The 53902-nt window shown below is 37.0% G+C and overlaps 1 pseudogene; it reads left to right on the top strand.

Annotated features, from left to right (window-relative positions):
- The first annotated feature begins 32072 nt into the window (after positions 1 to 32072).
- On the top strand, positions 32073 to 33064 carry LOC125910319 (heterogeneous nuclear ribonucleoprotein A1-like; annotated as a pseudogene).
- The last annotated feature ends 20838 nt before the right edge of the window (positions 33065 to 53902 follow it).

The raw sequence follows: 53902 nt of genomic DNA, 5'->3' as shown, positions 1-53902 counted from the left end.
AAAGAAAGAAAGAAAGAAAGAAAGAAAGAAAGAAAGAAAGAAAAGAAAAGAAAGAAAGAGAAAGGAAGAAAGAAAGAAAGAAAGAAAGAAAGAAAGAAAGAAAGAAAGAAAGAAAATGAGCTATTGGGACATCAAAGTAAAAAGCTTCTGCACAGTAAGGGAAATGATCAACAAAACTAAAAGGCAACCTATTGAATGGGAGAAGATATTTGCAAATGAGATCTCTGATAAAGGGTCAGTATCCAAAATATATAAAAAACTTACACAACTTAACACACACAAAAAACAAATAATACAATTTAAAAATGGGCAGAAGACATGAACAGACATTTCTCCAAATAAGACATACAGATAGCCAACAGACCTATGAAAAGATGCTCAACATCACTCATCATCAGGGAAATGTAAATCAAAACTACAATGAGGTATCACCCCATACCTATCAGAATGGCTAAAATCAAAAGCACAAGAAACAACAAGTGTTGGAGAGGATGTGGAGAAAGAGGATGTGGAGAAAGTGTTGGAGAACCCTCATGCACTGTTGCTGAGAATGCAAACTATTGCAGCCACTGTGGAAAATACTATGAAAGTATGGAACTTCCTCAAAAAGTTAAAAATTGAACTACCCTATGATCTAGTAATCACACTTTGGGTATTTACCCAAAGTACAAAAACATTAATTCAAAGGGACACATGCATCCTGATGTTTATTGTAGCATTATTTACAATAGCCAAATGATTGAAGCATCACAAGTGTCCATCGATTGATGAATGGATAAAGAGGAGGTGATTTTATAGATAGATATACATATATACATATACATAGATATAAATTATATATATACATATATACATATATATACATATGTATATAAAATCATGATTAGCACCGAGTAATGTATAGAATTGTTGAATCACTATATTGTACACCTGAACTTAATATAATACTATATGTTAACTATATTGGAATTAAAATAAAAATATTAATTAAAAAAAGAAAATCAATTGATCATGTATATGTGGACTATTCCTGTGCTCTCAATTCTGTTCCTTGATGTATGTATCCATCCTCTTGACAACACCACAATGTCTTAATTGCTGTAGTGTACCCCAGGTCTTTAAACCAGGAAATGTAAGACCTCCAAATTTTCCCTATAAAAAATTGTTGTGACTATCTTAGATCATTCGAATTTTCATAATAAATTCAGAATCAACTTATCAATTTCTAAAAATCTTGCTATATTTTATTGGAATTGCATGGAATTGACAGATCAATTTGGGGACGATGGATGTCTTAACAATATGGAGTTTTCCAGGCCAAGAGTATGGTATATTGTTCCTTTAGCTAAAGTTTCTATAATTTTTCTAAGCCATATTTTTTGGGGTTTAGTGTATAGCTCATACATGGATTTTGTTAAATTTATCTATTGGTGTTATTATAGATTGGATTACATTAAATTCAATAGTCTCATTTCCTAATTATTTGCTGTCAGTATATAAAAATGCAGTTGACTTTCATGTATTAACCTTTTATCCTACAAACTTGATTTACTCACTGAATTTAAGGGGAAAGCATTTAATATTTAATCATTAATATAATGTTAGCTGTAGGTTTTTCCATAGATGCCTTTTTGAAGATTGAAGTAGTTTCCTGGTGTTCCAGTTTTGTTTAGAGTTATTTCATTTTAAAATAATGAACAGAGGTTGAATTTTGTATAGTATTTGTTCTTCACCTATGGAAAACATCATATGAATTTCCCCATTATTTGTATTCATTTTTTTTGAATGTTAAATCAACCTTGAATTCTTTGAATAAGTCTCATGTGGTCATGATGTATTATTCTTTTTATATATAGCTGGTTTCAATTTTTAAATATTTTATTAAGAATTTCTATGCATATGTTCATAAGGGTTAGTTTATTTTTCTTTAATACTAATGTCTATTTTCAATATCATAGTAATGCTTACTTCATAAAATTATTTGATAAATGTTTCCTTGTCTGTTACTCTTTGTAAAATTTTTGAGGACATGATATTATTCCTTCCTTAAGTGTTTAACAGAATTTTGAATTTAACAATGAAGGCATCTGGCCTGGAATTTTCTTCCTGGAAAAGTTTAAAATAAAAATTTAATTTCTTTGTTAAATATTAGTTCTTTCTGGATATCTGTTTCTTCATGAGTGAGCTTTGTTGTTCAAGGAGTGAGTTTTTGTTGTTCAAGGAATTTTTCCATTTCATTTTGGCTGTTAAATGAGTTGTTCAAGGAGTTCAAGGAGTGAGTTTTTGTTGTTCAAGGAATTTTTCCATTTCATCTTGGCTGTTAAATGTGTTGGCATAGTGCTATTCATAATACTTTCATTATCCTTTAATAGCTGTAGAATTTGTATTGATAACCTATCTGTTACAGTTATACTGAGATTTATATTATCTTTTGTCTTGGTAATTCTTGTTAGGGATATTTCAGTTTCTATCTTATTAATAGACTTCATTTTTTAAAGCAGTTTTAGGATTTTTTAGAGTTTTAGGTTTACAGATCACTAAGCAGAAAGCACAGAGTTCCCATATACATCCACCCCTAGTTTCCTCTATTATTAACATCTTGCATTAGTGTGGTATATTTGTTACAATTGATGAACCAATATAGATACATTATTATTAACTGAAATGTATAGCTTATATTCAGGTTAATTCTTAGTGCTATGTAATCTATGGGTTTTGATAAATGTATAGTAACATGTATCTAACATTATTGTATCATACAGAATAGTTTCAATGCCCTGGAATTCTCCTATGTTCCTCCTATTCATCCCCCTTCCTGCTCCCTAAACTGCTGATCTTTTTATTGTCTCCACAGTTTTTGCTTTTTTGAGAATGTCATACAGTATGGAACCTTTTAAACCTGACTTTTTTTATTTGGAAATATGCATTGAGCTTCCTTCATGTCTTTTCATGGCTTAATAGCTCATTTATTTTGTCTGAATTTATTTAAATTCAAGTTAGTTAACATACAGCATAGTATCGGTTTCAGCGGGAAAATCCAGTGATTCATCACTTGCATATAACACCCAGTGCCCATCACAACAAGTGTCCTCCTTAATGCCCATCACCCATTTTACCTATCCTCCCACCTACCTCTCCTACAGCAACTCTCAGTTTGTACTCTGTATTTAGGAGTCCCTTATGGTTTGCCTCCCTCTCTGTTTTTATCTTATTTTTCCTTCCCTTCCCCTATGTTCATCTGTTTCATTTCTTAAATTCCACATATGGATGAAATAATGTGATATTTGTCTTTCTCTGACTTATTCCACTTAGTACAATACACTCTAGTTCCGTCCATGTTGTTGCAAATGGCAAGCTTTCATTCTTTTTGATCACCAAGCAGTATTCCATTGTATATATAAACCACATCTTTATTCATTCATCAGTTGATGGACATTTGGGCTCTTTCCATAATTTGGCTATTGTTGATACTGCTGCTATAAACATCGGGGTGCATTGTGCCCCTTCAAATCAGCATTTTTGTATGCTTTGGGTAAATACCTCATAGTGCTATTGCTGGGTCGTAGGGTACTTCCCTATGACCCAGCAACAGCTCATTTATTTTTATTGCTCAATTAGATTCCATTTTATTGATGTACCAAAGTTTATTTATTCACCTATTGAACATCTTGGTTGCTTCCAATTTGGGATAATTATGAACAAACTTGTGCAGGTTTTTGTGTGGACTTAAACTTTCATCTCAATTGGGTAAATACCAACGAGCACAACTACTGCATTATCTTGTAAGAGTATGTTTAATATTATAAAAAACTACCAACCAGTCTTCCAAAGTTGCTACAGTATTTACATTCTCACCAGATGTGAGTGCAAGTTCATGTAGTTCCACATCCTCACCAGGAGTTTGTATTGTCAGTGTTTTGAATTTTGGCCATTTTAATACGTGTGTGGTAGTATCCTATTGTTTTAATTTGTAATTCCTTAATGACATATAACGTTGTACACCTTTTCACAAGTGTATTTGTTATATGTATATCTTCTTTTGTGAGATTTTTGTTCAGGTCTTTTGCACATTTCAAAAATAAAAATTTAGAAGAAAAAAACAAAAGAAATAAAAACTGGGAAGAAGAAAATACAGACAAAACAAAAGATCTTCTGTCCATTTTAAATTGAGTTGTTTTCTTCTTGCTGTGTTTTAAGAGTTCTTTGTATATTTTGGATACCAGTACTTTATCAGATATGTGGTTTGGAAAGATTTTCTTCCAGTCTATGACCTGTCTTTTAATTCAGTACCTTTTACAGAGAAGCATTTTTATTTTAATGAAACTCAGCCTATCAATTCTTCCTTTCATAGATATGCTTTTGATATTGTATCTAAAGTTACTGCCAGACCCACGGACAACTAGATTTTTTTCCTATGTTATCTTTTAAGAGTTTTATAGTTTTACATTTTACATGTAAGTCTATGATTCATTTGAATTAATTCTTGTGAAGGGTATAAGATTCATTTTTTGTCTAGATTCATTTTTTGACACATGGATGTCCAGTCTTTCTAAAACCATTTGTTGAAATGAGTATCTTTTCTCCATTGAGTTGCCTTTGCTCTTATTTCAGCCATAAATTGACTATATTCATCAATGCTCATTTCTGTGCTGTCTGTTCAGTTCCATTGATATACTTGTCTATTCTTTCACCAGTACCACCCTGTCTTGATTACTGTAGCTTTAAAGTATGTCTCAAAGATAGCGATTCTTAGTGTTATGACTTTGTTGTTCCCCTTCAATATTGCATTGAATATTCCAGTTCTTATGATTTTCCATATAAACTTTAGAATCAGGTTGTTGATATCCATAAAATGACTTCCTGGGATTTTTATTGGCATTACATGGAGTTAATAGATAAGTTTTGGAAGAACTGACATCTAGATAATAGAATCTTCCCATCCATTTTATAGAATATCTCTCCATATATTTAGATCTCCTTTGATTTCTTTCATTAAAGTTTCGTAGTTTTCTTCATACAGATCTTATATAGTAAAATCTTGGATTGCAAGTAACTTGTTCTACAAGTGTTCCACAAGATGAGCAAACATTTCTAATAAATTTTAACTTGCTAAAAGAGCAATGTCTTGCAATATGAGTAGTATGTGACACTGAATGTCACATGATCACAACTGAGCCAATGGTTCTTCTCTCTCTCACTGAGGGATTGTGGAGGATCATCTCCCATGCTCAGATGCTCAGTCTCAGGTCATGATGTTTGGCAGAAATCAGTGATTTTTCAGAACATTGGAAGGTGCCTAAAACTGGCACTAGTATATTTTTTGTCACTTCAAAGCACCTATAGGCAGTCCTTTGCTTTTCCATACAAAACTAAGCTTAGGAATGCTTTGCTTCACTCTAGGTCAGGCCACCTGCAGATATAGACCCTTTCCTCTGCTGCCTTATTGCCAATTACATTAAATACAGCATATGACAATAATTTATTAATACTGTACTGTAGTCAACATCCATGTGAGCATATACATGGCCCCCATGTAGAAAAAGATTCCATTGGGCCAATAGATAGCAATGATTCCATTAGTGACAGTGAAAGATGTCCTACACAATAACCTTCCTCTCCCTTGTTTCCCTCACACCAGCCATGAAGGTTTTCAAAGGTAAGTCCTGGTTAATTTGTTTATTTTTCTTTATATTTTGCATTTTCTTTATTATTTTGTATTATGTTAAAGAATTATAATCATCTTTGTATGAATATTTTTGGATTGTGGAAAAAAATATTCTGAGTTTCCATTATTTCTTATGGGGAAATTCGTTTTAATATACAAGTGCTTTGGATCACAAGCATGTTTCCAGAACAAATTATGCTCACAAACCAAGGCTTTACTGTACGTATTTTGTTAGATTTTTACTTAAGTATTTCATTTTTTGAGGTTCTAATGTAAATAATATTGTGCTTTTGATTTCAAATTCCAATTTTTCATTGCTGGGCTTCTGCTCTGGTAAGCTGCGACTGTCTTTATCTTTCTTTCTCTCCAGGGACATAGGTTTGCCCTATGATCTCAATTTTCTGATGGATCTCAGAGAACTAACTTTTGACATTGTTAATTTTCTCTATTGTTTGTTATATGTTTTATTGATCTGTTCTTATTTTTATTATTTCCCTAGTTTTGCTTATTTGGGGCCTACTCTTACTTCTGGTTTTTCAGATGAAACATTAGTTCATTAATCTTAGAATTATTTTCTAATATAAGCATGTAACATAAATTTCCCCCTAACCACTGTTTTTTCAGCATTCTTCAGATTTTAACAGGTTATATTTTTATTCTCATTTAATTTGAAATGTTTTCTATTTTTCTTTGTTTCCTTCTCTGACCCATGTATTTAGAATTGTGTTGCTTCATTTTCAAATACATCCTTGGTTTCATGGATGTTGTTGACTTCATTTTCAAATACATCCTTGGTTTCATGGATGTTGTTGACTCACTGTTGTTGACTTTCTAATAATCTGAGAACATAATATGTATTAGTCTTATCTTTTAAAATATATCCAGACTTATTTTACACCCTAGCATTTGATTTATTTTGGTGACTGTTACCATGTGAACTTGAAAATAATATGTATTCTGCAGTTCTTAGGTTTCATTTAGAGTTCTATACATATCAATTATTCAAGATAACTGATAGAAGAAAAAGAATGGTCAACCTAAAATTCTATATCCAACAAAAATATAATGTAGAAATGAAGGTGAAATAAATATATTTTTAGATGAATGAAAACAGGAATTCATTGCCACCAGAAATACACTACAGAGAACACTAATGGAATTCATCAAGCTGAAGGCAAATGATACCAAAAGGAAGCTTGGATCTCTGGAAATGAATGAAGAATATTGTAAGTTATAAATAGATAGGTATTTGCTTTAATTTATTTAAAATACACATGACTATTCAAAATAAAATTATAATATTGTCTTTGGGATTTAAAATGCATAGAGATAATACATATTCATTTGCAGCTTCTGCTGCAACAGGAAAAAAATTTTTTAAAAATTACTAAACTTGGTTGTTTGGATGAACAATGAAAAATCTTTGAGGGTTCTTTAAATAATGCTAACTCATGAATTTTTACCAACTTCAGAAAAAATTATTACGTTAATAAAATAATTTCTATGGTGAATATTAACCCAAATTTATAATTTTACATAAAGATGGGGTTGGATAGAAGTTTCAAGATTGTGTGGTATTTTAGATAATAATTTTAAAGCTCTAGTGTAAGAACTTATCTTAGGTCACAGCTCAGCCTAGGAAGGATCTAGATCCCCAGCACTCTGTATCCCTTTGGTTCCTTTTATCCTTATTTGCTATTGTGCCATGGTCCATGTTACCTGTAATTCACTCTTCTAATGTTTTTCTTTTTCTACCTGCTTTCTTGGAGTTTCCTATACACAGGAATGGTGTCTTCTATTCCTTATATATCCCATCAAATGCCTACACATAATAGAGCTCTACAAATAGCAGAGGCCACAAAAATTCTCAATGAGCAAATGAACACTTATAAAAAAAAATAAGGTTTGTGAAAGTTCAGACGGACTTAAGAGCAGTGTGTGCAATAAGACGGGGTGCTCACACTGCTTAAAGAATAAGCAGAAAAACTGAATTCAGCCACTGAAATCACTGAATTCAGTGATTTGGTCACTGCCGCTTCCTAAGACATCCCTGACCAGATTTGCTGAAACAGATAGCTCACTCCATCCACTCCAGGGTCCACATATGTTCTAGTTAGCTTATTATTTTCCTTTCAGCTTCCCTATAATTTGGCCTCTGTTTACATTTAATAAATTAAACATGTTTCTCTAGGCTGCTATTTAAATCAGAACTGAAACCATAGCTCTTTGCACAAGAAACAATGCATATGGTCATATAGCTACTTGTACCAGCTTCAAATAACACCAGCATAATTCTCAGTAAATCATTTAAACAGAAAATGCAATTTTATTTTTAAATGATCATTTAGACCGTGATTCTTTTTTTTTTTTTTCCCATCATAATCAGTGTCTGTGTACTGGAAGACATGAGTCCTCCAGATAAATTTAACTCTCTCAAAGGTTTATTGATTGAGAGTAGAGAATACAAAACACAGAATAAGAAGCTTGGGTCATCTGCAATCCATCCAAGTAGCTATCATGTTGAATTGTATGATTTGTAGAGTGCCTAGAAACTTTTTAGCACAATGCAGCTTATAAAAATTAAATGCCAACTTTTTTTTTTAAAGAAAGTAACAATTTGAAAAATTTACTTAGCAAATCAAAGGTGTTATTTCCAAGCCATAAGCTACCTAGTTCCTTAGCATTAATTGAAGGTAGTAATTATATAATATTGGCAGAATTCTCAAGCTAAGGAAATGATTCATAACATCTCTTTTACCTATCCCTTCCTTTTCATTTCATCTGTTGGCATCTTATTCCATTCTTTCTCCTCTTGGCTCATCGATAGCTATAATTGCTACCTTGTTTGTTTCCTGGACTTAAGTCCCTCAGCCTACTTCAACCTGCTGCACTGCCAATTATTGTTTCAAGAGCATTTCTTCCTTCAAAAGCAAGTTACTTTCAAGAGCTCTTCCTTCAAGAGCAAGTTACTTCCTTGCTTAAATTATCTTAGTCACTCAGGTTATCTCCTCTATATATTCCAAATTCCTTAACCTCACATTCAATATTTAACCCCCCCTATTTAGTAACCTTTGCCGCCTCAATGCCTGTCCCTTCCACCCCAGCCAGACACGTGTATTTTCTCCTGTACTGATGCACTCCTGTGGGAAGCAGACACTGTGTGCCCTCTTCTCTACTCACTTGAACACTACAGTTCTCCATGGCACACATAATGTCTCAGGCTCAGTAATACTTTACATTAGATTTATAACTCTTGCCAAGTTTTCTTTTTCAGAGTTTAAGTTATACTCAGTGGGCTCTAAAGGAAGTTGCTCTCTTACCCATATCCCTGACTTTCCTTAAAAATGATGAGGAATCGGGGTGCCTGGGTGGCTGTAGTCAGTTAAGCATCAGACTTCCACTCCGGTCATGATCTCATGGTCCATGGGTTTGAGCCCCGCATTGGGCTCTGTGCTGATGGCTCAGAGCCTGGAGCCTGCTTTGGATTCTGTGTGTGTGTCTCTCTCTCTGCCCCTCCCAGCTCACACTCTGTTTCTCTCTCTTTCAAAATAAAAAACATTAAAAAAAATTTTTTTAAGATGATGAGGAATCAAGGGCCATACACTTCACCCTTTCTTCTCCCTGTCCTACCCACAAAGTTATGAGCTAAAGAGGCCCAGGTCTGGCTCTAAGCAAGGCCCAATAACTTCTCTGAGGTATAGCTTCATCATATGTAATATGGAAATAGCCCCACCTCATGTAACTAATAAAGGCACCCACCTCATATAACTATTGTGAGGATCAATGAGAAATCTATAAAAGGTTTTTAAGGTATCTGCTGCTCAGTAATAGCTAATACTATTATTTTCATATTTTTATTAGTATTACTCCTCCTTCTTCTTTTATTCTGTGCAACTTTTAAAGATCTAGAGACAGTTCCCAAAAGATGTGAGGGTGACCAAGGCATGCTTGGCTGTGGACAATGGGCCCAACTCACCATCCTTTGCTCTCCACATTTCTCTGCCAATTTCTTCGAGATCATTCACATCAATAGGAGTGAAAATTTATGACACTCAGAGTTAGACTTTTGTCAGAAGTAGAAAAAAGCAGGGCTTCCCTTGCTTTAGTCTGGGGCTATAGAACCAACTAAGTACTACCACAAAAGTCACTGGAGGTGGTAGTTGCAATAATTAGGTCCTGGTAGTTCATGCATGGTAAGTACTGTCAGGCTCTTGTTAACAAAGATATTAGCATACAGAAAGCTTCCAGCAGATAAGGTCAAAAACTGAGACTGGGCTGTGCTGGTATGGAGGACGCAGCATCACTACCTGCTCAAAAGATCAGAATGACCTTTTATTTCATATGCTGTACTAAAAGCCAAGCTACTTACTATAGGAAATTATCTGCTAAGTCATTTCTATTTTACTGAAAGTTGTCAGTTTTAGACTGAGCTAACTTCAGAAAAAATAGCTTTCACAGAAACTCTCTGTGGACATTTTTTTTCTTTTACTTTTTTTACCTGTTGCTTGAAGTAAAGAGATGGGACTCCATAAAAGTTGATGCCTTCCTTCTTATAAAAATACGGCTATCAACATCCCCTGGTTATTCTGTGCACAATCTGAAATAGTTTACCAAGAGCAACCCTCCTACCAATTGTCTGAATTGAAGAGTACACTCTGTGCTCTGAAAACTTTCAAAGATCCTTCAGAGCCTAGAAAAAGACCACCGACCCCCCACCCAGCTGGCTTGTATTCAGAACACTCCAAAATTTTATTTCAGCCTCTCTTGAATCTTATCTCCAGAACTCCTCATGGTGCACCTCATGTTTTGGCCTATTGCATTCATTCATTCATTCATCTAAGACACAGCTATTAAATACACCTACTCTGAGCCAGGCTCTATTTAGTGATGACCAGGACATAATGCCTGCGCCAGTGGGACTTAGAATCTAGCATAAGAGTTATATACTAAGAAAATAAATTAATTGAAAATTTAAATACAGTTATGAGAACCACAAAACAAATATAAAGTGTTCAATGGCAATGTATAACAACAGAGCACCTTACCAAGTCTCTGGACATTAAATTTTATAAAACTTAGGTATAATCCTGACTGTAAGATTCAGTGGGTTTAGTCAGGTGAAAGCAAAATGGACCAACGGAATGTTCCAGGATGAGAGAATGGCATGTCTAAAGGCCCTATGGTAGGAAGGTACTTGGTATAATTGAGCAAAGTATCAGCAATTAAGTGTGAAGAATTAGTCAAGGGCCAAAATCATGTAGGACTTGTGAAATAATTTAAGAATTTGACCAATTTTTTTAATATCATGAGATTTCATGATTTGGGCTTTTGCACATCCTGTTCCCTCCTCCCTCTCTATATTTCTAAATATGATTTATCCTAAAAATTAAGCTGTATATATTGTGTTCTCCATCCAGCCATCCCTGTTCCGTAAAGCTGGTCAAGGTAGAAAGGGGCTTCTCTGTCCCTCAATCCCCAGTGGTTTCTGTTTAAATGCCTTGACCACATTGTTCCTCAGTGCTGTTTAGCTCCTGTGTCTCAGAAATCCATAAACCCATGGAAGTCCAGCCCTCCTACACATACCATGCAGACATTTTCTCTAAGGGCTTATCAGTACCATTAGGGTATTTTAACCAAATGGTCTGGGGGTCCTTTCTCTCTGAACCCTCTTTTTCCCCAAATTTTTTATTTATATTAGCTAAATCACCCTGCCCCTCTCACTCATTCACCCCCATTTGCATTATCGTCGTGATATCAATAAATCTAGGCTTTAAGAAAGCAAAGCTGGGAAGACACATGTTTCATAATCATCTTTTGCTTTGGGCCCGAATCATCTTTTACTTAGACACCGAAAGCTATGAAGAATAAGAAAATTGAAAACATAATATCCTGCAGTATTTTCACTCACTAATTGGATGGGACCCTGTCTGTGTTGTGCATAGAATTTTCACATCCATTGTTCCAACACACAAAATAATGATAACTGTGTGGATGATATTTTCCCCAGTTTTTCCAGGAGACAAGTTGGTGAGTCTGTGAAATGGACAATTTACTTGTCCTTCCTTGAAGAGTCTCCTGCTTTCTCAACTCTGACCACAGAATATCCCCTACATCTAGAAATCATTCTTATCCAGTGGGAATTATATCACTAAAGGCAACTACATGAAGATTCAGTTCTGGAAAATTATGAGGGCTGCCCTCCTACCCAGACTCCAGCCACAGCTTTAACTCTGGGTCATCACTTGGTAGGATGCTCAAATTAACTTGTTCAAACTCAGACCCTTTGGAGAGTGAAAGTTAGGGTTATAAATAATATGTTGGGCAACAGGCATAAACTGAGAATGTCCTGAGTAAGCTAGGACTTAGGTCACCATATTAGTCATTCCCCAACTCCAGACTCCAGCTTTCAGGCATCAACATTAGCAGACAAAGAGGGAAGGTATCTGCTATGTAAGTACTCAGGCCCTCTGCACCTGGAGTTCCACAGGCAGACTGGTGAATGTTTCATCCTCTTTCTTCCCCCTGTCTTCTCTTCTAGTTCTCGGTATTTGGTTCCAGTCTTGGTTCTTCTCTGGTCTCCCAACACACTCTAAGCATATCTTAACTCCCATGTTACTAGCAATAAGTCCTCAGTCATGGTGTACCATGAAATAGCCATCTTCTCTAAGCAAAACAAAAAGATTGTTTTTCTTTTCACTTTTCTAAACTTCTGGAAGCTAGTTATCTTGGAAATACTCACATTTTAAGACTAAGAAACCATTTTCTAACTTTCCTTTTGGAGTCTTAGGTACAATTTAAAGTCCCATTCTCTCAGTCTTGAGGCACCAAATTAGTAGCTGATTAGAAGGCATGTAACTCTGGCAATAGTCCCTGGTCCTTTCTCCTATCCATTTTGCTCTCTAAAGACAATGATGAAGATTCTGACATGATTTCCAAAAAACACTATAAAGTGGCTGTTGAGGCATTTAATATTTCAGTAAGTTGTTATCAGTCTCAACTGGTAGGGCATGGGTAAGGTCACTGGAATCAACTAGTTTGTGTCATGCTCTTCCAAAACATCAAGATGAGCTGATAGCTCCAGAATGTTAAATTTGGAGTGTGATACACCCTTCAATTCTCCAACTGTCCAATACTACTTTAAAGAGACTAAATATACACATCCAAGTCTGAAGGTTCTAGAGGTGGATCTTTCTCTAGCCAAGTCTTTAATCTTTTTTATGACAAAATATTAACTTTACTAAATGTATCAGTCAGGCTGCAATCAGGAGACAGGAACAACATAGGGAAAAGTTAATATAAAAAGTTATTAACTAGTGAGGGGTGGGTAACTACTAACGAGGTAAAAGAGACCTTTAAAGGAACACACGTGGGGAGCACTACTACATCTAGGACTGAGAGTAATGAGAAAAGAAATCACTTGGAAGAGGGCCCCCACCCAACACTGAGATTCAGACCTGAGAGAGGGTGTGAACAGAGTTCACTGAGTTGCCAAGTCTTTAATCTTAACCTGATGGATACTTAGAACATTTACATTTTCACACGACTTCAAAGCCTGTTTCAAAGTACACAAATATTCAAATACAATCTCTGAAGAATCATTGCTTTGAGGGTATGATGGTCTCCATACCTGGGCATAGACTCTGATATCCCTCCAGTGTTGCCCATTTGGACCTCAGTTCCACCTGCCATAGCTGCAGTACCTCTAAGGTATAATCCAGGATTCAAGGTTTCTTCTTTTTTTTTTTTTTTTTTCAACGTTTTTTATTTATTTTTGGGACAGAGAGAGACAGAGCATGAACGGGGGAGGGGCAGAGAGAGAGGGAGACACAGAATCGGAAACAGGCTCCAGGCTCCGAGCCATCAGCCCAGAGCCTGACGCGGGGCTCGAACTCACGGACCGCGAGATCGTGACCTGGCTGAAGTCGGACGCTTAACCGACTGCGCCACCCAGGCGCCCCTCAAGGTTTCTTCTAAGTGACATTTTCGTGTCTAGAAATTCTGCCTCTGAAAGGTCATAATTGCCTTCTTCAGTAAGACAGCCTTCCCCACCATCTGGCCCATTGCATTAGTCTATGGCTCAAGTGGCATGTGTAGGTGTGGTGCTGTGTAAGTGTTTTTCTACTATGGGATTCTGCAATTGTGGTTGCCAGATACCATTCTCCACCTTAGAAAATCAAAGTAAACATAAGGAATTTAAAGTTCATCTTTTATGATCCTTTTTTTTTTTCAAATTATTATTTTGTGAATAAAAGGTACACAAATCCTATCAACAAGGCATTAGAAGGTGTATTTTCCTTCTTTTCCTTCTCCTTGCCATAAGCTTATAACTTTCAAAGGTTTTTAAAGTCATTCTCATCACAATACACCGGTTTACCCCCAATCAGTAGCTCCTGAGAGCCCACACTCTTCCCTGAATAACAATCAAGTTTTGAGTAATGTATGAAAATATGTTGGTTCCATTCTAAGGAACTACAATCAGTCCATGGAGCAGATGTGGGCTCTGCAGGGACTGATAGTAAAGCCTAGTAAATCTCTCTGTAGCAGATATAAAATTTAGTCCACAAGCTCACATGAACAAAAAATAACACATTTTATTTTTTTTTCCTTAAGTTCAATGATATCAGACCCTGAGACCCCATTTCTGCCAAATACTACTGGAGCTCCCCAGCCTAGGCTGTTTCAAGGATATGGGGCCAAGGAGACCCCTCCATTGATGTCACTGGTTCACACAGATTTACACTGCAATGACCATTGATCGCTCCACAAAGTTACATGACTCAGGTGATTCTGCCTCTACGCCTATGTAGAATCCAGGAATCTTTAACAAAGTCAGAAGTTCAGTACCTGGGCTCCTGTCTTCTCAAGTAAATCAGATACACAGATATCCTTTTGAGACCCTACCATTCCCTAGAGGGACTCATCACATATGCCCAGCTTTCCATACTCTTTTCTACTTCAACATCCAACTGTTTATTTTTATTACAAAGAAGTTACTCATTCTTTTCTCACTGACACGTACTTAGCATCATCTCTTCAACAAGCTCATGCTTTAGGACAAAATAAGCCAGTAAGTCAAGTGCCCAATAGCCCTACACTAGGCCTCACCAAGGCAAAGAGTCATCAAAAAACCTGGTTATCTCAGGGACAAGTATTAACACATAGTATCATTTTAATAAATTATCTGTCAAAGCTATACATGATTAATTCTTCCTTTTTATAACCATAGTATATTATCTCTTATTACTTTTGGCCTTGTGTATGAATATGTATGTATACATATTTGTCTATGAGTTAATAAGATTTATAAAGGAAGTAATATAACTCATTTTTTATAATGCCTCATAATAACTTATGTGAAGTGGCTCTGAATAAATATTTGAAAAATAGATAAAGGAATGAATGTATATAAGACAAGGATAACACTACTTCAAATTTTAAATGTAAAATGCTTTCTATGTAGAAAAAAATAAGACTAATAAAGGGGCTCCAAGCAATTTATTTTATTTTCAAAGTCATTCAACTGTACATGTTCAAAGGCTAAATGTGGTTTAGAATATTAGATTTCTGACCGAAGTAAGGAATAGTCTAAGAATAATTATTTAGGATTAGTAGCTTGCTCTTTTAGAGGTTCTTGTCTCAAAGCTACTAAAGAAACCAGTCTACATTCTTACCTCCCAAAAGAAAATATCTTGAATTGTTTTCTCAGCTAAGTATGAACACTCAAGATCTAGGTCTACAGACCTAGACAAAGGTTATATTACAAGTTCATTCCCAAGGACAAACATTGGGTCTTGCCCACCAAATGATAATTCGATGATAATAACATATGTGTATATTATAGATGTATTGCACAGATATTCACAAAGTTGAAAATTGTATAGCTTATGGTTTTTAATGTTCAGTTCACCCTAGTGAGGCTAGCAAATACCTTGGGTTAGAGAACTGAAATCTCTCACTCAGTTTCACATTCAAATCACAGATGAGTAGCATAAGAAAATATTTCACAGAAACAAAGTTCCTTAAGGGTTAAGTGCTCTATTTTGTTGCTTATTTTATGCTCTTAAACATTAATTATTACAGGGCATTCATATACAAATACATAGGAGAACAAGACAGACTGTGTTTAGTTGTCTTAGAAATACATTTGCTTCCATTAAAAAACCACATTCATTTTCCATCTTAAACTCAATTTATCTTGTCACATTGTTAGATTAAGGAATTTCCTGAATATTTAAGTGTCAAATAAAACCACCACCCTCATTAGCTTAAGGAAATTGGAAAGATCAAATTGATGAGAAATGTCAAGAGTTCTAAGTTTTTAATTTTGATTGCGGCAAATAGCCCAGACCCATGTTACTCACGAATAGCAAAAGCTAACCTGGAATGCACATGTCCACACACATACCATACCATAAACACATGTGCACAAACATACGTGTAGGAGATTGTGGTGATGTCTTGAACTTTCCCTCAGGCACTTTGATATGCAAGCCTTCTAAATGCTTCTTAGCATTTTTTACTTGAGAAGAAATCATTTTGGGAAAGCATGAAAAACATAGCAAATGTCAGTGTAACACAAACATTCTTAATCCTTTAGCAGTGTGCTTTGGGCCTGGACACCTGCTCTCCAAGAAAGAAACTGAGATTACATTCTCCTCTGAATCCACTAAAACACAATTTTATGTCATTTACTTGGTCAAGAACTAAATACGCAAATCCCTTAGGTATTCACCTCCTCACTCCAATGCCAACAGCAGTAACAACAAAATCCCTTGATCAGGCAGGACCTATTAATAAAATACTCATAGATAGTAATTACTGCTGACCACAAAATATCACTCTTAACAGCATTCTAATAAAAAAAAAGTGTTACCACGACTCTGCAAGAAGCTAAATTCTAGTCAGTAATTCATGCAAGGGAGAGATAAGATTGAATACAGAATTCTAAAAAGAATGCATGGGGCTTATATTTTAAGGAAAGACCGGGACAAAAGCATGAGGACATAAATAATAAATCACTTTGAATTTTACAACTCAAAATTTGGCTTACAAACTGTATGCTGGAATTGCATTTCCCTACTTCTTTGATGAGGACAAATCTCTTTTTAACTGCAGTGAACATTCAGCAGCTCAGTGTATGGCATGATCATTAAATCAATGAGCCAGCTTTTAGAAGCAGCCTATGATAATGAGCCACTCACAGCCATCTCTCTTAGTACTTCTCAGCCATCATTTTATTTTACTCTGCTCTTCTGACCTCAGTATCAATGCTCTATTTTACTACTACAAAGATGATATTTTGAAAGCAGATTCAACCTTTAGCTGCACATTCTCCCACTCTGATTTTGCCCTGTAATGTCAAACAATGTTCTCAAAGAAAAAAAGTCAAAGGAATAACAATTCTTGTTAAGTGGTCAACATTTTTCACTGACACTAGCTCCTTCATTTGCATAAGTTGTTAGATAACCAAAAAAATCAATCAACACATATTTATTATGTATCTGCTTTATTCGGGGCACTGTGTTAGCTACAGAAGGCACAACGATGAATAAATCACATTCTCACCCTCTAAGAGCTTATACTCTAATTGAAGAATGGCAAATTTGTGGCACACATGCCATCATTCTCTTCTCAAGGGAAGAATCTCAGTATCAACATCTCTAATCAATTTGAATACGAAACCTTCTCATCTCCAAGTTGACCTCAGAATCCTTCTCAGTGATTGAAACTAATATGTAAAATAAAACTTATTTGTCAATGATCATCCAAATGGAGAAATGGAATAGATATTAAAGAGAATAACCAATAGACAGAATTAGATGCACTCTAAATGAATGATACAGACATTAAGTGTCATAGAATTTCAAAGGAAGAAGAGCCCAGTGTAGATGGAAAAAGAATTATTTCTGAAGGATTTAAAACCTCAACTAGGTGGCCTCAAAAGGTAACTTAAATTTAGCTAGAGAGAATGAAGGAGAATGTTTCAGATAGTAAGAATGGCAGCAAAGACACTGAGGCAGGAATGAACAAAACAAGCCTAGGGGATGGTTGGGGCTGGACTCGCTTGATCAGAGTCAGATTCATGTGGATAACAGCAGCAAATAGGATTAGAAAGAAATGTAGGGAATCAATTGCAAAGAACCCCAAATGCTACACTTGAGTGCTGAGCTTTCATTTACTTCTCATTCAACCCTCATTTGAACTTCTAAAATCCAAAGGTAGCTATGATTGGCTTGATAGTTCAAGACACCTGAAATGGAGTTTGTACTACTAATTCTCTATTTGCCCCATCCAGCTCCAATTTCTGTCCATCCTTACTGTGCTTTCTGCCCCAGGATACTAATTTTGCCCTAGGATGCATTCCGAGGCTCTCTTGCCTTCTGACTTCTGGATGGCTCTAGCCAAGACACCAGGAGATCAGAAAGCAGGAGGAAAGAAAATGTAGGTGTTTATATCCTTCACACCCTCATTGCTAAGCTGTGATTTTAGTAGTGGCTTGGTTCCTTTACCTATAGCATGTTTCAGATGGTCCCTTTCCCACAACGATGGCTCTTACCACAGTCCAGCAACTCCATTACTCTTTTTGCACTAGTAGGCCTCAAGATGGCACCCTGTTGCTAATTGCCAGATATGTTACCATTCTTTGTTACTTAGTTGTTGTTTTTTTTAACCTAGCTACATTTTTATCCCCTTACTCTCTCTTTAGTCAACACTTTGAATGTACCATCTCTTTCATGACAGGATTCCGACTGATACAAAGCTCAATTCATTGTTAAAGAAGCATCAACCATAAATGATGTCAGTCTTACTCCAATTTGGTGCATTAAGAATCGAATTGCCTCGTACCAAAGAATGATCTCCTTTATGAAGTTCTCCATCCCTTCCCCCATGCATGTGTAGCCTATGAACAACTTAAGACAGGATGGAAAATCAGTTCATAATATGTGCCAACTCTAGTAGGTTGGTAGCAGAAGCCATGCCAGGTTCACTAGGAAAAATTTCGTGACTGATAAATGATGTCTGTCTTGGATACAATGCCTCTTTTTTGCTCATCTGTATTGCCTCATACTACCAAACGTCCTCTATACCTATAATTTTTCAATAGTCAAAGCTTCAGTCAAGTTATTAGATATGTCATTTCAAAATCCAGTTATGTTAATGACTTCTGTGTGATCCTTAGCACACTGGAAACCAGCTAGTTAGCCATCACCTTTGGATCACCTAAAATTTTATTGACCCTGGAAACTTTATTGCTGAGCATTTGCTGACCCATGACCTTGGCTGACACCTGCTCCCCACCCCCAACATCTTTTCCAGCCTCCTCCTTCATTAGGGCTTCTCTACCTACATCACTTAAATCAGATGCTTCCCTCCAAGGTCATGGTCAATACCAGGGTCAAAATATACTGAGAAAGAATTGTCTGGATAGCCAAAACCAGTTTTAGCAATCCCAAAGTTTCCCTCATATATCTGTTACTTAATATTTTACTTTCTATGTAGAAAAAAAAAATCTCTATATTAGTTGTCCCATTACTGCATCACTCTAGCCAATGTCCATGCCTGTAATGCTATATTGTCTGGGTGGACTTAGGGTCCCCATTGGGAAAATAGTCCAGTCAAATCTATGAAACATATTTATCTGTAAGTACCTAACACAGTATAGACCTGACTTGTTTGCAGTAATTTATAATTTGTCATTTCTAGATTTTAAGTTTCACTGTGTTCTAACTAGAACTATTTTTAAGGGTTTCTGTTCAGGAATTAAATTCATTTTTTTTAAGTGGACTCAATTGACCAGGACTTAACTTTCTTTGAAAAAGAACTCACAATTTTTCATTCACATTCAAGACTAACATCTTCCACCTTCTCTTAGAAGACACATTTAATACTCTCTGGTTTGTTATACCAAAATAGTGTAGCATCATCTGACTCCAAGGAAATACAATACACCCAGAAATAAAAAATATGAAAAATGCTTCCATGGTCCCTGTTTCCTTCAGTGTAATGAAGTCCTGGTGCATATTTTTGTAATTTTAGGTCTGAAAAGAGATGTGTGTCTAGTAAGTTGTGCTAGGTAGACTTGACTCATAAAAATGCTGCCAGAGGGAATAGACCTAGCATATTACTGAACTGTCCAAATATAGGAAGAATTGAGTAGATAACAAGGAAGCTTTCAACAAAGTAATTTACAAACACAAGTCTTACATCATTTGAATTGCTGATGCCTGAGAAATTCTCTCTCTATTCCCTTGGATCTCAATCCTTCTAATAAGCCAAAAAAAATTGGCTTATTGTTGTTATAAATTAAAAAGTAAGAGTACTTTATGGCAGTTTCAGAAAAGCCTAACCCAAACACACAACATTTAATTCATTACTAAATTACCTGATTGATTCTATACACAGTCACGTAATGAGACTGATTCCTGTCACTTTTGGGTTTTAGGGGAAATACTTTCAACATAGTATTTTCCACATTCTAACAATTTTTTTTCAGCCCTAACATAGGGCATGCTCACAGCCAACAAATTCAGGATAAGAATTAAGTTACTAGAGAAATTTGCAGCTAGCACTTTTGACACATTAATGCCAAAAGCTAACAAACCATAAGTAGTGTATATCTTTACTGCTCAATCTCCAACCGCACAGCTTTTTTATAGTCTTTGTTATTCATCCAAGCTGGTATACTCATCATCTAGCAATGGTATATTCCTCTTTCTAGCATAGGTACAATGCACCTATAAGAATTTTTTTTTTAAAAAAAAGGAATTTGAGGTCTACTCAGATTTTATCATTCCCCTGAGAAGTCTTTTATACCATCTGACTCTAATCTCAAGTTAGTGATAACTTGCAGTGTTGGACTTACCACTTTTTGTATAAACAAGCCTCCTGGGTCTAGCATCAGTAATATCATTTATCTAAGGGTTCTGTATCAACCTGACACTTTTAGCACACCTTTGGAGCCAAAAACCCATAAATGCTTGAAAATATTCATCTATATGTATCATTCTTTGTCAAAGATGACACTACTGGGAACATCTTCAATAGAACTGAGGAAAAAAGATTAAACAGGTAGCCTGCACTATGCTGTCTCTTCTTAATTATTAATCTTCCAAATGCCAAATGTTGTCTTAAGAGGACAATTGAGAAAGCTGAGATATGGAGGAACAGAATGACCTGTGTAGAATAGATGTTCAATAAATATTTGCTGATTAAGTGAAGAGATGCTCTAAGTTAGGCAGAGAAATAAGAGGTATTAGTTTCCTAAAGCTGCCATAACAAAGTACCACAAACTACATAGCTTAAAAAAACAGAAATTTATTCTCTTACAGTTCTGGAAGCTGGAAGTTCAAAATCAAAGTGTCAGCAGGCCCATGCTTTCTCTCAGACTCTAGGTAGAATCCTTGCCCTTTATAGATTCTGCTGGTGCTCATCAAATCTTGATGTCCTTTGGCTTGCAGCTACCTCTCTCCAATCTCTACCTCTAACATCATATGGTCTCATTTCTTGTGTGCCTCTGTCTTCACATGGCTTTCTCTTCTTCTTTTAAGGATGCTAGTCACATTGGATCAGGGTCCATCCTGACAACCTCACTTTATTACCTCTGCAAAGACCCTAATACCAAGGTCATATTCACAAGTACCGGGAGTTAGGATTTCAACATTTTGTTTTAGGGGACACAATTCTCTACCCATAACACAAGAGGAGAGAAAATGAACATAGAATAGAAGTGTTGCTTAGAACACTTCTGAAAAATAATTCTGAATACTGATACACTAACTACAGTAATGCTTTCTAAACTCCCACATTTAGGTTGAGCTACTTAAGTGTTTCCTTTCTTGTCCTTTTCCACTTCTTGGATAATTTTTTCCACTTTATACTGACAATGTGTTGTAACCATTACAACCAATGCTAATTAGTTTCACCTATTTACATTTTCTTCAGCTTTATACATCTTCTCACCACCTGTAAATGTTCTCCATAGCAAAAGGTATCAAATTATTAGGGTACAAAATAAAGGATCACACCTGTATTTTTGTCTCCATTAAAAATTATTATCTGATCCATCATGAACTGTTTTTTACTAATCCCAGCCCTGGTGCTAATAATAAGTGAAGATTCTATATAAAAACCAATCATCTGGGTAATTATCCTTTACCTTGTCCTTTCTCCTGAATTGGGTACATATTTTTGCAACTACTTAGACATTCCAAAATGATTCCTTGAGCAAATATTAATTAAAATCCTAACATGCCCAAAGTCAGACTTGCCGTCTGTACTTTAAAACTCATTTCTCATTCCCTGGGTAATAGAATTCCATTAGTGGCAAACATTTTCTTCTAAATAAAGCAGGCCAGAAAGTTCAAAGCCTTTGTTCTCAACATTCAATCTGTCTCCAAATCATGTCATTCTATCTCTAAATCTTTTTCTACCTCTTGTTCATCTACATTCTCATCGCCTGTGTCTCCTTTATAGGTTGTTACAATTGTGTATATCTTTGTTCTCCTACATTGCCATAAGCTTTTTGGTGACAGAAATCATACTGGAATCACCCATATGGAATAGACCAGGGTCATGGCATAGAGTATTAAATTAACTGAGATGCATATCATTAGGTGAAAAAAGGAAGTGAAGATACAAGCAGATGTAAGTTGTACTGAAAGATTTTTAATAACAAAGTCTATTTGGAAAAGTGACGATGTGCTACTCAGCACCCTTTTCCACTACTCTTACCTCAACTATCTGTTGAATATAATAATTCTGCTCACATCATCTTTCTATTCTTCCCTAAGGTACCTCATGATCACAGAAGTGTGAGTTTTGAAATCTTGAATGGTTGAATAGACCTACTACTGTTATTCTGGACATTAAGTAATGAAAGCAGCTGCTGAAATCAACTATTTGGCTAATCAATTATTGCTCTATTAACCAGAAAACTATTATCTTCACAAAGCTATAAGTTTTCTCAGTGGACTCAAGAAAACCATCACAAATAATATAAAAAATGTCAGAGTCTTTGACAAACTTTGAAAATGACCCACTATAAGATTGACCTTAATGTGTCACATAGACATCCAAATATAGGCAATTTGCAAGAGGAGATTTTTACCTATACTTAAAATTCATTTTTACCCTTGTACCTTTGTCTTTTCAGGTGTTCTTGATATTTGTCTCTGGATATTTGACTATATTCTACACTTTAAATATTAATTGAGGACACCTGACATGTTTCAGAGATTCTGTAAGTCACTAAGGTCTGTTTTACAACCCCTTTCTTACCAAGCAATCTAGCTGAAAATGAAGGATAGATGGAGTATTTTGTCATCAGTGTGATAACAAACAAACACCCTAGTCAGACAAATGACAGAATAAAATATTTTCATGAAACACACGGCTCATAACAGCCTATGCTGGCTTGCTTTCCTTACCATTTTAAATGTCACCTAATCTGTTTCTCTGTAAGAAACTCAGCTAATAAATTATTTAGCTCAACCCAATAATTACATTCAAATAGCAGTTTAGACCTTTGAAAGAACTTTTTCATGTTTATTTTATTTCACTGTCAAAACTATTCTATCAGTCAGAGTTAAATCAGGGTATCTGAGCTACAAGTATTACCGAAATAAGTTTTATATAGGAATGAAAGTCTACACAGAAGTGATAGAAGCTGGACAAATGAAGGTCTGGAAGTGGGAAATAAGAGGACTGAATAGAAAATAATTACTAATCATGTTAGCCAGAAGTACCAGCTCCCATAAAGGGGAGGGAACTTTAGGGAAATTCGACAATTATTCAGATTCTATGATCTACCTCTTCTGTGGAAACTTCTGCTTTAGGGAAGTTTCTACATCTTGGAAATCACATCTGTGGGCCTGGAACCTAGTGCCTCATAGGTGGCCTGGGACTACTATTGATCAGCAAGGCCAGGAGCGAGGAAAATGATCTGAATGCAAAGCGAGAGGAGAATAACATCCTAGTACTCGCCAAAAAACTTTGTGTCTGTCCATCACTGTCTTTGCCGGTCTCCATCTTCTAAAATATCTCTACTTTACTTCTGCCTTCCAAATTTCATGTGAGTGTCTCTTTTGATTCACAGTAACTTAAAACCATGCAGGAGAAGTGATCCAGGTAAATATAGTTCTCTACCCCAGACAGAAGTAGAAATGCCAAGTTGATCCTATTGTGGTAAGATGTCAGAGTCAGATTATATTACCCCATTCTATAGAGAAGGAAATTGAGACTAGTGTGTGATGAGGTGCAGGTCAGGCTGCTCCAGAATGTGCCATTTGGGCATGTGGACTATTTGAGTTAAAGGTAATCAAGGCCTGACAGACTCAAGAAGAGCTTTTTAGCTCCCCCTTAACTACCTAAAAGAATGTATTTATATTTTTTTAAGTTTCAGAATTTTTTTTCAAGTTCATTTATTTTGAGAGAGATTTTTTTAATAGGGGACCCTCTCTCTATTTCGCAATTTAATAATATGGAAAGAGATTCTCAAGCTGCTTTAAATATGCTGATAGGATGGTCTTTAGAAACTTGAAAAAAGTTATGGCCCACATTACATGTATGTCAGAATTGCTGTGACAGGCACTGGAGGAAGAAATCAACAGACTCAGAGAAGTAGCCATGCTCAAACAGACCTATCACATAATCAAAAATCCACCAGTTGACTATGTTCCTAGAGACAGCCAGAAAACACTCCCCTGCCAAGGCAATAAAGAATGTTCAGATGAGGGGTCACCAACATCAGTGAAAAGTTCAGTGTGGTGGTTCTCTGCAGACCAGTACTGATAGTCAAAGACACTATTGTAGAACTGGGCTCCTTACTGGCAATAGGGACAACAAGAACCCAAACTAGGAAAAGCCAAAAGGTAGCATTTAACCCTCATAGATGAGATAGACATAATTATTCAAAATGGAGAACAAATTGGAATGGCAGCCAGGAGATCCGGACCCAAAGGGGTCTACGGATAGGTTCACATACACTTCTTGCATATTTCTGGAGGCAAGCAGTTGGATAACAAACAAAAGTATTGCATACATAATCAAAACAAATCAAGAAAGGATGAGCTGAAGGCTGAGGTCTGGCCTTCATGAAAACTCACAATCCCTTGACCCATTTCTAGGCCTGCTCTCTGACCCTGAACCCCTCTACTGAAAGAGAGCCTGTTCCCCTTGAGGAAGGCCCTGTAACATTATAGCCAATATACACAGTAGTGATTCCCCCAGACTTTCCATCAAAGAGCCATCCAGCTCTTTCACATTATTTGAATAACCCCACATCAATTAAAGAAATTAAATTTATTTTTTAAATCCTTTCATTTACCAGTGGCTTTTATGGTGAATTCTACCAAACATTTAAAGAAGAAATGATACCAATCTTACATAAATTTTTCCAGAAAATTGAAGAGGAGATAATATTTCCCAAATATCAAAATCAAAAACTAATACCTGGTAGCTAAAAATACCATTAAGGCCCCCCTATTAGAGTAGGGGTGTATGGAAGTTGGTCAATAAATGGATTCCTGAACTAAGGTCATCCTACAGTGAGTGCACTGAGTCCACAGACATACCCAGTACTATTTTGCAAGTTCCCAAATGTATACTTAGAATGGCCATATCACACACTGACACTTCCCTAATATAGGTACCTTTGTCTATGAATAAAACCACTATACTATTGAAGGTAGTGGAAACCCTTGAAATTGAAACTCCCAATCTCAGCTGTGAAACAGTGAAACAAAAATATATTACATCCTAGGCATAATAGTACACATTAGCATCACCCTCAAAGGAGTAAGCAATGCAGAAGTGACAGTCCCATCATATTCCCATTTAATTCATCAGTCTGTCCTCTGCAAACACCACTCTGGATCATAGTACATGATAATTGACTAATGCCATCTTAAACTAAGTAGAAGCCTGTTCAAATTTCCTATTTCTTCCTGTTTCAGTTTTGGTAGTTTATATGTTTCTAGGAATTTGTCCATTTCTTCCAGATTGCCCATTTTATTGGCATATAATTGATCATAATATTCTTTTATTATTGTTTTTATTTATGCTGTGTTGGTTGTGATCTCTCCTCTTTCATTCTTGATTTTACTTATTTGGGTCCTTTCCTTTTTCTTTTTGATCAAACTAGCTAGGGGTTTATCAATTTTGTTAATTCTTTCAAAGAACCAGCTTCTGGTTTCATTGATCTGTTCTATTGCTTTGTTTTGTTTTGTTTTGTTTTTTTGGTTTCAATAGCATTGATTTCTCTTCTAATCTTTATTATTTCCTGTCTTCTGCTGGCTTTGGGTTTTATTTGCTGTCCATTTTCTAGATCTTTAAGGTGTAAGATTAGGTTGTGTATCTGAGACCTTTCTTCCTTCTTTAGGAAGGCCTGGATTGCTATATACTATCCTCTTATGACCGCCTTTGCTGCATCCCAGAGGTTTGGGGCTGTTGTGCTGTCATTTTCACTGGCTTCCACGTACTTTTTAGTTTCCTCTTTAACTTCTTGGTTAGCCCTTCATTCTTTAGTAGGATGTTCTTTAGTCTCCAAGTATTTGTTATCTTTCCAAATTTTTTCTTGTGGTTGATTTCGAGTTTCACAGTGTTGTGGTCTAAAAACATGCACAGTATGATCTTGATCTTCTTGTACTTGTTGAGGGCTGATTTGTGTCCCAGTATGTGATCTATTCTGGAGAACATTCCATGTGCACTGGAGAAGAATGTATATTCTTCTGCCTTAGCATGAAATGTTCTGAATATATCTTTTAAGTCCATCTGGTCCAATGTGTCATTCAAAGCCATTGTTTCTTTGTTGATTTTCTATTTAGATGGTCTGTCAATTGCTGTAAGTACGGTGTTGAAGTCCCCAACTATTATGGTATTATTATCAATGAGTTTCTTTATGTTTGTGATTAATTGATTTATATATTTGGGACCCATAACCAGTAAAGAAGTCAAATTAGTAATATAAAATCTCCCAAAACACAAAAGTCCAGGACCATATGGCCTTCCAGGGGAATTCTACCAAACATTTAAGTAAGAGTTAACACCTATTCTCTTGAAGCTGTTCCAAAAAACAGAAATGGAAGGAAAACTTCCAAACTCTTTCTATGAAGCCAGCATTACCTTGATGCCAAAACCAGACAGAGAACCCACTGAAAAGGAGAACTATAGACCAATTTCCCTGATGAACATGGATGCAAAAATCCTCAACACGATATTAGGCAACTGGATACAACAATACATTAAAAAAATTATTCACCATGACCAAGCAGAATTTATACCTGGGCTCGTTCAATATCCGTAAAACAATCAATGTGATTCATTACATCAATAAAAGAAAGGACAAGAACCATATGATCCTCTCAATAGATGCAAGAAAGCATTTGACAAAATACAGCATCCTTTCTTGATAAAAACCCTCAAGAAAGTAGGGATAGAAGGATCATACCTCGAAATCATAAAAGCCATATATGAAAGACCCAATGCTAATATCACCCTAATGGGGAAAAACATATCTTTCCCCCTAAGGGCAGGAAAAAGACAGGAATGTCCACTCTCACCACTGCTATTCAACATGGTATTGGACGTTTTAGCCTCAGCAATCAGACAACACAAAGAAATAAAAGGCATCCAAATCGGCCAAAGGGAGGTCAAACTTTCACTCTTCACAAATGACATGACTCTATCTGGAAAACCCAAAAGATTCCACCAAAAAACTGCTAGAACTGATTCATGAATTCAGCAAAGTTGCAGAATATAAAATCAATGCACAGGAATCGGTTGCATTCCTATATGCCAACAATGAAGCAACAGAAAGAGAAATCAAGGAATTGATCCCATTTACAGTTCCACAAAAAAACCATAAAACACCTAGGAATAAATCTAACCAAAGAGGTGAAAAATCTGTAAGCTGAAAACTATAGAAAGCTTATGAAAGAAATTGAAGACACAAAAAAGTGGAAAAAGATTCCATGCTCCTGGATAGGAAGAACAAATATTGTTAAAATGTCGATACTACCCAAAGCAATCTACATATTCAGTGCAATCCCTATCAAAATAACACCAGCATTCTCCACAGAGCTAGAACAAACAATCCTAAAATTTGTATGGAACCAGAAATCACTCCAAGTAGCCAAAGCAATCTTGAAAAAGAAAACGAAAGCCCGGACTTCAAGCTGTATTACAAAGCTGTAATTATCAAGACAGTATGGTACTGGCACAAGAACAGACACATACATCAATGGAACAGAATAGAGAACCCAGAAATGGACTCAGAAACATATGGTCAACTAATCGGTGACAAAGCAGGAAAGAATAACCAATGGAATAAAGACAGTATCTTCAGCAAGTGGTGCTAGGAAAACTGGACAGCGACATGCAGAAGAATGAACCTGGACCACTTTCTTACACCATACACAAAAATAAACTCAAAATGGATGAAAGACCTCAATGTAAGACAGGAAGCCATCAAAATCCTCAATGAGAAAGCAGGTAAAAACCTCTCTGATCTTGGACGCAGCAACTTGTTATTCAACATGTCTCCAGAGGAAAGGGAAACAAAAGCAAAAATGAACTATTGGGACCTCATCAAAATAAAAAGTTTCTGCAAAGAAAAGGAAACAATGGATGGAATGGGAGAAAATATTTGCAAACGACATGTCAGATAAAGGGTTAGTATCCAAAATCTACAAAGAACTTATCAAACTCAACACCCAAAAAACAAATAATCCAGTGAAGAAATGGGCAAAAGACATGAATAGACACTTCTCCAAAGAAGACATCCAGATGGCCAACCAACACAGGAAAAAGTGCTCAACATCACTCATCATCAGGGAAATACAAATCAAAACCACAATGAGATATCACCTCACACCTGTCAGAATGGCTAACATTAACAACTCAGGCAACAACAGATGTCGGTGCAGTTGTGGAGAAAAAGGATCTCTTTTGCACTGCTGGTGGTAATGCAAACTGGTGCAGCCACTCTGGAAAACAGTACAGAGTTTCCTCAAAAAATTAAAAATAGAACTACCCTATGACCCAGTAATTGCACTACCAGGTATTTATCCAAGGGATACACATACGCTGTTTCAAAGCAACACGTATATCCCAATGTTTATAGCAACACTATCAACAATAGCCAAAGTATGGAAAGAGCCCAAATATCCACTGATGGATGAATGGATACAGAAGATGTGGTATATATACATACAATGGAGTATTACTCGGCAATCAAAAAGAATGAAATCGTGTCATTTGCAACTACGTGGATGGAACTAGAGGCTAATATGCTAAGCAAAATTAGTCAGAGAAAGACAAATATCATATGACTTCACTCCTATGAGGAATTTAAGATACAAAACAGATGAACATAAAGGAGGGGAAGCAAAAATAATATAAAAACAGGGAGGGGGACAAAACAAGAAACTCATAAATATGGAGAACAAACAGAGGTTACTGGAGGGGTTGTGGGAAGGGGGATGGGCTAAATGGGTAAGGGGCATTAAGGAATCTATTCCTGAAATCACTGTTGCACTAGATGCTAACTAACTTGAATGTAAATTTTTTTAAAAAGTAGAAGCCTCAACTGCAGTTAATATAACAGATGTTACGTCATTACTAGAGTAGATTTTTTTAAATGTTTATTTATTTTGAGAAAGAGAGAGAGAGAGAGAGAGAGAGAATGAAATGGGGAGAGGAACAGAAGAAGAAAGAGATAGAGAGAGAAAGAGAGAGAGAGAGAGAGACAGAATCCCAAGCAGGCTTGACACTCAGCACACAGCCCGACACGGGGTTCGATCACACATCGCAAGATCACAACCTATAATATTAAGAGTAGGAAGCTCAACGGACTGAGCCACCCAGGTGCCCATAGACTAGATTTTTAACATAGTCTCTGGTATGTCCCAATTGAGCTGGAAGATACACTCTTTAATATTCCCATCAGGTAGGAGAATCAAACACAATACCTAAGAATACGTACACTGGATTAACAAAACACTATGCATTCAGCTTCATTCCTGGGCTGTTTACTCTCCTGCTTTGGGTCACAATATTCTCTTCCTTATCCTGAGCAAGAAAAGATTAAAGAAAAAAAGGAACTATGGGAACTATGGGTTGCCTTATCTTTTTCTTCCTTTCTATGTCGTTATATTATTATTACAGTGGTTGGCTAACACAATAAAATACCATGAGAGAGAAAGGATATGATAGGCTTCTTCAGTTGTTCATGTTTCTGAGAAAACTATTACCATCTTTCTGCACTGGAAGTAAGTTCTGGTATAAACAGAAAGCATAGCCCCTTGGAGCTGTCAGCACTTGCCCAACTACTGATGTATCACACTTACCTTGTACCCACATTGAGTCTCACTGAACTCCCATGAGTCCCGTGTCCACCCGATCTCCATGCTCATAGAACATCACAAATACTATACACAGTGGACATGCATACTGCATGTATTTCCTCTGCTCACACACATATTCCATCGTTCCATCAGACTTCAGTTACAAAACATGACTGCAAAGATAAAATTTTAAAGAATTCCAAGATGGCAGAACATTAAATCAAATTAAGACCCTTCTGAGCACTGGAGCCTCATGCAACTGCAACATGCAACACGTCACATTCCCTAAAGCCAGCCCTGCCAGAATGATGCTTGGTGGAAATTTTAATGAATAAATGCATTAATGAATCTTACTGAAAAAGAAAAAGGAAAGAAATTCAGATAGATAGGTTGATGAGATTTTTTAATCTATCAAGTTATCAAACACATTTTTTCAATGATAACACCTACAGTTTATGTATGTGTTATATGTGTATGAACACATACACTTTATGTTTGAAGGTACATAAAGTGGGAACTATTACACCACACTGGTGGACCATTTCTATGTTTCTGCTGTAAAGATTCTTAGCAGGGTTCACATTCTTTAACAATGCAATTCTACTTATGGAAATCCAATCTAAGGAAATATTTCAAAGTTTCAAACTTGAAATGTATATTTAATCCTAAGAAGGATAAATTGGAAACAACCTTAATGCCTAAGAGTGGGAGACTAAATAGAAAAAGTTTAATATGTTTATATAAAAAATAATAGGTTATCATACAAAGCACCTGTATTAAAAATATTTGTTGGTCTGTAAATACTTCATAATATTTAATGAAAGGATAGAAAATTATATACACATTATGATTCTGTTTTAATAAATATATGTAATAAAATATAAATATATAATGTATAATAAAATAAATGCAAATATATAATAGTTATTTATGATAATATTAATATGTGTTTATTAAAACAGAATTATATATTATTTATATAATATATATTATATATCACATATGTTTTTAAAATTAGGAATCCAGGAGAACACTAATACTGCTGACTATAGCGGTGGGATTACAAGTGATTTAGCTTCTTTATATGTTTCCTACTTCTTCCTTGTACCATCCTTAGCTTCTTTTGAAATTAAACACATACACACACACACACATGTTAAATATTAGAGAATTTTAGATTCAACGCATTTTAGAACTTTATTAATAGCATAAAATGCGTGTACCTGTCTCTGGTACATTTTTCATAATTTGTGTTTCTCTCTATCCTTTCAATTTCTCTGTGAAATCAATTGCCCTTAGCTCATGCTATTAAGCCTAAAAAAGGGAGATAAAATAGTGTGAAGGTAATAATATTTATATTGGCAAAAAAAAAAAAAATCCAGACACTCAAACAGCCTGTATCTTTACTATTTTTACTTATGTACAGAACCAAAATTTCAACTGATCCTTGAGGCTTTAGCACAACACTTCTTATCCTGTCTCTCTAGGAGATGAACTCTGGCACGACTGATATAGCCAGGCACTCGAAACACTGTAGAAACAGCCTCAAGGATGCTATTGCTGCTGTTGTACGTAATTATTTCTTCTGTAATTGCCATTATACTTTCATAGAATTAAAAAAAATTTAACGCTTATTTATTTTTGAGAAACAGAGAGCTAGAGCATGAGTGGGGGAGGGGCAGAGAGAGAGGGAGACACAGAATCTGAAGCAGGTGCCAGGTTCTGAGCTATTAGCACAGAGCTAGAGGCGGGGCTCGAACTCACAGACCGTGAAATCATGACATGAGCCAAAGTCAGATACTCAACCGACTGAGCCACCCAGGCATGCCTATGTTTTCATAGAATTTTAAACAGTATTTATTCTTTTACATTTTCTAGTTTTGCTTATGTTTCATGGTTAGGAAAAGAAATAAATTATATCAGTACCATAAAGTGATCAATAGTTGAATATTCATGACAAAGATACCCACACATACATTCTTATTCATCTAAGTCCAAAGGGTTGCTTTCTGTCCATGGACATCATGGAGCAAGCATCATTAAAAGTCTCCCCTTCCACTTCTGTCATGTCTAAGTCAGAGTCTCCTAAGTCTTTTCTCCTAAGAAAAGCTGCAGAAGCTCTTCATCAGAGGTTTGAGCTTTGAAACAACTAATGAAAGTATGAGAAGCAATTCTGAGCAATGGGGAACGCTTATGGACTGTGTGGTAATGACAGATCCAAACACCAAGTGCTTCGGAGGCTTTGGGTTTGCCACGTATGCTACTGTGGAAGAGGCGGATGCAGCCGTGAATGCAAGGCCACACAAGGTGGGTGGAAGAGTTGTAGAACCAAAGAGGGCTGTCTCAAGAGAAGATTCTCAAAGACCGAGTGCCTTCTTAACTGTCAAAAAGACTTTTGTTGGTGGCATTAAGGAAGACACTGAAGAATATCATCTAAGAGATTATTTTGAACAGTATGGGAAAACTGAAGTGACTGAAATCATGGCTGACTGAGGCAGTGGCAAGAAGAGGGGCTTTGCTTTTGTAGCTTATGATGACCATGTCTCTGTAGACAAGACTGTCATTCAAAAATATCCTACTGTGAATGGCCACAACTGTGAAGTAAGGAAAGCCTTATCTAAGCAAGAGATGGCTGGTGCTTCATTCCAGACAAAGAGGTTGAGGTGGTTCTGGAAACTTTGGTGGGGGTCATAGAGGTGGTTTTGGTGGGAATGACAACTTTGGTCATGGAGGAAACTTCAGTAGGAGAGGTGGCTTTGGTGGCAGTAAAGGTGGCAGTGAATATGGTAGCAGTGGAGATGGCTATAATGGATTTGGTAATGATGGACGCAGTTTTGGAGGTGGTAGAAACTATAATGATTTTGGCAATTACAACAATCAATCCTCAAATTTTGGACCCATGAAAGGAGGACATTTTGGAGGCAGAAGCTCTGGCCTCTATGGTGGCGGTGGCCAATATTTTGCCAAACCATGAAACCAACACGGCTATGGTGGTTCCAGCAGCAGTACCTATGGCGGTGGCAGAAGGTTTGAATTACTGCCAGGAAACAAATCTTAGCAGGAGAGGAGAGCCAGAGAGATGACAGGGAAGCTATAGGTTGCAGCAGATTTGTGAACTCAGCCAAGCACAGTGGTGGCAGGGCCTAGCTGCTACAAAAAAAAGGGGATGTTTTAGATATTACTTGTGTGTATGGGCAAAAAAACTCAAGGACTGTATTTGTGACTAATTGCATAACAAGTTATTTTAGTTTCTGTTCTGTGGAAAGTGTAAAGCATTCCAACAAAGGGTTTTAATGTAGATTTTTTTTGCACGCATGCTGTTGGTTGCTAAATGTATAAATGTGTCTTTAAAAAAAAAAAGAAGCCCAAATGGTCATTTCTACTTTCTATTTAATTAATAGGAAAAGCAATGAATCTAAGCTCTTAACTTATTCAAGCCACTGTGAGCAACTGCCTACCGAAAAACAGTTTGTAAATTATTTTGTAATGAGCTTTAAGTTGTGTTTGAACTTTTTAGTGAACAGAGAATACATCATCTCCTTTTCCCTAAATAGATAAACATTTCAAGTGACTCAAACTGAAAATGTTTAGGTCATGATGACCTGCCTTTTCCTGGACTGATTCAATTAATAGAAAGTTTATATCCTCACAGAAGAGCATCTTCCTGTGTTGCCTCTCCACACATCAAGCTTAGGAGGTTGACATCAATCTAAGATTCTCAAGGTTGAATATAATCCCAAAGGTCATTGGGTCCATCGGTTCTCAAATGGATCCACTTAAGTCGTGGCTCTAGTAGTTCTTTGTGAAATAAGTAAGATAAAGACAAAATAATGCATTTCATGAAGCTGATTTCATTTAATTCAGATTCGTGTCCTTTAATCTCAGAAAATACCCCTTCTACTTTTTTGGTATTAAAATACATTTTTTAATGAAAAGGTAATTAAAATTAAGCGGTTGTCTTTTCTTCTTTTTAATGTTCTTATTGAAAAATATATGACCCCGCATTAGTTTTCTTAGGAAATTCTGTTTCACGTCTAAAGTCCAAGATCAGGCAAACAAAGAGCTTGTTTCTGCCCCAGCCTGAGGCTGCTGGTGAACAAGTACCTGTGGGATATGATGGGCAGTGAACAGCTTTGGAGGCAAAAGGAGTAAGATTTGAAGTCTGTGTAACTTTAGAGTAATGACTTAATCTAGTTGAGTAATTTCTTTGCCTGTATCAGTTGAACTAATGTTACCTTTGTCTCACATTGTTGTAAAAATTAGAAAATGAGTGGTTGGCTGGCTCTCTGACAGTTCATTGCAAATGCCACCTTTCAAACAGGACTTGCTTTCTCTACCCTATCTAATGTATACCCTCTTTGTATCTCCTCACCCAGCCATTCTCTGTCCCACATATCAGGCTACTTATCATTCTCTGGATTCACTTTCTTTTCCCAACCAGAATATAAGATTCGTAAGAGAAGGGACTGAGTCTGTCCCATCCCATTGCATTCCCAGAATTTAAAACATATGGCCAAAACATGGTAGCACTCAATAAATATTCATTGAATATTGGATGAATAGAAAGTGTCTGACACAAAAAAGACTCAATAAATGTTAGTTCCCTAACTTTGGATTGAGGGGAAAAAAAATCCACCTCCCTAATATGTTACAATGGTCTTCATCCCCTGTCAGAACCCATCCAAACACAAAAGGTATATCTTTCCAAACATATATTCCCAAGTGGGAAATAATTCTTTAGGTAATTGTTATTTGATAAGGTCATCTTTATTGGAACTGGCTACAATAAGAATGATTGTATGATAGTAACTTCAAACTGGGTTGTGGATGCATATTTAATTTAGTGAATAAAGAGAATGCCTAATCTTTGGGATTCACACAGATTGCCAGGGAAATGTCATTTAAAGCATTCCATTTTAAGAGCATGTATAATATCTGGTAATTGCTTGTATTAATTTGCATTTAAAATCAGTATTGAAAAGTCTCACCAGGCAGCCATCTTCAGCTAAATTGTCTTGTTCTGATAAACGCTATCATTAAAGAGTAAAATGTTTAACTTAACACAAACATGCTAAATACTAATATTAAAAGGAGAAGGAAGGAAGGAAGGAGGGAGGGAAGGAAGGAATGATGGAAGGATGGGCAGAAAGGAGAGGAAACAGGTTGCCATTAAGTAAAAACAAAACCATAAATAAGAAAATTAAAGGCTCTCTACATCTCAGCAACCAAGACCTCAGGGAAGGTCCTATATACCTGAGATGCCAGAAATGGACTTTCCTGAGGAGACTGAGGGTCCAGCCCAACAGAAATGGGTTTTTGGCCATGATGCAAATACACACGTCTGGAACAAGGAAACAAGAAGCGAAGTGAGATAATCCCTGACTTAATCTTGGTTGTCATCCATCACTCACTGTTAGTACTAAGTTAGTACCTATATTTCAGAGTTTGTCAGTCATTAGAACACAACTTGCCAAAGCTCCAAATCTTTTCCTTTGGCAAGAAGATTGTCCTATGCAGCTGTGGGAAGTGGTGGCAAAATGGGCCAAGTAGCAATGGTGGAAACACAGCCAAGACATGGTGTGCTGATGCCTGTTTAATGCAGTGCTAGATACTGTAAAAGATATCTAGACTTCCAGTTCAGGATCCAATGTCTTGAAAGCTTGTAAATAATCCGTTTCATCCTTAGGAAAAGCTAATATTAAACTTGCTGAAAATCAGTGACTTTTCTTCAAAACATCAAAGAATGAAGATTGTAGGACAAACCACCATGCCAAAACCTGGAGAGCAAGAACTGAGATTTGCTCTTCTGGAGCAGAAGACAATGGGGCCAAAAATTGGTAGAAACATTTAAATGGAAATTTTGATGAATTTCTGGAGGCTGAGTATGGACTAGCCTGACAACGAGAACATCCTGAGGCCTGCAGGTCTCACAGGACCGTCACACATTCCTGGACTTCACCTCCAGGAACACCACCAGGTTTCCATGGTAAAGGGCCAAGAAAGATCACCTCATGGCTATGGCAAGGGGAAGACAAGAGTAACCATTGTGAAATATGCCCAGAGTGTTCTCCATAACCAAGGCCTACTCTCCAGAGCCTTATCACACATAGAGGTAGGGCATTTCTCCCACTGCAGTCTCCTCTAACCTTCCTCTCATTTAAAGGAGAGGGAAAGGAAGCTAAGAAACACATGTTAAGGTCTCAGCCCAGAGACACAATGCCACTGAACGACTAGGATTTAATCATAAGATTGTAGAAAGCTTCCTCTTTTCCATACCTTACCATCATACCAATACTATAATAACAGTGGATTCAGGAAAAAACTGCAAGACTGAGACTCTGCTTAAGAATGCATTCTTAAGGAACCCTGGGTAGCTCAGTCAGGTGAGCATCTGACTCTTGATTTTGGCTCGAGTCATGGTCTTGTGGTTTGTGGGATTGAGCCCCATGTCAGGCTGTTGGTCTCTGTGCTGACAGTGTGGAGTCTGCTTGGGATTCTCTCTCTCCCTCTCTGTCTCTGCCCCTCCCCTGCACATGCATGCTCTCTTTCCCTCTCAAAATAAATAAATAAACTTAAAAAACAAAGAAAGAATTCTTAAGGAAACTCAAAGACAACAGAGTTAACAACACAAAGGCGAGAGAAATGGAAGCTTTTGCTACTGACAGCTTTAGCAAACATGAAGCACAGTCCAACTACTAGCCAAATTAACATAAAACCTCACACGAAAGGCCTATTTACCTTAGTTCAATATATCATGACCAGCTCTCAATAACAAAAAATAAATTACAAGGTATATTAAAGGTGAGAGAGAACACAGTCTGAACAGGCAAAGTAAGCATCAGAATCATACTCTGGTATGACACAGATGTTGGTTTTATCAGGCCTGGTCTGGAATTTCAAATAACTATGATTAATATGCTAAGGGCTCTAATGGAAAAGGTAGGCAAGAACAGGTGAGTAATATAAGCAGAGAGATGGAAATTCTAGGAAATAATCAAAAAGAAATGCTAGAAATCAAAACCACTGTAACTGAAATAAAGAATGCTTTCATTGGGCTCATTAGTAGACTCGATGTAGCTGAGGAAAGAATCAGCGAACTTAAGGATGGGTCAATGGAAACTTTTAAAACTGAGATATAAAAAGAAAAAAGAATGAAAAAGGACGGTGGGATAATTTCAAAAGGTAAAATATACAAATAATTGAAATGCCAGAAGAAAAAAAAAAAAAGAAAAAAGAGAAGGAGAAATACTTGAAGTAATAATGGCTGAGAATTCCATAATTAATGATACCAAACCACAGATCCAGGAAGCTCAGAGACCACCAAGCAGGATAAATATTCAACTACATATTTATATATGCATTTATATGTATGTTATATGCATAACATATTCAACTACAAAAATTAAAGACACATAAAAAGTCTTGAAAAACGCTGGGGTGAGAGGGAAAAAAATCACCCTTACTTATAGAAGAACAAGAATAAGAATTACAGTGGGCTTCTTGTTGGAAATCATGCAAGCAAAGAGAAAGAGTGGCACAACATTAATGTTAAAAGAGGAAGCCATCAGCCTAGAACTTTACATCCAGTGAAATTATCCTTCAAAAGTAAAGGAGAAATAAAGACAGATACCGAGAAGAATGAGCATCTGCTCCTGTTATTGCAGTGGCTTTTAGCTCCACTCACCTTCAAAAGGGAACAACGAAGGAGTTGGAAGCTGATCATCTTTACTGGAAACATCAAGCAGAGGAAGTAACAGAGATCAAGACTACCATTAGGAAAGATAGTGCCTAAGACAAAAAGGTCAAAATAAGAGAATTGTTGGTAGGGGTGGAGAGTTAATGCAGTGACGGGAAACCAAGTGTGCTACACTAAGTATGCAATTTACAACTGGTTCCTTCTATTGCTAGACCTCATTTTCTGCTTAAAAGTGAGAATACTTTCCAAACACCATTTGGACTTAACTCCATCCTTTAAAGAATATTAAATCTATGATATCCAGACAAATACATGAATAACAACAAAACATCATTGTAGTAGAAACTAAAATGCTAAATGGTGAGCTATAAGCAATAATCTTTCAATCAAGTCATTCAAGAAATATTTATTAAGTTTCTACTTTGTCAGGGAATTTTCATTTAAATAGTAGAAACTAAAACACAACAAATAAATAAATAAGAGAGATATAAACAACACACAAAACCTAAAACCAGCAGAAGGAGGGAAATAATAAAGATTATAGCAAAAATAAATGATACAGAAATTAAGAAAGCAATAGAACAGATCAGTGAAACCAGGAGCTGGTTCTTTTTAAAAAATCAAATTTGAGGGACACCTGGGTGGCTCGGTCAGTTGAGCATCTGACTTTGGCTCAGATTATGATCTCACAGTTCATGAGTTCAAGCCCCACATCAGGCTCTGTGCTGACAGTGCAGAGCTTGCTTTGGATCCTCTGTACCCCTTCTCTTCCCCCTCCCAGGCTCATCCTCTGTCTGTCTGTCTCTCTCTCTCTCTCTCAAAAATAAATTTAAAAAACATTAAAAAAATAATAAAATACAATTTGATAAACCTCTAGCCAGATTCATCAAGAAAAAGAGAAATAACTAAAATAAATAAAATCACAAATGAAAGAGAGGAAATAACAAACACCACAGAAATACAAACAGTTATAAGAGAATATTATGAAAAACTATATGCCAACAAACAGGACAACCTAGACGAAATGGGTAATTTCCTAGAAACATATAAATTTTAAAAAGTGAAACAGAAAGAAACAGAAAATTTGAACAGACCAATAACCAGCAAAGAAATTAAAACAGTAGTTAAAAAAAAAATCCCAACAAACAAAAGTCCAGGATGAAAGGACTTCACAGGATAATTCTACTAAATATTTAAAGAGTTAATACCTATTTTTCTCAAACGATTCCAAAAAAATAGAAGGGGAAGGAAAGCTTCCAAATTCATTCTAAGAGGCCACAATTACCCTGATACCAAAACCAGATAAAGACACCACTGAAAAGGAGAACTACAGGCCAATATCTCTGATGAACATAGATGCAAAAATCTTCCACAAAATACTAGCAAACTGGATCCAACAATACATTTAAAAAAGTATTCACCATGATCAAGTGGGATTTATTTCTGGCAAAGAGATTCAATAATTGCAAATCAATCAACATGATACATCACATCAATAAGAGAAAAGATAAGAACCATATGACCATTTCAATAGATGCAGAAAAAGCATTTGACCAAGTACAACATCCATTCATGTTAAAAACAAACAAACAAAAACCTTCAATAAAGAGGATTTGGAGGGAACATACCTCAACATAATAAAGGCAATATACAAAAAACCCACAGCTAACATCATACTAAATGTTGAAAAACTAAATGTTTTGCTACTAAGGTCAGCAACAACACAAAGATGTCCGCCCTCACCACTTTCCTCAACATATTCCTGGAAGTCCTAGCCATAGCAGTTAGACAGCCAAAAGAAATAAAAAGCATCCAAATTGGTAAGGAAGAAGTAAAACTTTCAGTTTGCAGATGATATGATGTTATATAAAGAAAACCCAAAGACTCCACCAGAAAACTGCTAGAACCGATGTACTAATTCAGTAAAGTCTCAAGATAAAAAATCAGTATACAGAAATCTGTTGCATTTCTATACACCAATAATGAAGCAGCAAAAAGGCAAATTAAGAAAGCAATCACTTTTATAATTACACCAAAAATAATAATATACCTAGGAGTAAGCCTACCTAAAGAGGCAAAAGACCTATACTCTGTAAACTATAAAATACTGATGAAAAATAATTGAATATGACACAAAGAAATGGTAAAACATTCCATGCTCAAGGATTGGAAGAACAAATATTGTTAAAATGTCTAAGCTATCCAAAGCAATCTACACATGTAATGCACTCCCTATCAAAACACCAACAGTGGTTCGCCTGGGTGGCTCAGTCGGTTGAGCCTCCAACTCTTGATTTTTGCTCAGGTCATGATCCTGCAGTTCATGGGTTTGTTCCCTGCATAAGGCTCTGTGCTGATGGTATGGAGACTTCTTGGGATTCTCTCTCTCTCTCTCTCTCTCTCTCTCTCTTTCTCAAAAATAAATAAATATTAAAAAAAAAACCCACCAACAACATTTTTCACAGAACAGAACTGAAACAAATAATTCTAAAATTTGTATGGAACCAAAAAAGACCCCAAATAGCCAAAGTAACCTTGAAAAAGAAAAGCAAAGCTGGAGTCATCACAATTGTAGACTTCAAGTTATATTACAAAGCTGTAGTCATCAAAACAGTATAGTACTATATTAAAAAAAAAAGTATAGTACTGGCACAAAAATAGGCACACAGATCAATGGAACGGAATAGAAAACCCAGAAATAAACCCACAACTGTATAGCCAGTTGATCTTCGACAAAGCAGGAAAGAATATCCGATGGGAAAAAGATAGTCTCTTCAACAAATGGTGTTGTGAAAACTGTACAGCAACATGTAAATGAATGAAACTGGACCCTTTCCTACACCATACACAAAAATAAATTCAAAACTGGGGAAAGACCTAAATGTGAGACCTGAAAACCTAAAAATCTTAGAAGAGAACACAGGCATCAACTTATTTGACCTCAGCCAAAGCACTTTTTTTTCAGATAGTTCTCCTGAGGCAAGGAAACAAAAGCAAAAATAAACTATTGGGTCTACAACAAAATAAAAAGCTTCTGCACAACAAAGGAAACAATCAACAAAAGTAAAAGGCAGCTTACTGAATGGGAGAAGATATTTGCAAATGACATGTTGGATAAAAGGTTAATATCCAAAATATATAAAGAACTTGCACAACTCAACACCAAAATTAAATAAATAAATAAATAATCCAATTAAAAATGGGCAGAAGACATGAACAGACATTTCTCCAAAGAAGACATACAGATGGCCAACAGACATATGAAAAAATCCCTAGTCATCGGGGAAATGCAACTCAAAACCACAGTGAGATATCACCTCACCCCTATCAGAATGGCTAAAATCAAAAGCACAAGAAACAACAGGTGTTGGTGAGGCTGTGGAGAAAAAAGGAACCCTATGCACTGTTGGTGGAAATGCAAATTGGTGCAGCCACGGTGGAAAACAGTATGGAGGTTCTTCAAAAAGCTAAAAATAAAACTACCATTCAGCAATTGCACTACTGGGTATTTACCCAAAGAATGCAAAAATACTAATGGAAAGGGATACATGCACCTCTATGTTTATAGGAGAATTATCTATAATAGACGAGATACAGTAGCCCAAGTGTCCATCAATTGATTGATGAATGGATAAAGAAGATGTGATACACACACACACACACACACACACACAATGGAATATCATTCAGCCATAAAAAAGAAAAAATCTTGCCACTTTCAATGACATGGATGGAGCTAGAGAGTATTATGCTAAGCAAGACAAGTCACAGAAAGACATATACCATATGATTTCAATTATATGTGGAATTTAAGAAACAAAACAAACAAGCAAAGGGGAAAAAAGAATGACAGAAACCAAGAAATGGACTCTTAATTGTAAAGAACAAACTGATGGTTACCAGAGGGCAGGTGGGTAAAGAGATGGGTTAAATAGGTGATGGGGATTAAGAAGTGCACCTGTCATGATAAGCACCAGGTGATATATAGAATTGTTGAATCACTATGTTGTATACCTGAAACTAATATTACACTGTATGTTAACTAACTAGAATTTTTAAAAAAGAGATATTTACTGGCACAAGTTATGCAGAGAATTAAAATTAGATGATGTGATTGATAAGAGACAATAGATGACAAATGGATAAATAGATATGTAGCTGATAATGATGTACAGACACTATATAAGTTGAAACTTAAGTAACAAGAAGAAACTAGCTATGAAAAGATTGGGGATTATGTTTCAAACACAGGGAACAATTTAATTAGCAGAGATGTGAAGTAGGAAATTGGATATGTAAGCCTGGATTTCAGGGCAAAGGCCACAACTGGAAATACAGATTTGTGAGGCATATGGATGGTATTTAAAGCCAAAAGACTGGTCGTGCAGAGTAATTATATAGAGTACAGGATTGAGGTCTTGCATACTCTAACTTTTCAAGGTTAAGCAGCATAAATACCTGCAAAGACGTCTGTGAAAGCATAGTAAATGAGGTAGGAGGAAACCCCATTTTGATTGTACTCAACAGAAACCTAAAGAAAATGTTTCAAGAAGAACTGAATCATTGTCACTGAAACATGAAGGAAAATGAGAACACAGAAATCACTTTTGATACTGACAACATGGTGGTTAAGATGGACCTTGACTAGGGTGGTCCTTGTAGCATAATGAGGACTAAAAGCCTGAATGGAGTCAGGTATGGAAAGAAGTGAAGTGAGGCTGCACAGATGGTACCTCAAGAAGTTTTGCTATGAGATAGAGTAGAGGGATGGGCAGTGTGGAGCAGAAAGAAAAATCTATTCAAGTTTAGAAAGCCTCATGGTCAAGACAGTGCTTGAGCCAAACCAGTTGAGGACTGTTTGAGAAAAGACAGAAGACCTATTCGAATACAGCCAGCCTCCCTCTGTCTCCTCCCTGCAGCTTTGGGCTGGAGCTTCCTTCTTCTGAGGGGGTAGTGTGGTCCTACTTATGGGAGAAGTTGTGAGCCATCATATTTGTTTCTTAATTTACATTGTGGAGAGGGCACTTTTCCTCCTAAACATTAGGATATCTAAGCAAATGTAATGTAAAATTTGTGGTAACAACTGAAGTTTCATTACTAACATCAATAAATGATTTCAATATCTGGCTTCAATTCCCATTTGGGGAAATTGGGGGAAATATGGCATCCCATCAGCAGTAGCAGAAGAATCTAAAGAAAGACCCATTTGCCTTTCTGGAAAAGCTTCCCCCAACCTCTTTCAGCCAAAGAAACATCACAGACTCTCCATATAATTCTCTGCCTAAACAGGAAAATAGCAGGTAGTAATGGGTTAGTGTCTGCCATGCCCCAAATTCTTAAACTCAGGAAAAAGATCTCTTCAGCCTCTACAAGCTGTGTCTCTCATAAAATCAGTATTAGTCAGGGTTCTCCAGAGAAGAAAAAAAACCAATAGGATGTATAGGTATATAAATGGATAGGTGGATAGGTTAGATAAATGATAGATTAGATAGATAGATAGATAGATAGATAGATAGATGATAGAGATTTATTTTAAGAAACTGGGTCACAGGATTGTGGAGGATGACAAGTTCAAAATCTGCAGAGTGGGCCTAACCCAGGGAAGAGTCAATAATACACTTGAAGCCCAAAGGCAGTCTGCTGGCAGAATTCCCTCTTTCTTCAGAGAGGTCAGTTGTGCTTCTATTGCGGTCTTCAACTGATTACATAAGTCACACTCACATTACTCAAAGCCTAGTGATTTCAATATTAATCTCACCCAAAAAATGCTTTCATTGATACCTGAAACTAGTGAACATTGTGTGCCCACTATACTCAAATTAAAAAAAAAACACTTTAATACTTCCACTGAACCATCTAGAAACTGTTTGACTATTTAGTTACCAAGGCCTAACCAAGCTGACACATAAAATTACTACCACAAGTCCACCCCTTGTCAACTTGGCACCCAAACAGATCTTAAATCATACTTAATCTCCAAATAAAGATAATAGCAGGGTCACATTTCCACCTGTCATGATACAACTATCCTGCATACACCAGAAACACACTAACATTTTCACCCAGAAGAGGATGCAAAATCCTCGGGCGAAGTGCTCATTCTGCCAGCAGATTTCAGTTCTCAGAACAGTGCCCAGAGAGGATCCCCAATAAAAAGACTAGCAATGAACACATGGTCTCCCAAGAATGTCAATTTTATGGCTGCTATTTTAATTACTTGTCCTTTAATTACTTGTTTTCTGGGGCAATTGGTTTGCCACACAAAACTGTTTCTTTTAGCTGGTGAATTTTCTAACTTAGATTTTATTTCTGACTTTGATATAAATACTATGTAAAAGAATAAAAACAAAACTCATGAATTAGATTCAGAATTCATCTTGCATTTTCTTCCTTTTTCCATGTGATATTTTATCCCTTAGGGAGGAAGAGACAGAAATTTGTATTACACAAAAGATATTTTGTGCAAATAGCATTAAGTATTGATAACTGATTGGAGGCTTGGGAAAAAGCCAAACAGTTAAGTTGATATCAATGAATGTTCCACTTTAAAGACTCTGATTTAACTGATAATGAATTTAAGAACCAGTTTCTCAGAAGAAACTTACCAAAAAGAAAGGTACAGTGTTGACAATTTTGCACTTTATCGACCATAGATTTGCCTTCTGTCCTGGTTCACAAATGTTTTTTGCCATGTAAGATTTTCAATATCCAAATCACTTGCTTGGTAAATGTAAGTTCTAATATCGTTTTTAAAAGAGTGTTTAGGGGCACTTGGGTGGTTCAGCCAATTAAGCGCCTGACTTTGGCTCAGGTCATGATCTCACAGTTCATGGGTACGGGTCCGCATAGGACTCTGCGCTGACAGCTCAGAGCCTGGAGCCTGCTTTGGATTCTGTGTCTCCCTCTCGCTCTCTGCCCCTTCCCTGCTCATGCGTGCACACTCTCTCTCAAAAATAAACATTAAAAATTTTTTTAAAAATAAAATAAAAGAGTGTTTAGATATTCTCTATCCCTTGCAAATAGCAGGTGCAAGACATATTTATGGAATAAATATAAGAAATAAGATAATTAGAAATAACAAGCATCAGGGGCGCCTGGGTGGCTCAATGGATTAAGCTTCCAACTTCGGCTCAGGTCATGATCTCACAGTTCGTGGGTCGAGCCCCACGTCGGACTCTGTGCTGACATCTCAGACCCTGGAGCCTGCTTTGGATTCTGTGTCTCCCTCTCTCTCTCTGCCCCTCCCCTGCTCACACTCTGTCTGTCTCTCTGTCTCTCAAAATAAATAAACATTAAAAAAAAATTTTTAAATACTTTAAAAAAAAGAACAAGTGTCATTGACGATGTGAACAAAAGGAAACTCTTGTGCACCATTGATGGGAATGCAATTTGGTGCAGCCACTACGGAAAAATAGTATGGAGGTTCCTCAGAAAAGTAAAAATAGAACTAGCATATGATCTAGCAATTCTACTCCTGGGTATTTACCCAAAGAAAATGAAAACATTAACTCACAAAGAAATCTGTACCCCCATTTTCATTGCAGCATTACTGACAATAGTCAAGATACAGAAATAACCTAAGGGTCCATCAATGGATGAAAGAATAAAGAAAGTGTGATATACAGAGAGACATAAAATATTATTCAGCCATAAAAAATAAAGAAATCTTGCCATTCACAACACAGATGGACCTTAAGGTCATTATGCTAAGTGAAATAAGTCAGAGAAAGACAAATACTATATGATCTCCCTTATATGTGGAATCTAAAAACATGCTTTCTTAAAAACCTCATAGATACAGAAAATAGACTGGTGGATACCAAAGACAGAAAGTGTGGGGTGTGTGAAATGGGTGAAGGGAGTCAAAAAATACAAACTTCCGGTTATAAAATAAGTAAGTCATGAGGATGTGATGTACACCATGGTGACTATAGTTAATAATACCTTTTGTATATTTGAAAATTGTTAACAGTAGATCCTAAAAAGTTCTCACTACAAGAAAAAAAAACTTTGGTAACCATGTATGGTAACAAATGTTAACTAGATTTATTGTTATTATTTTGCAGCTTAAACAAAGATTGAATCACTATGTTGTTCACCTGAAAGTAATATGTTATTCATCAACTGTACCTCAATTTAAAAAGTCATAACCACAATAAACATGTAAACATAAATATTTTTATTTTTTTAATATTTATTTATTTTCTGAGAGAGTGCAAGCAGAGGAGGGGCAGAGAGAGAGGGTCAGAAGACCTGAAGCAGGCTAGGCACTGATAGGCCGACAGCAGCCAGCCCAATGCAGGGCTGGAGCTAACGAACCGCGAGATCATGACCTGAGCTAAAGTTGGATACTCAACTGACTGAGCCACCCAGGTGCCCCTAAATATTTTTATTTTTAAAAACTATATTTAAAGAAAAAGAACAACAGGGATGCCTGATATTCAGTTGGTTGAGCGTCTGGCTCTTGAGTTCAGCTCAGGTCACGAACTCAAGGTTTGTGGGATCAAGCCATGTCTGGCTCTGCACTGACAGAGTAGAGCCTGCTTGGGATTCTCTCTCTCCCACTCTCTCTCTCTGCCCCCTCCCCCACTCATGCTCACACTCTCTCTCAAAATAAATAAAGAAACTTAAAAAGATAGAAAGAACTATAGATTCCTCTTTCTTAACCCACAATCACTCACAGAATGTGCTTATCGAGTGTAATGGCAGGTAACTTGCCCAATTTCTCCTGTTGCCATACCTCATTGAATGTGGAGACATTCACTGTAATACATGTAATTTTATTTACTATTAGGAAATTTTAAATGCTGTCAATTAATCTATGTCCTGTCATCAGTTGTAAGAAGAATCCCAGTTTTAGAAATATTAAAATCTGTCTCTCAGAAACAGTAGGTACCACATTGACATTAATAAATCCAACTGCAAGATCCTCAAAAGCAAGGAAATTCATGTTGTGTGCCCTGCAGAGCCTTGTATATAGCAGACAATAATCAGGAAAGAAGGAAGGAAGGAAGGGAGGGAGGGAGGGAGGGAGGGAGGAAAAGAAATTAAATTTGTAAATTAAAACCTCATACCAAAAGTAAAACTAGAGACTAAAAAAGGAACTCAAAGTTGCTTCATCCCAGAACTAGAGTGGTAGAGTGAAGTAGATTCAGGTCTAAGGCTGGAGGAGAGATGAACTGAAGGCTTGTTAGGTTCTCCAAACCTATAGCAGCTGCAACGTCACAAGGAACTCCCATTCTTCACCCAGTCCAGTGAGGGACCGCAAACTGTAATAGTGACATGCCAGCCCAGAAAGCAGTCTGCAGAAGTGGTGTTTTTAACACGTAAAGCTTGTTGGTTCTGTGCTGGAAGCTATCAAACCAGCCTGAGGGCAGGGCCTGGGCGGTGGACGGATCGGGACTGCGTGGCGGCCCACCGAAAGTGAAGCCGCATAATCATGCGTCCCTACATCCAGCCCTTGCCACCCCCTATAAAGACTCCTCTACCTAAAGGAAGGATAGCCCCATATATTTCCCAGCCAAGGAGAGGGACAAATGGGTTCGAAATCCCCACTCCGGCAACAAAGGAATGTATCTATGGATACAAGTTACTCCAACCCCTAGGCCCACTTGGCCCCCAGGAGGCATTCCAGATGATAACTGGACCTAGTGGGTTAAGGTACAGAATGGTTCATTAGTTCCTAGGTATACATTGTCTCTTGGGAGCACATAAAGTGTGGGTTCCCAGGGCCTTCTTGGCTCCCTCCCGGCACCCCAGACCAAAGCAAATACTTTTGTTCCTTGTACTGCAAATGGTTCAAAGGGACAATTAAGAAGTCACGTCCCTGTAAATGTTCCACTTCAGGTGTTGAGAGCTAGATGACCTTGAAAGGGCATGAGGGAACGTTACAAGAAAATAACTATGTTGTCCCTTAATGGGTGATTACATAAAGGAACATTTTTAGAATTAGGTAATGCCAGAAAACATAGATGATGCACGCTATAAGGAATTTACTAACAAATATAATGCCACGCTTGCCACAATAAAGTGGCCAGTCTAACACACTGCTGTGGTCTTGTGTCCATTTGTTACTTTCACCAATGCCGTTCATCCTTCGGGAACCCTTGGACCTGCTAGACCTGGACTCTGGCAGTTCTGGCCCTTATTAGTGTTTGTACTGGGGTGAATTGTGTTCATCCATAATTCAACTCATTCCAGAACCTCAGAATATGACCCTATTTGGAAACAGGGTCTTTGCAGACATAATTAGTTATGTTAAGATAAGGTCATGTGGGATTGGAGTGGACCCTACATCCAATGACTGGTGTCCTTATAAGAAGGATATGTAAAGATATAGAGAAGAACAGAGGAAAAGGTCATGTGAAATTGGAGGCTGTAGATTGGTATCTACAGCCAAGGAATCCAAGGATTACTAATAGGTACTAAAAGAGGCAAAGAAGGATTATTTCTTAGAACCTTTGGACGAAACAGGGCTGTACCTCCATTTCAGACTTCTAACCTCCAGAACTATGAAAGAATAAACTTGTTTTATTAAACCACCCAGTTTGTGGTAATTTGCCATAGTAGTCCCAGGAAATTAATACAGTGTTTTTTAAAATAATAATAATTAACAATCAGAGTCTATAATTTTATTGTTTTAAAACTATTTACTGGGTTTTTTATTTATAATAGTAATACAGACTCAATCTAACAGATTAAAATATAGAGATTTATAAAGTTAAAAGCAGAAGCCTTACCTTTTTACTCTATATCCAGCCCCTGTGTAATTACACATTTTACCTTTTCCATGAATATACACATAAGCACTATTTTCTTTACAATAAATGGGATCATCCTACACATGGTGCTTTTCAGCTTGTTTTATTTTCAGTAACTATATTATGAAACACATGGGCATATTTACACATCACTATGTAGAGATCAATATCATTCCTTTAAGAGGCTGTATAATATTCCATTAAGGGCACCATCTCATAATTCACAACAACCTATCAATACATATTTAGTGTCAGCTCTGAGCTAGGCATGGAATCCCTGTCTTCAAGGAGTAGAAGAGATAAATAAGTAAAAAGGAAATTATATTATAGTGTGATAAATGCTTCATGGGCACAAGCAAAAAGGACTGTGAGGGGCATGGAAAGGTGCTCTAGGCATGAGGGGCAGAGTGTACAAATGACAGGAGATAAAAAAGAATGATCTCTGGGGGTAAAAGAATAATCTTTGGGGCAAAACAAGAAGCATCTCATCATTCTCACAAGTAATTGCAAAGAAAGAACCATCCACACAAGAGCTCTGGAAGGTTAAACCTAGTCAATTTTCCGGGTTTTAGATAGACTCATTTCAAGAAGAGAATGCAAAATTATTTAATGATCAGTTGGCTTAACACAATGCACTATGTGGCCTGAGTACTTTATCAGCGTAAGCAAGTATGATTTGTTCTACTGGTGCTTTAAAAGATGTGTACTTCATTATCATATGGGTCTTGGCTGCCGGCACATGGACCCTAATGAATCATTGCTTAAATTTCTAGGAAGCTTTTTCAAGGATGTGACTCTGAGATGAGGCTCCAGACAGGTACCATCTTAGCAAATGAGGCCAAAGAGCACAGCTAAAGTGATCTTAATAGTGTTGAAGAATTCTAAAGGCAAAATCCTCAAGCTCAATCTAAATGAACCCCATAGAAGCATGATTTATTACAAAAGGACAGAGGAAAATGATGAGCCTTAATGAAGCACCTCGTAGTTTATGCAAATTGGATCTGATTCACCACTGATCTTGGACTCAAAATTCCCAGTGACTTCAAGCTAATCAACTTTAATCACTGGCATGCCTAATGGGTCTTTTGTCTGAGGTCTTGATGTACTGCCTGGCTTTATTATTAGCTGATGGGGTGGGAGGGCATATGCCTACAATCAGGAATGAAGCGGGGCAGACTAGATGCCAGGTCACTTCCCTTTGGAAATACCCGAAAGCTTTCTTCCACTTCATCCTTCTGAGTCCCATCTACTTAAGGAGGAAACAGATCTAAGTTCTCCACCTCCACTAATGAAAAAGGGCTCAATTGCATCAGGAAAGATTAGGACAGATCCCCCCAGATCAGTCCTAGAATGTAAAAGCTACTTGATAATCTAAGGGTTAATACAAATAGAATACCAAGTTCTTCATTTTACAGATCTTTGGAGTAAAACTGGCATTATTAGAGACTCAGGCTAGCATAGGAAGGAAAAGGAAGAACCTGGAAAGTACCTTTCAGAAAATTTTAGCTCACCTGATTTTTGTTTTTTAATCTGAGATAAATATGTAATGGGAGGAGTAATTGTGTTATGACATATAAATTATCATCGGATTATTCCCTCAGAAACTGGGAAATGCTTGCAATAAGGGTGTGTGCGTGAGTCCTGGCTGAATGCTATCTGCTCACCCACATGGCAGTCAGTGAAAGTGTCTGCAGCAATGGAGTCCTGACTAGGACCAACATCTCGTCCAGTTCCCAAAGCAGTTTATCAGCTGCAGGCACAGAAAAACTTCCTCAGCTAGTTGAGAGTTGCCTTACAATCTCTCGTTCCTAGTCTTAGAATGTTTTCCATTTAGCAGATTCTGCTTCCGGGCTTTATTGCTGAATCAGGGAATAAGAACTAATTTCACGTCTCCTGTGAATCCTGTCAATCTGACTTATTTTGAAGAAGAGAAAATGGGAGCGTCAGTCAAAGCAGCACATTTCACAGTCCCTTAGACAGCTTAGCAGGAGGAATTCAACTAAATTACATTCCATTCACTGGGATGGATATTTAATTCAGTGCAGCAGCCAGGGGACCTGGGTCATGAAGAGGAGCTGGCCAAGCACATGCCCAAGGATTTCCCACACTGCAGGTTAAACCTGGCTTTAGGTGCAGTTCTGCCATGGTTGTCTCTGACCTCAGGCTTTGGATTCTATGAACAAATAAAAATTTATTAATTTTTAAAAGCTTATTTATTTTGAGAGAGAGAGAGAGTGCTCAAGCAGGGGAAAGGGCAGAGAAAGAGGAGAGAGAATATCCCAGGCAGGCTTCACATTGTCAGCACAGAGCCAGACATGGGATTCGATCCCATGAACCATGAGATCATGACCTGAGCCCAAATCAAGAGTCAGATGCTTAACTGACTAAGCCACCTAGGCATTTATTTTTTGTTTTTTTGTTTGTTTGTTGTTTGTTTGGAACAAATAAAAATAATTCAAATGCCAATTTATATTTACCATTTTTTAAAATTTGGCCTGGTTTTAGCAAATTAAAGAAAATCACCTACCATCTACTATGGCTATCATTTCAGAAAAGGACATTTTTTTAAATAATCAAACAAGAAGTTCTTAACTAAGAATTTTTCAAATTGAAGCAGAAAACTAACATTATGAAAAACTCACTACGTTGTCTTTATTTTTTCCATTTTTCTTCAAATGGGTAGAAAATTTCTCACACTAAAGTACCCTAGGGGACAAGACTAAATGTTTTCCTCCTGACTCAAAGAAGACAAATAAGGAGGGAAATGCAACAAATGAATCAGTTTGTAAGTTTGTACACCAGCCTGTCTGAGCCCTTCTCCAGCAAATGCTCCCAGGCATAACCTGAGAACTTTTCTGTCCTATGACCAGGCATTATGTCCCAACCCCCACCTCAGGACCCCTTCCGAATGTCCATAAAATCCCACACTCCACACTGTCTTTTTAATAAGTATCATTTATGATATTCAAAACAGAAAACAAATTTTGAGAGAAAAATTCTATTTGCAAACCAATGTATACAAGACACAGAAAGAAACCTTAATCTGCTTCTAGTTCAAGAAATTCACACTCCATAATACCTGTTTTCTCTCAAATTAATGTAAAGTTTTCTTTAAAGGTTTGACCACTTCTGGGGGAAGATGGCAAAGTAGGAGGATTCTAAACTTACCTGGTCAGTCACACAGATACAACCAATTAATACCCACGTGGGAAAAATGACACGAAGACTGGCAGAACAGACTCTCCACAGCAAAATGTAGAGAAGAGACCACACTGAAAAGGGTAGGCAGGGTAAGAAGGGCAGAGACTCGGTGGAGAGTCAAACTGACCCACAGGACTGTTCACAGAAGAGAGGGGACTCTGCAGGCACAGAAAAGGGAAAGGAACAGACCCATACCGGGTACCCCAGACAGAGGGGACACTCATTGGGAAGACAAATCCTTATAACATTTGGTTTTGAGAACCAGAGAAACCTAACCACAAATTCTTATGATCAGTAGGGCTTAACACGTGGAACTTTAAAAATCGGTGGACTCAGCTCTGGGAGAGCCAGTCGGGCAATAGGGAACTGAGTTCACTATTAAAACTTAAAGAGACCACCTTAAAGAGACAGCACAACAGCCCCACAGAGATATAGCACAGAGGCAGCAGTTTTAAAAATACCTGCGGTATATGGCAAGGTTTATTTAGTAACCTCAGAATGTGTGCTGGAGGGGCAGGGATCTTTGACAGACTTCTTCAACAACAGAAGGGTTGATGGGCATGATTTCCCTCCCCTGCCCCCAGCCTAGATACATGGAGACCTGCAGCAACCAGCACAGCAGGAACACTCTTTACTTAGCTTGCTAACAGCCTGCCCCACCCCTGTGCACTTGTACCAACTGGCATTCCCCAGCCAGGCCTCTATTCCAGGTCTCCTCCCACAGCAGACCCTCGAAAACCTTGCTAATATCATGTGTCCTGACTCTGTGTTCTTCTGCAAACTTGTCCCATCCAGCCAAGCTAAGATAGTTTTCTAAAGTGGCTACAGGTCCCTTCACATAGCACACTAAAGCAGACCATACTGGCACCAGGCGACCTGCCCCCACCTTCTCCTGTGGAGCCACCCTCAGCATTTTTCCAAGCTACAGGTCCCTTCCCACAATGGACTGGTGCACATATTGTTAACACTGCACACCCCACCCTTGGGTTCTCCTGCAGACCTGCCTTCAATAGGAGTCCATCCAAAGCTGTGCCAAGCCCGGGAGTGAACAAGCAGCACTGACAGAGGCCAGCACCACTCGAAAGTGACACCTGTCCTAGGGACAGAGGATAATAACAACACACACCAGTCTGACTGTGGCCCCAGTAGTGGGCTGAGGGCAGACATGTGGTCTGACTGCAAGCCCCGTGCACCAATGAAAGCTTCTCAGGGTGGGGAGAGCACCTTGCAGTTCAGTGTTACTACAGCTCTGGCCAATACCTGGTCTGACTCAACTGAAGGCCAAGGAGGCCCCAGACTGGCAACAAGCAAAGAGAGCCATTACAGATAATAGTACTGAAGGCAAATATGGCTCCGCCACAATAGGACACAAACAACACACACAGGAGATACCCATGAAGCACCAGGTTCTGATGAATAGGGGACATTACACCTAATGGTACTAAAGGGAATGGCCCCCTAAGGCCATTATGTTCAAGAGTAGGAGATATAGTTGACTTTCCTAACACATAGGCAAAGGCACAGAGTTAGATAAAATGAGGAGACAGAGGATTATGTTCCAAATGAAAGAATAAGACAAAATCACAGCAAGAAAGCTAAATGAAACAGCAGTAAGGAATATGCCTGATAGAAAATTTAAAGTAATGGTCACATAGATACTGGCCTTGAAAAAAGAGTAAAGGACTTCAGGGAGACTCTAAACAGAGATTGAAAGCACAAAAGAGAACCAATCATACATGGAGCACTCAACTGAAATTAAAAATACACTAGAGGGAAGGAGTAGTAGACTAGAAGAATCAGAAGAATGGATTAGTAACCCAGACGACAGAGTGATGGAAAGCAACCAAGCTAAACAGGAGAGAAAAAAAAAAAAAAAAAAAAAAAACTAACACAAAATGAAAACAGATTAAGAGAATTCAACAACACAATCAAGCATAATAACATTCACATTATAGAGACCCCAGAAGAAGAAAGAAGGGGTAAAAAATTTATTTGAAGAAATAATAGCTAAAAACGTCCTGAATTTGAGGAAGGAGACATAAATCCAAATCCAGGAGGCACAAAAACACCCAACAAATCAACCCAAGGAGTTCCACACCAAGACACATAGAAATTAAAATGGCAAAAAGTAGTGGTAGAGGTTTTTAAAAACAGCAATAGAAAAGAAAACAGTTACATACAAGGGAAACCCCACAGGGTTATCAGCTGATTTTTCATCAGAAACGTTGCAGGCCAGAAG

Source organism: Panthera uncia, assembly GCF_023721935.1.
Source record: "Panthera uncia isolate 11264 chromosome B3 unlocalized genomic scaffold, Puncia_PCG_1.0 HiC_scaffold_1, whole genome shotgun sequence".
Lineage (NCBI taxonomy): Eukaryota > Metazoa > Chordata > Mammalia > Carnivora > Felidae > Panthera > Panthera uncia.
This window is presented reverse-complemented; position numbering and strand designations above follow the sequence as displayed.